The 72,089-nt window shown below is 45.1% G+C and overlaps 3 protein-coding genes across 7 annotated transcripts in view; 1 reads left to right on the top strand and 2 right to left on the bottom strand.

Moving 5' to 3' along the window:
* Positions 1-38,464: 38,464 nt before the first annotated feature.
* Positions 38,465-40,826, top strand: LOC123166176 (transcription factor MYB108-like). Its single transcript, XM_044583949.1, has 3 exons — positions 38,465-38,565; positions 39,694-39,733; positions 39,945-40,826. The coding sequence occupies exons 1-3, from the start codon at positions 38,465-38,467 to the stop codon at positions 40,824-40,826; spliced, it is 1,023 nt and encodes a 340-aa protein (XP_044439884.1).
* A 3,789-nt stretch (positions 40,827-44,615) lies between these two features.
* On the bottom strand, positions 44,616-50,513 carry LOC123180541 (villin-1). 2 transcript variants are annotated; one of them, XM_044592611.1, is made up of 20 exons: positions 50,274-50,513; positions 49,725-49,824; positions 49,555-49,623; positions 49,177-49,413; positions 48,909-49,086; positions 48,690-48,825; positions 48,443-48,605; positions 48,016-48,166; positions 47,841-47,926; positions 47,617-47,772; positions 47,342-47,410; positions 47,158-47,226; positions 46,921-47,058; positions 46,658-46,786; positions 46,408-46,555; positions 46,311-46,321; positions 46,058-46,198; positions 45,846-45,983; positions 45,652-45,714; positions 44,616-45,225 (listed from the first exon to the last, which is right to left on the bottom strand). In XM_044592611.1, exons 1-20 carry the CDS (start codon positions 50,324-50,326, stop codon positions 44,881-44,883), a joined length of 2,580 nt encoding a protein of 859 aa, XP_044448546.1. In that variant the 5' UTR covers positions 50,327-50,513; the 3' UTR covers positions 44,616-44,880. The 2 variants fall into 2 exon arrangements, with proteins under 2 accessions (XP_044448546.1, XP_044448547.1); XM_044592612.1 differs by lacking the exon at positions 44,616-45,225 and having other exon boundaries at positions 45,304-45,714.
* A 17,035-nt stretch (positions 50,514-67,548) lies between these two features.
* Positions 67,549-72,089, bottom strand: part of LOC123180539 (E3 ubiquitin-protein ligase Siah2) — a 5,213-nt gene continuing 672 nt past the window's right edge. Inside the window, exons 1-3 of one of the 4 annotated variants that reach the window (XM_044592609.1) lie at positions 71,656-72,089; positions 71,427-71,474; positions 67,549-71,338 (exon numbers count right to left, since the gene is read on the bottom strand). The exon at positions 71,656-72,089 is cut by the window's right edge and continues 672 nt beyond it. In XM_044592609.1, coding sequence (XP_044448544.1) covers positions 67,894-69,120 — 1,227 coding nt within the window. In that variant the 5' untranslated portion in view covers positions 69,121-71,338; positions 71,427-71,474; positions 71,656-72,089 and the 3' untranslated portion in view covers positions 67,549-67,893. Of the gene's footprint in view, positions 71,475-71,655 lie in introns of all 4 variants that reach the window. The other 3 variants (XM_044592608.1, XM_044592610.1, XM_044592607.1) reach the window with 3 other exon arrangements.

The raw sequence follows: 72,089 nt of genomic DNA, 5'->3' as shown, positions 1-72,089 counted from the left end.
GTATAACATTCCAAATTGAAAATTTGGGATGTTACAAACCTACCCCCCTTAAGATGAATCTCGCCCTCGAGATTCGGGTTGGCTAGAAAATAGGTGTGGGTGGTCTTTGCGAAGATCATCCTCTCGTTCCTAGGTGGCTTCATCCTCGGTATGGTGGCTCCACTGAACTTTGCAAAACATGATAACCTTACTGCGGGTGACTCGGCTGGCAAATTCAAGAATCCTGACTGGCTTCTCCTCATAGGTCAGATCACTTTCCAACTGAATCGCCTCCAAGGGTACTATATCTCTTAACGGTATATCGGCCATCTCAGCATGACACTTCTTCAGCTGTGAAACATGAAACACATCATGAACTCCTGACAGTCCTTCAGGTAACTCCAACTTGTAGGCAACTTCTCCCATACGTTCCAAAACACGATACGGTCCTACAAATCTCGGGGCTAACTTTCCCTTCAAAACGTTTCACTCCTCACAAGGGTGATACTCGCAGATATGCTCTGTCCCAATTTCATTGGTTGCCTCCTTGCGTTTCGAATCTGCATAACTCTTCTGCCTGGACTGAGCTACCTTCAGTCTATCTCGGATCAACTTAACCTTCTCTTCAGACTCCTTGATCAAATCTGGTCCAAACAACTGTCGGTCTCCAACTTCATCCCACATCAACGGTGTTCTGCACCTTCGTCCATACAGGGCTTCGAACGGTGCCATCTTCAAACTGGCTTGGTAGCTATTGTTGTATGAGAACTCTGCGTAGGGCAAATTGCCATCCCAACTAGATCCATAATCCAGCGCACAAGCCCTCAACATGTCCTCCAGAATCTGGTTGACTCTCTCGGTCTGTCCATCCGTCTGCGGGTGAAATGTTGTACTGAACTCCAATCTCGTTCCCAAAGTCTGGTGTAGTTGATGACAAAACTTTGATGTAAAGTGTGTTCCTCTATCTGATACGATGGTCCTCGGAACTCCATGCAGACATACGATCCTGGTCATGTATATCTTGGCCAACTTCGCACTTGTATAGGTTGTTTTCACTGGGATAAAGTGAGCTACTTTGGTCAAGCGATCAACTACTACCCATATAGAATCATATCCTGATTTGGTCCTAGGCAATCCGGTGATAAAATCCATGCCAAGTTTATCCCACTTCCATTCGGGTATCGGCATAGGCTGTAACAATCCTGCTGGCCTTTGATGTTCTGCCTTCACTCTCTGACATACATCACATACGGCTACATACTCGGCAATATCCTTCTTCATACCAGTCCACCAGAAATGTTCCTTCAAATCCAAATACATCTTGGTGTTTTCGGGGTGTATCGAGTATGGTGAGTCATGAGCCTGCTGAAGTATTAACTTCCTGATCTCTGTGTTATTGGGCACATAAACACGGTCCTCAAACCATAAGGTGTCGTGCTCATCCTCACGAAAACCTTTGGCCTTTCCCTTGCTCATTCTCTCTTTTATCTCGGCAATCTCTTTGTCATCCTTCTGAGCTTCTCGAATATTTCCTAACAATGTAGACTGAACCTCCATTGTTGCAACAAAACCTCTAGGAACAATCACCAATCAAAGTTCCCTGAGATCCTCTGCTAACTCCTTTGGCAATCCCGTGCTCACTAGGGTGTTAGCATAACTCTTCCGACTCAAAGCGTCTGCTACGACATTGGCCTTGCCTGGATGATAGTGCAGCTTCATGTCATAATCCTTTATGAGCTCCAACCATCTCCTCTGCCTAAGGTTCAGCTCCTTCTGTGAAAATGTACTTCAAACTCTTATGATCCGTGTACACATCACAACGGTTTCCAATAAGGTAATGTCTCCAAGTCTTGAGCGCATGCACTACTGCTGCTAACTCCAAATCATGCGTGGCATAATTCAATTCGTGCGGTTTTAGTTGTCATGAGGCATACGAAACAACTCTTCCGTCCTGCATAAGCACACTTCCAAGTCCTAGGCGAGAGGCGTCGCAATACACTTGGAAATCCTTGCGTATATCTGGTAGAATCAGCACTGGGGCTGTAGTCAAACGTTTCTTTAACTCCTGAAAGCTTGCCTCACATTCTTCCGTCCATTTAAATTTGGTATCCTTCTTCAATAACTCCATCATTGGCTTTGCAATCTTGGAAAATTCTCAATGAATCTTCGATAGTATCCCGCGAGTCCAAGGAAACTGCGGATCTCGCTAACTGAAGTGGGTGCCAACCATTCAGTGACTGACTGAACCTTGGTGCGGTCTACCGCTATACCTTCTCCTGATATAACATGTCCAAGGAATCCGACTTCCTTCAACCAAAACTCGCATTTGCTGAACTTGGCATACAACTGGTGTTCCCTGAGTTTCTCGAGAACTAAACGCAAATGCTCTTCGTGCTCCTCCTCATTCTTCGAGTATACCATTATATTATCAATGAACACCACAACAAACTTATCCAAATATTCCATGAACACTTTGTTCATCATGCTCATGAAGTAGGCAGGGGCGTTAGTCGGTCCAAATGACATGACCGTATACTCATACAACCCGTACCGTGTGGTGAATGTTGTCTTCGGTATATCCTTCTCTCGAATCTTCAGTTGGTGATATCCTGATCGCAGATCGACCTTTGAAAACACCTTAGCTCCTTGCGGTTGGTCAAACAAATCATTGATCATCGGCAATGGGTATTTGTTCTTGATCGTCACTTCATTTAACGCACGATAATCAACAACCATTCTTAGAGACTTATCCTTCTTCTCAACCAAAAGCACTGGGGCTCCCCGTGGTGATGAACTCCGTCGAATGTAACCTTTCTCCAATAACTCCTTGATCTGCTTCTTAATATCCTCCAGATCATTTGCGGGCATCCGATAGGGTCTCTTTGATATTGGCCCTGTACCTGGCAATAGCTCTATCAAAAACTCGATGTCTCGATCCGGTGCATGCCTGGTAACTCCTCTGGAAAAACATCCGGGTAATCCTTCACTATAGGCACTTCCTCCTGAACAACTCTCGTGAGGGTATTTACGTGGCTCCTCCTAGGCGCATGCCTAGATACATACTTAATCCTTTTTCCCTCTGGGGTGGTGAGATAAATCGACTTACTAGCACAGTCAATGCTTCCTCCATACTTTGACATCCAGTCCATGCCTAATATCACATCCAATCCTTATGACTCCAAAATTATTAGGTCTGACGGGAAAACATGGCTACCAATGGTTAGGGGTATCTGGTCGCACCATCGACTAGCCATATACTCTGCTCCAGGTGAACTCACTAACAGAGGGGTCCTAAGGGTTTGGGTTGGTAGTTTAAACTTATCCACGAATCCCCTTGATATGTATGAATGCGATGCACCATTATCAAAAAGAACAAGGGCGGTGAAAGACTTAACCAAAAACTTACCTATAATCGCGTCTGGCTGCTCTTCAACCTCCTCCATGTTAACGTGATTCACTTGTCCTTTTTTGAATGGATTGGGCTTCTTCCCAGCGCTCCCATTGCCGTTTCCATTCTTTGCTTCAGGGCACTCCGTGGCATTGTGTCCAGTCTTCCCGCACTTAAAGCAAGTAATGTGACTTAGATCTATCTTGGCGGGTGTGGCTGGATTGGAGCGGTTCTGATTGTTGCTTGTTCCATTCCCAGTCCCATTCTTAGAACCATTGTGGTTATGCGAACTTCCTCCGGTGTGGTTATGACCTCCAAGGTTACGAACAAGTCCTCCCGAGTTCGGGGTTAGGCGAGGTTTCTGCTGAGCTCCTGAATTATACCTCCCTTGCCCATACTTCCTCTTACGGCTCTCAATTTGCTACTGCTTCCCTTCAATCATAAGAGCCTTATCTACCAACTCCTAGTAGTTGTTGAATGTTGCCACCATCAACTGCATGCTCATCTCATCATTCAGCCCTTCCATAAACTTCTCCTGTTTCGTGGCATCTGTGGCCACATCATCAGGGGCATAGCGAGATAACTTGCTAAACTCATCCACGTACTGAGCCACAGTACGGTTCCCCTGGCATAAGTTGCGAAACTCACGCTTCTTCATGTTCATAGCTCCAGTTGAGACATGGGCTGTGCGAAAAGCTTGCTGAAACTGATCCCAACTGACGTTGGCTATGGGGAAAGTGGCCGTATAATTTTCCCACCATGAGGCTGCTGGTCCATCCAATTGATGTGCGGCAAAACGCACCTTCTCAGCATCTGTGAATCCCGCGGTGGTCAACTCCCTTCCAATACGGCGTACCCAATCATCGGCAACTATAGGCTCGGTGCTACTGGAAAACACCGGCAGTTGCAAGTAACCCGAGTATGCATATGCTAGGCTCGTCAATCCTGCGGAGGCCATATCTGCATATGCTAGGCTCGTCAAGTTTAACCTGAGTATTCTGCGTGTGCAAAACTGGCTTGCACCCGTTGTATGTGAACGTAGAGCTTATCACACCGATCATCACGTGGTGTCTCGGCATGACGAACTTTCGCAAAGGCGCATACTCAGGGAGAACACTTGTACCTTGAAATTTAGTGAGAGATCATCTTATAATGCTACCGTCGAACTAAGCAAAATAAGATGCATAAAGGATAAACATCACATGCAATCAATATAAGTGATATGATATGGCCATCATCATCTTGTGCCTTTGATCTCCATCTCCAAAGCACCGTCAGGATCACCATCGTCACCAGCATGACACCTTGATCTCCATCGTAGCATCGTTGTCGTCTCGCCAACTATTGCTTCTACAACTATCGCTACCGCTTAGTGATAAAGTAAAGCAATTACATGGCGATTGCATTACATACAATAAAGCGACAACCATATGGCTCCTGTCAGTTGCCGATAACTCTGTTACAAAACATGATCATCTCATACAATAAAATTTAGCTTCATGTCTTTGACCATATCACATCACAATATGCCCTGCAAAAACAAGTTAGACATCCTCTACTTTATTGTTGCAAGTTTTACGTGGCTGCTATGGGCTGAGCAAGAACCGTTCGTACCTACGCATCAAAACCACAACGATTTTTCGTCAAGTATGTGCTGTTTTAACCTTCAACAAGGACCGGGCGTAGCCACACTCGATTCAACTAAAGTTGGAGAAACTGACACCCGCCAGCCACCTGTGTGCGAAGCACGTCGGTAGAACCAGTCTTGCGTAAGCGTACTCGTAATGTCGGTCCGGGCCGCTTCATCCAACAATACCGCTGAATCAAAGTATGACATGCTGGTAAGCAGTATGACTGTTATCGCCCACAACTCACTTGTGTTCTACTCGTGCATATAACATCTACGCATAAACCTGGCTCGGATGCCACTGTTGGGTAACGTAGTAATTCCAAAAAGATTCCTACGCACACGCAAGATCATCGTGATGCATAGCAACGAGAGGGGAGAGTGTTGTCTACGTACCCTCGTAGACCAAAAGCGGAAGCGTTATGACAACGCGGTTGATGTAGACGTACGTCTTCACGATCCGACCGATCCTAGTACCGAAAGTATGGCACCTCCGCGATCTGCACACGTTCATCTCGGTGACGTCCCACGAACTCTCGATCCAGGTGTTTGTCGAGTGAGAGCTTCGTCAGCACGACGGCGTGATGACAGTGATGATGAAGCTACCGGCGCAGGGCTTCGCCTAAGCACTGCAACGATATGACCGAGGTGGATTATGGTGGAGGGGGGCACCGCACACGGCTAAGACAATGTCTGTTGTTGTGTTCTAGGGTGCCCCCTGCCCCCGTATATAAAGGAGCAAGGGGGGAGGCTGGCCAGCCCTTGGGGCATGCCAAGGAGGGGAGGAGTCCTCCTCCTAGTAGGAGTAGGACTCCCCTTTTTCCTAGTCCAACTAGGAGGAGGAAGGGGGAAGGAAGGAGAGAGAGGGAAAGAGGGGCGCCGCCCCCCCCCCCTCCTTGTCCAATTCAGACTCCCAAGTGGGGGCGGCCAGCCCTATGGCCCCCTCCTCTCTCTCACGTGGCCCATGTTGCCCCATTATTCCCCCCGGGGGTTCCGATAACCCCCCGGCACTCCGTTAATTATCCGGTGACCCCCGAAACTCATCTGGTATCCGAATATAGTCATCCAATATATCAATCTTTATATCTCGACCATTTCGGGACTCCTCGTCATGTCCGTGATCACATCCGGGACTCCGAACTATCTTCGGTACATCAAAACACATAAATTCATAATACCGACTAACTCATTAGTCACATTGCTTGCAAGGCTTATAGTGATGTGCATTACCGAGAGGGCCCAGAGATACCTCTCCGACAATTGGAGCGACAAATCCTAATCTCGATCTATGCCAACTCAACAAGTACCATCGGAGACACCTGTAGAGCACCTTTATAATCACCCAGATACGTTGTGACGTTTGGTAGCACACTAAGTGTTCCTCCGGTATTCGGGAGTTTCATAATCTCATAGTCATAGGAACATGTATAAGTCATGAAGAAAGCAATAGCAACATACTAAACGATCAAGTGCTAAGCTAACGGATTGGGTCAAGTCAATCACATCATTCTCTAATGATGTGATCCCGTTAATCAAATGACAACTCATGTGTATGGCTAGAAAACTTAACCATCTTTGATTCAACGAGCTAGTCAAGTAGAGGCCTACTAGTGACACTCTGTTTGTCTATGTATTCACACATGTACTAAGTTTCCAGTTAATACAATTCTAGCATGAATAATAAACATTTATCATGATATATGGAAATATAAATAACAACTTTATTATTGCCTCTAGGGCATATTTCCTTCAATATTTCCTTCAGTCTCCCACTTGCACTGGAGTCAATAATCTACATTACATAGTAATGATTCTAACACCCATGGAGTCTTGGTGTTGATCATGTTTTGCTCGTGGAAGAGGCTTAGTCAACAGGTCTGCAACATTCAGATCCGTATGTATTTTGCAAATCTCTATGTCTCCTTCCTTGACTTGACCGCGGATGGAGTTGAAGCGTCTCTTGATGTGTTTGGTTCTCTTGTGAAATCTGGATTCCTTCGCTAAGGCAATTGCTCCAGTATTGTCACGAAAGATTTTCATTGGACCCGATGCACTAGGTATTACACCTAGACCGAATATCAAGTCCTTCATCAAGACTCCTTCATTTGCTGCTTCCGAAGCAGCTATGTACTCCGCTTCACACATAGACCCCGCCACGACGCTCTGCTTGGAACTGCACCAACTGACAGCTCCACCATTCAATATAAATCCATATCCGGTTTGCGACTTAGAGTCATCCGGATCAGTGTCAAAGCTTGTATCGACGTAACCATTTACGACAAGCTCTTTGTCACCTCCATAAACGAGAAACATATCCTTAGTCCTTTTCAGGTATTTCAGGGTATTCTTGACCGTTGTCCAGTGATCCACTCCTGGATTACTTTGCTACCTCCCTGCTAAACTAATATCAAGGCACACATCACGTCTGGTACACAACATTGCTTACATGATAGAACCTATGGCTGAGGCATTGCGAATGACTTTCATTTTCTCTCTATCTTCTGCAGTGGTCGGGCATTGAGTCTGACTCAACTTCACACCTTGTAACACAGGCAAGAACCCTTTCTTTACCTAATCCATTTTGAACTTCTTCAAAACTTTATCAAGGCATGTGCTTTGTGAAAGTCCAATTAAGCGTCTTGATCTATCTCTATAGATCTTGATGCCCAATATATAAGCAGCTTCACCAAGGTCTTTCATTGAAAAATTCTTATTCAAGTATCCTTTTATGCCATCCAGAAATTCAGTATTATTTCCAATCAACAATATGTCATCCATATATAATATTAGAAATGCTACAGAGCTCCCACTCACTTTCTTGTAAATACAGGCTTCTCCAAAAGTCTGTATAAAATCCAATGCTTTAATCACACTATCAAAGCGTATATTCCAACTCCGAGATGCTTGCACGAGTCCATAAATGGATCGCTGGAGCTTGCACACTTTGTTAGCACCTTTAGGATCGACAAAACCTTTTGGTTGCATCATATACAACTCTTCTTTAACAAATCCATTAAGGAATGCAGTTTTGACATCCATTTGCCAAATTTCATAATCATAAAATGCGGCAATTGCTAACATGATTCGGACAGACTTAAGCATCGCTACGGGTGATAAGGTCTCATCGTAGTCAACTCCTTGAACTTGTCAAAAACCTTTCACAACAAGTCATGCTTTGTAGACAGTAACATTACCGTCAGCGCCAGTCTTCTTCTTGAAGATCCATATGGCTTGCCGATCATCAGGAAGTCAACAAAAGTCCACACTTTGTTCTCATACATGGATCCCATCTCAGATTTCATGGCCTCAAGCCATTTCACGGAATCTGGGCTCATCATCGCTTCCTCATAGTTCGTAGATTCGTCATGGTCTAGTAACATGACTTCCAGAATAGGATTATCGTACCACTCTGGTGCGGAACGTATTCTGGTTGACCTACGAGGTTTGGTAGTAACCTGATCTGAAAATTTCATGATGATCATCATTAACTTCCTCACTAATTGGTGTAGGCATCACTGGAACTGATTTCTGTGATGAACTACTTTCAAATTCGAGAGAAGGTACAACTACCTCATCAAGTTCTACTTTCCTCCCACTCACTTCTTTTGAGAGAAACTCCTTCTCTAGAAAGGATCCATTTTTAGCAACAATTATCTTGCCTCCGGATCTGTGATAGAAGGTCTACCCAACAGTTTCTTTTGGGTATCCTATGAAGACACATTTCTCCGATTTGGTTTCGAGCTTATTAGGCTGGAGCTTTTTCACATAAGCATCACAACCCCAAACTTTAAGAAACGACAACTTAGGTTTCTTGCCAAACCACAGTTCATATGGTGTCGTCTCAACGGATTTAGACGGTGCCCTATTTAATGTGAATGCAGCCGTCTCTAAAGCATAACCCCAAAATGATAGTGGTAAATCGGTAAGAGACATCATAGATCGCACCATATCTAATAAAGTATGGTTACGACGTTCGGACACACCATTATTCTGTGGTGTTCCAGGTGGCGTGAGTTGCAAAACTATTCCACATTGTTTTAAATGAAGACCAAACTCATAACTCAATATTCGCCTCCGCGATCAGATCATAGAAACTTTATTTTCTTGTTATGATGATTTTCCACTTCACTCTGAAATTCTTTGAACTTTTCGAATGTTTCAGACTTGTGTTTCATTAAGTTGATATACCCATATATGCCAAATCATCTGTGAAGGTCAGAAAATAACGATATCCGCCGCGAGCCTCAACACTGATCGGACTGCATACATCAGTATGTATTATTTCCAATAAGTCAGTGGGTCACTCCATTGTTCCGGAGAACGGAGTCTTAGTCATCTTGCCCATGAGGCATGGTTCGCAAGCATCAAGTGATTCTAGAAGCCCATTAGCATGGAGTTTCTTGATGCGCTTTACACCAATATGATCTAAACGGCAGTGCCACAAATAAGTTGCACTATCATTATTAACTTTGCATCTTTTGGCTTTAATATTATGAATGTATCACTACGATCGAGATTCAACAAAAATAGACCACTCATCAAAAGTGCATGACCATAAAATATATTACTCATATAAATAGAACAACCATTATTCTCTGATTTAAATGAATAACTGTCTCGCATGAAACAAGATCCAGATATAATGTTCATGCTCAACACTAGCACCAAATAACAATTATTCAGGTCTAAAACTAATCCCGAGGGTAGATGTAGAGGTAGCGTGCCGACGGCGATCATGTCGACCTTGGAACCATTTCTGACGCGCATCGTCACCTCGTCCTTAGCCAATCCTCATTTAATTTGTAGCCCCTATTTCGAGTTGCAAATATGAGCAACAGAACCAGTATCAAATACGCAGGCTCTACTACGAGCATTAGTAAGGTACACATCAATAACATGTATATCAAATATACCTTTCACTTTGCCATCCTTCTTATCCGCCAAATACTTGGGGCAGTTCCGCTTCTAGTGACCAGTCCCTTTGCAGTAGAAGCACCCAGTTGCAGGCTTTGGTCCAGACTTGGGCTTCTTCTCGGGAGCAGCAACTTGCTTGCTATTCTTCTCGAAGTTCCCCTTCTTCCCTTTGCCCTTTTTCTTGAAACTAGTGGTCTTGTTAACCATCAACACTTGATGCTCCTTCTTGATTCCTACCTCCGCAGCCTTTAGCATTGCGAAGAGCTCGGGAATTGTCTTTTCCATCCCTTGCATATTATAGTTCATCATGAAGCCTTTATAGCTTGGTGGTAGTGATGAAGAACTCTGTCAATGACACTATCATCAGGAAGATTAACTCCCAACTGAGTCAAGTGGTTATAGTACCTAGGCATTCTGAGTATGTGTTCACTGACAGAACAATTCTCCTCCATCTTGCAGCTATAGAACTTGTTGGATACTTCATATCTCTCAACTCGGGCATTTGCTTAAAATATTAACTTCAACTCCTGGAACATCTCATATGCTCCATGACATTCAAAATGTCTTTGAAGTCCCGATTCTAAGCCGTAAAGCATGGCACACTGAACTATCGAGTAGTCATCACCTTTAGCTTTCCAGACGTTCATAACGTTCGGAGTTGCTCTTGCAGTAGGCCTTGCACCTAGCGATGCTTCCTGGAAGTAATTCTTCTATGCAGCAATGAGGATAATCCTCAAGTTACGGACCCAGTCCGTGTGGTTGCTACCATCATCTTTCAACTTAGCTTTCTCAAGGAACGCATTAAAACTCAAGGGAACGGTAGCACGGGCCATTGATCTATAACAACATAGATATGCAAAAACTATCAGGACTAAGTTCATAATAAATTAAAGTTCAATTAATCATATTACTTAAGACCTCCCACTTAGATAGACATCCCTCTAGTCATCTAAATGATTACGTGATCCATATCAACTAAACCATGTCCGATCATCACGTGAGATATGGAGTAGTTTTCAATGGTGAACATCTCTATGCTGATCATATCTACTATATGATTCACGTTCGACCTTTCGGTCTCAGTGTTCCGAGGCCATATCTGCATATGCTAGGCTCGTCAAGTTTAAGCCGAGTATTTTGCACGTGCAAAACTGTCTTGCACCCATTGTATGTGAACGTAGAGCCTATCACACCCGATCATCACGTGGTGTCTCGGCACGATGAACTGTCGCAATGGTGCATACTCAGGGAGAACACTTATACCTTGAAATTTAGTGAGGGGTCATCTTATAATGCTACTGTCGTACTAAGCAAAATAAGATGCATAAAAGATAAACATCACATGCAATCAAAATATGTGACATGATATGGCCATCATCATATTGTGCCTTTGATCTCCATCTCCAAACCACAGTCATGATCTCCATAGTCACCGGCTTGACACCTTGATATCCATCGTAGCGTCGTTGTTGTCTCGACAACTATTGCTTCTACAACTATCGCTACCGCATAGTGATAAAATAAATCAATTACATGGCGACTGCATTTCATACAATAAAGCGACAACCATAAGGCTCCTGCCAGTTGCCGATAACTTTTACAAAACATGATCATCTCATACAATAACTTATATCACATCATGCCTTGACCATATCACATCACAACATGCCCTGCAAAAACAAGTTAGACGTCCTCCACATTGAAGTTGCAAGTTTTACATGGCTGCTACGGGCTTCTAGCAAGAACCGTTCTTACCTACACATCAAAACCACAACAATTTTTCCTCAAGTGTGCTGTTTTAACCTTCAACAAGGACCGGCCCTAGTCAAATTCGATTCAACTAAAGTTGGAGAAACAGACACCCGCCAACCACCTTTATGCAAAACCAGTTGCATGTCTGTGAGTGGAACCGATCTCATGAACGTGGTCATGTAAGGTTGGTCTAGGCCGCTTCATCCAACAATACCGCCGAATCAAAATAAGACGTTGGTGGTACGCAGTATGACTATTACTGCCCACAACTCTTTGTGTTCTACTCGTGCATATCATCTACGCATAGACCTGGCTCGGATACCACTGTTGGGGAACGTAGCATGCAATTTCAGAAAAATTCCTACGATCACGCAAGATCTATCTAGGAGATGCATAGCAACGAGAGGGGGAGAGTGTGTCCACGTACCCTCGTAGACCGAAAGCGGAAGCGTGAGGTCAACGCGGTTGATGTAGTCGAACGGCTTCATGATCTAACCGATCTAGTACGGAACGTACGACACCTCCGAGTTGAGCACATGTTTAGCTCGATGACGTCCCTCGAACTCTTGATCCAGCAGAGGGTCGAGGGAGAGTTTCGTCAGCACGACGGCGTGGTGATGGTGATGGTGATGTGATTCGCGCAGGGCTTCGCCTAAGCACTACACGCTATGACCGGAAGAGTAAACCGTGCAGGGGGCACCACACATGGCCAAGAGAACAACTGTTGTGCCTCGGGGTGCCCCTGCCCCCGTATATAAAGGAGGGGAGGAGGAGGCCGGCCATCAAGGGGTGCGCCAAGGGGGGGGAGTCCTACTAGGACACCACTCCTAGTAGGATTCGCCCCCTTTTTTCCTTCTCATGGAGGGGGAAAGAGGGAAGGAGAGGGAGAGGCCCCCTTCCCCTTGTCCAATTCGGAGAGTCCATGGGGGGCGCGCGCCACCCCCTCTGGGCTCTCCTCTCTCTCCCCTATGGCCCATGTTGGCCCATTACTTCCCTGGGGGGTTCCGATAACCCCTCGGTACTCCGATAAATATCCGAAACGTCCCGAAACCATTCCGGTGTCCAAATACTATCATCCAATATATCAATATTTAACTCTTGACCATTTCGAGACTCCTCGTCATGTCTGTGATCTCGTGCGGGACTCCGAACAATCTTTGGTCACCAAAACACATAACTCATAATACAAATCGTCATCGAACATTAAGTGTGCGGACCCTACGGTTCGAGAACTATGTAGACATGACCGAGACACATCTCCGGTTAATAACCAATAGCGAAACCTTGATGCTCATACTGGTTCCTACATATTCTACGGAGATCTTTATCGGTCAAACCGCAATAACAACATAAGTTATTCCCGTTGTCATCGGTATGTTACTTGCCCGAGATTCGATCGTTGGTATCCTCATACCTATAAGTGCATCTAGTGCCCCTTAGTGATTTTGGTGTATTGAAGACTTATAGGTTAAGGGACTAATGTGTTTATGAGTGTACACAGGTCTATAAGTCTATGAGGAGTTTGATATTTACAGAGAAAGTCGACCCCTAAAAATGAAGTTCTTCAACTGAAGACTTTGGATTTCTGAAGACTTTCTGAAGACTTTGAAAGTGAAGAAATTGGTGTGACCTTGAAGACTTGGTATTCATTTGAGGAACATGAAGCGTGAAGACTTTTGTTTTTGTAGTTTCATTTTCTCTTTCTTGAGTCATAGGAAACACCGTACTATTAAAGGGGGTCGAGGAAATACTAAGGAAAATTTTCCATGTGATGCTCAACTCAAAATCCTACACCTACCAATCCCTTCGAGTGAAGCCATTGGAAATCTCATACAGTTTAGTCATATTCTTCAGTGACAGAGACGAAGTTCTTCTGGTCTCTGAGGCATTTGTTCTGAATAAGGAGTTAGGACTTCGCCAGTGCGGATTGCCTACACAGTGAGGAACATGATAGCCCTGAGGAATTTGATACTCAAATTTCCGACTATTGTTGTGCTATGCGCCAGCTGTCCCAAAATATCTACCCACGTAACGGTTATATCATTGAAGGGCATTTATGTCTTATCATGTTGGGCTGCTCCCTAGGCTATAAATAGCCGCCCCCTACAACCACTAGCTGGTTGGCTGCTTCGAGAGAAATTGACACTTGTCATTTGAGAGCATCCCATCCTCCGAGGACTTTGAGCGAAAATCATCAAGTGAGGAAAACCCAAACCCAAACACCTACAAACCCAAAGTGATTGAGCATCACTAAAGAGATTGATCCTGCGTGGATCCGACGCTTGTTACCTTTGAAGACTGTGCTTCTTCCAGACGGTTAGGCGTCATGGTCTAGAGCATCCAAGAGGAATTGTGGATCACCGAGTGACCGAGTTTGTGAAGGTTCGGAAGTCACCTGAAGACTTACCACGAGTGATTGGGCGAGGTCTGTGTGACCTTAGCTCAAGGAGAATACGGTGAGGACTGTGTGTCCGGGACTGTGTGCCCTCAGGTTTAAATACCTAGCCGCTCCAACTAGATGTACAATTGAGACAGCAGTTGGAACTGGTCTACCAAATCATTGTCTTCACCAAGCCAACTGGTTCTATTTCCTCAACTCTTTCATTTCCTCATAACTGTGTTGTGTGCTTGTCATATCTGTGTTTGAAGACTTTGACTGAAGACTTTCTCAATTTCTTCAGTCTGTTTGTCTTCATCCTGTGTTATCCTGTGTTTACGCTTTCTGTACTCTATGCTTGTCTTCATTTCATCATGATGACCATGCTTGTGTTCTGCTATGCATACTTTTGAGTACTTATTCCACTGCAAGTAGTTCTTCGCTAAGGAATTTCCTCACTGGCAAATTCCTCAGTGATGAATTCATAAGAATCGCCTATTCACCCCCCTCTAGTCGATATAACGCACTTTCAATTGGTATCAGAGCAAGGTACTCCCTTGTTCTGTGTGATTTTGGTTTAACCACCTGGAGTTTTAGTTATGTCGACCGCAGGTATGATCAAGGTCTCTGCTGGGTGTCCTACCTTCGATGGGACGGACTACCCCTACTGGAAGAATAAGATGCGAATGCATCTTGAGGCAATTGATAACGATCTCTGGTATGTTGTGGAAAATGGTGTTCCCTCTGTCTCACCCTCACTGAACGCTACCGATGTGAAGAGATTCAAAGCAACTCGATTCTCAAGCGAAGAATATCATATGTGGCCATCTGAGCAAAGGACAGTATGGAAGAGTGAGTGCTTTGGAAACTGCTAAGCTTATCTGGGATAGGCTGTCCAAAGTGAATGAAGGAGTCTCAACTCAGCGTGACTCTCGAGTTGATGTTCTTCGCAATCTCTTCAACCGCTTCAAAAGACTCGACAATGAAAATGTTCAACAAACCTTCGATCGCCTCACTGACATCTCAAATGAGCTTCAAGCGCTTGGTGCCACTGACATCACCGACCATGAGGTGGTGAAGAAATTGTTGAGATCGCTTGATTCCTCATTTGATACTCTGGCATTGATGATACAAGAACGTGCTGATTACAAGTCACTTGACCCCGCTGATATCCTGGAAAGGCTAAATACTCATGAGTTCCAGCTTGCTGAAAAGAGAGACCTCTATGGTTTGAGCTATGGCAGATCACGTGCACTGAAGGCCAAGGCAGTTTCTGAGTCTGAAGATGAAGACTCTGGCAGCAGCCTTGGTGATCCTGAAGAACTGAGCCAGTAACTAGCACTGCTCGTGAAGAAATTGTTGGAAATATGCCCTAGAGGCAATAATAAATGGTTATTATTATATTTCTTTGTTCATGGTAATTGTCTATTATTCATGCTATAATTGTATTGTCCGGAAATCGTAATACATGTGTGAATACATAGACCACAACGTGTCCCTAGTAAGCCTCTAGTTGACTAGCTCGTTGATCAACATATAGTCATGGTTTCCTGACTATGGACATTGGATGTCATTGATAACGGGATCACATCATTAGGAGAATGATGTGATGGACAAGACCCAATCCTAAGCATAGCATAAAAGATCGTGTAGTTTCGTTTGCTAGAGCTTTTCCAATGTCAAGTATCTTTTCCTTAGACCATGAGATCGTGCAACTCCCGGATACCGTAGGAGTGCTTTGGGTGTGCCAAACGTCACAACGTAACTGGGTGACTATAAAGGTGCATTACGGGTATCTCCGAAAGTGTCTGTTGGGTTGGCACGGATCGAGACTGGGATTTGTCACTCCGTGTGACGGAGAGGTATCTCTGGGCCCACTCGGTAATGCATCATCATAATGAGCTCAATGTGACTAAGGCGTTAGTCATGGGATCATGCATTGCGGTACGAGTAAAGAGACTTGCCGGTAACGAGATTGAACAAGGTATTGGGATACCGACGATCGAATCTTGGGCAAGTAACATACCGATTGACAAAGGGAATTGCATACGGATTGATTGAATCCTCGACACCGTGGTTCATCCGATGAGATCATCGTGGAACATGTGGGAGCCAACATGGGTATCCAGATCCCGCTGTTGGTTATTGACCGGAGAGGCGTCTCGGTCATGTCTGCATGTCTCCGAACCCGTAGGGTCTACACACTTAAGGTTCGGTGACGCTAGGGTTGTAGAGATATATGTATGCGGAAACCCGAAAGTTGTTCGGAGTCCCGGATGAGATCCCGGACGTCACGAGAGGTTCCAGAATGGTCCGGAGGTGAAGAATTATATATAGGAAGTCAAGTTTCGGCCACCGGGAAAGTTTCGGGGGTTACCGGTATTGTACCGGGACCACCGGAAGGGTCCCAGGGGTCCACCGGGTGGGGCCACCTATCCCGGAGGGCCCCGTGGGCTGAAAGTGGAAGGGAACCAGCCCTTAGTGGGCTGGGGCGCCCCCCTTGGGCCTTCCCCCATGCGCCTAGGGTTGGGAACCCTAGGGGGGAGCTTCCCCCTTGCCTTGGGGGGCAAGGCACCCCTTCCCCCCCTTTTGGGCGCCGCCCCCCCTTGGAGATCCCATCTCCCTGGGCCGGCGCCCCCCCAGGGGGCCTATATAAAGGGGGGGAGGGCAGCAACCTACAGCCTTGGGCGCCTCCCTCTTCCCCTGCAACACCTCTCTCTCTCTCGCAGAAGCTCGGCGAAGCCCTGCCGGAGACCCGCTACATCCACCACCACGCCGTCGTGCTGTTGGATCTCCATCAACCTCTCCTTCCCCCTTGCTGGATCAAGAAGGAGGAGACGTCGCTGCACCGTACGTGTGTTGAACGCGGAGGTGCCGTACGTTCGGCACTTGGTCATCGGTGATTTGGATCACGGCGAGTACGACTCCGTCATCCACGTTCATTGGAACGCTTCCGCTCGCGATCTACAAGGGTATGTAGATGCACTCCTTTCCCCTCGTTGCTAGTAGACTCCATAGATGCATCTTGGTGAGCGTAGGAAAATTTTAAATTATGCTACGATTCCCAACAGTGGCATCATGAGCCAGGTCTATGCGTAGTTACTATGCACGAGTAGAACACAAAGAAGTTGTGGGCGTTGAGTTTGCCAATTCTTCTTGCCGCTACTAGTCTTTTCTTGTTTCGGCGGCATTGTAGGATGAAGCGGCCCGGACCGAGCTTACACGTACACTTACGTGAGACAGGTTCCACCGACTGACATGCACTAGATGCATAAGGTGGCTAGCGGGTGTCTGTCTCTCCTACTTTAGTCGGAACGGATTCGATGAAAAGGGTCCTTATGAAGGGTAAATAGAAATTGGCAAATCACGTTGTGGTCATACGTAGGTAAGAAACGTTCTTGCTAGAAACCTACAAACCACGTAAAAACTTGCAACAACAATTAGAGGACGTCTAACTTGTTTTTGCAGCAAGTGCTATGTGATGTGATATGGCCAGAAGATGTGATGAATGATATATGTGATGTATGAGATTGATCATATTCTTGTAATAGGAATCACGACTTGCATGTCGATGAGTATGACAACCGGCAGGAGCCATAGGAGTTGTCTTTATTATTTTGTATGACCTGCGTGTCATTGAATAACGCCATGTAAATTACTTTACTTTGTTGCTAAACGCGTTAGCCATAGAAGTAGAAGTAATCGTTGGCGTGATGACTTCATGAAGACACAATGATGGAGATCATGGTGTCATGCCGGTGACGAAGATGATCATGGTGCCCCGAAGATGGAGATCAAAGGAGCATGATGATATTGGCCATATCATGTCACTATTTGATTGCATGTGATGTTTATCATGTTTTTGCATCTTATTTGCTTAGAACGACGGTAGTAAGTAAGATGATCCCATATAATAATTTCAAGAAAGTGTTCACCCTAACTGTGCACCGTTGCGAAGGTTCGTTGTTTCGAAGCACCACGTGATGATCGGGTGTGATAGATTCTAACGTTCGGATACAACGGGTGTTGACGAGCCTAGCATGTACAGACATGGCCTCGGAACACACGCAATACACTTAGGTTGACTTGACGAGCCTAGCATGTACAGACATGGCCTCGGAACACGGAGGACCGAAAGGTCGAGCATGAGTCGTATAGAAGATACGATCAACATAGAGATGTTCACCTATCTTGACTAGTCCGTCTCACGTGATGATCGAACACGGCCTAGTTGAATTCGGATCATGTTTCACTTAGATGACTAGAGGGATGTCTATCTGAGTGGGAGTTCATTAAATAATTTGATTAGATGAACTCAATTATCATGAACTTAGTCTAAAATCTTTACACTATGTATTGTAGATCAAATGGCCAACGTTGTCCTCAATTTCAACGCGTTCCTAGAGAAAACCAAGCTGAAAGATGATGGCAGCAACTATACGGACTGGGTCCGGAACCTGAGGCTCATCCTCATAGTAGCCAAGAAAGATTATGTCTTAGAAGCACCGCTAGGTGATGCACCAATCCCGCAGAACCAAGACGTTATGAACACTTGGCAATCACGTGCTGATGATTACTCCCTCGTTCAGTGCGGCATGCTTTACAGCTTAGAGCCGGGTCTCCAAAAGCGTTTTGAGAAACATGGAGCATACGAGATGTTCGAGGAGCTGAAACTGGTTTTTCAAGCTCATGCCCGGGTCGAGAGATATGATGTCTCCGACAAGTTCTTCAGCTGTAAAATGGAGGAGAACAGTTCTGTTAGTGAACACATACTCAGAATGTCTGGGTTGCATAACCGCTTGTCTCAGCTGGGAGTCAATCTCCCAGATGACGCGGTTATTGACAGAATCCTCCAGTCGCTTCCACCAAGCTACAAGAGCTTTGTGATGAACTTCAATATGCAGGGGATGGAAAAGACCTTTCCTGAGGTATATTCAATGCTGAAATCAGCTGAGGTAGAGATCAGAAAAGAACATCAAGTGTTGATGGTGAATAAAACCACTAAGTTCAAGAAGGGCAAGGGTAAGAAGAACTTCAAGAAGGACGGCAAGGGAGTTGCCGCGCCCGGTAAACCAATTACTGGGAAGAAGTCAAAGAATGGACCCAAGCCCGAGACTGAGTGCTTTTATTGCAAGGGAAGTGGTCACTGGAAGCGGAACTGCCCCAAATACTTAGCGGACAAGAAGAAGGCCGGCAACACCCAAGGTATATGTGATACACAAGTAATTGATGTGTACCTTACCAGTACTCGTAGTAGTTCCTGGGTATTTGATACCGGTGCGGTTGCTCATATTTGTAACTCAAAACAGGAACTACGGAATAAACGGAGACTGGCAAAGGACGAGGTGACGATGCGCGTCGGGAATGGTTCCAAGGTCGATGTGATCGCCGTCGGCACGCTACCTCTGCATCTACCCACGGGATTAGTTTTAAACCTCAATAATTGTTATTTAGTGCCAGCTTTGAGCATGAACATTGTATCTGGATCTCGTTTAATTCGAGATGGCTACTCATTTAAATCCGAGAATAATGGTTGTTCTATTTATTTGAGAGATATGTTTTATGGTCATGCCCCGCTGGTCAATGGTTTATTTTTGATGAATCTCGAACGTGATGTTACACATGTTCATAGTGTGAATACCAAAATATGTAAAGTTGATAACGATAGTCCCACATACTTGTGGCACTGCCGCCTTGGTCACATTGGTGTTAAGCGCATGAAGAAGCTCCATGCAGATGGACTTTTGGAGTCTCTTGATTACGAATCATTTGACACGTGCGAACCATGCCTCATGGGTAAGATGACCAAGACTCCGTTCTCCGGAACAATGGAGCGAGCAACCAACTTATTGGAAATCATACATACCGATGTGTGTGGTCCAATGAGTGTTGAGGCTCGCGGAGGATATCGTTATGTTCTCACTCTCACTGGTGATTTAAGTAGATATGGATATGTCTACCTGATGAAACACAAGTCTGAAACCTTTGAAAAGTTCAAAGAATTTCAGAGTGAGGTTGAGAATCAACGTGACAGGAGAATAAAATTCCTACGATCAGATCGTGGTGGAGAATATTTAAGTCACGAGTTTGGTGCACACTTAAGGAAATGTGGAATAGTTTCACAACTCACGCCGCCTGGAACACCTCAGAGAAATGGTGTGTCCGAACGTCGTAATCGCACTCTATTGGATATGGTGCGATCTATGATGTCTCTTACTGATTTACCGCTCTCATTTTGGGGTTATGCTTTAGAGACTGCCGCATTCACTTTAAATAGGGCTCCATCGAAATCCGTTGAGACGACACCGTATGAATTATGGTTTGGGAAGAAACCTAAGCTGTCGTTTCTAAAAGTTTGGGGATGCGATGCTTATGTCAAGAAACTTCAACCTGAAAAGCTCGAACCCAAATCGGAAAAATGCATCTTCATAGGATACCCTAAGGAAACCATTGGGTATACCTTCTACCTCAAATCCGAAGGCAAGATCTTCGTTGCCAAGAACGGGTCCTTTCTGGAGAAGGAGTTTCTCTCGAAAGAATTGAGTGGGAGGAAAGTGGAACTTGATGAGGTGATAGTCACCCCTTCCGAACCGGAAAGTAGCGCAGCGCGGGAAAATGTTCCTGTGGTGCCTACACCGACTGGGGAGGAAGTTAATGATGATGATCATGAAGCTTCGGATCAAGTTACTACTGAACTTCGTAGGTCCACAAGGACACGTTCCGCACCAGAGTGGTACGGCAACCCTGTCCTGGAAATCATGTTGTTAGACAATGGTGAACCTTCGAACTATGAAGAAGCGATGGCGGGCCCGGATTCCGACAAATGGCTAGAAGCCATGAAATCCGAGATAGGATCCATGTATGAAAACGAAGAATGGACTTTGACTGACTTGCCCGATGAGCGGCGAGCCATAGAAAACAAATGGATCTTTAAGAAGAAGACGGACGCAGATGGTAATGTGACCATCTACAAAGCTCGACTTGTCGCTAAGGGTTATCGACAAGTTCAAGGGGTTGACTACGATGAGACTTTCTCACCCGTAGCGAAGCTGAAGTCCGTCCGAATCATGTTAGCAATTGCCGCATACTATGATTATGAGATATGGCAGATGGACGTCAAAACGGCATTCCTTAACGGCTTCCTTAAGGAAGAGTTGTATATGATGCAGCCGGAAGGTTTTGTCGATCCTAAGAATGCTAACAAAGTATGCAAGCTCCAGCGCTCAATCTATGGGCTGGTGCAAGCATCTCGGAGTTGGAACATTCGCTTTGATGAGATGATCAAAGCGTTTGGGTTTACACAGACTTATGGAGAAGCCTGTGTTTACAAGAAAGTGAGTGGGAGCTCTGTAGCATTTCTCATATTATATGTGGATGACATATTATTGATGGGAAATGATATAGAATTCTTGGAAAGTATAAAGGCCTATTTGAATAAGTGTTTTTCAATGAAGGACCTTGGAGAAGCTGCTTATATATTAGGCATCAAGATCTATAGAGATAGATCAAGACGCCTCATTGGTCTTTCACAGAGTACATACCTTGACAAGATATTGAAGAAGTTCAGTATGGATCAGTCCAAGAAGGGGTTCTTGCCTGTATTGCAAGGTGTGCAATTGAGCACGGCTCAATGCCCGACCACGGCAGAAGATATAGAAGAGATGAGTGTCATCCCCTATGCCTCGGCCATAGGGTCTATTATGTATGCCATGCTGTGTACCAGACCTGATGTAAACCTTGCCGTAAGTTTGGTAGGAAGGTACCAAAGTAATCCCGGCAAGGAACACTGGACAGCGGTCAAGAATATCCTGAAGTACCTGAAGAGGACTAAGGATATGTTTCTCGTTTATGGAGGTGACGAAGAGCTCGTCGTAAAGGGTTACGTCGACGCTAGCTTCGACACAGATCTGGATGACTCGAAGTCACAGACCGGATACGTGTATATTTGAATGGAGGAGCAGTAAGCTGGTGCAGTTGCAAGCAAAGCGTCGTCGCGGGATCTACATGTGAAGCGGAGTACATGGCAGCCTCGGAGGCAGCACAGGAAGCAGTCTGGATGAAGGAGTTCATTACCGACCTAGGGGTGATTCCCAATGCGTCGGGCCCGATGACTCTCTTCTGTGACAACACTGGAGCTATTGCCCTTGCGAAGGAGCCCAGGTTTCACAGGAAGACCAGGCATATCAAGCGTCGCTTCAACTCCATTCATGAAAGTGTTCAAAATGGAGACATAGATATTTGTAAAGTACATACGGACCTGAATGTAGCAGATCCGTTGACTAAACCTCTCCCTAGAGCAAAACATGATCAACACCAGGACGCAATGGGTGTTCGATTCATCACAATGTAACTAGATTATTGACTCTAGTGCAAGTGGGAGACTGTTGGAAATATGCCCTAGAGGCAATAATAAATGGTTATTATTATATTTCTTTGTTCATGGTAATTGTCTATTATTCATGCTATAATTGTATTGTCCGGAAATCGTAATACATGTGTGAATACATAGACCACAACGTGTCCCTAGTAAGCCTCTAGTTGACTAGCTCGTTGATCAACAGATAGTCATGGTTTCCTGACTATGGACATTGGATGTCATTGATAACGGGATCACATCATTAGGAGAATGATGTGATGGACAAGACCCAATCCTAAGCATAGCATAAAAGATCGTGTAGTTTCGTTTGCTAGAGCTTTTCCAATGTCAAGTATCTTTTCCTTAGACCATGAGATCGTGCAACTCCCGGATACCGTAGGAGTGCTTTGGGTGTGCCAAACGTCACAACGTAACTGGGTGACTATAAAGGTGCATTACGGGTATCTCCGTAAGTGTCTGTTGGGTTGGCACGGATCGAGACTGGGATTTTTCACTCCGTGTGACGGAGAGGTATCTCTGGGCCCACTCGGTAATGCATCATCATAATGAGCTCAATGTGACTAAGGCGTTAGTCACGGGATCATGCATTGCGGTACGAGTAAAGAGACTTGCCGGTAACGAGATTGAACAAGGTATTGGGATACCGACGATCGAATCTCGGGCAAGTAACATACCGATTGACAAAGGGAATTGCATACGGATTGATTGAATCCTCGACACCGTGGTTCATGTGGTCTCGGTCATCGTGGAACATGTGGGAGCCAACATGGGTATCCAGATCCCGCTGTTGGTTATTGACCGGAGAGGCGTCTCGGTCATGTCTGCATGTCTCCCGAACCCGTAGGGTCTACACACTTAAGGTTCGGTGACGCTAGGGTTGTAGAGATATATGTATGCGGAAACCCGAAAGTTGTTTGGAGTCCCGGATGAGATCCCGGACGTCACGAGAGGTTCCGGAATGGTTCGGAGGTGAAGAATTATATATAGGAAGTCAAGTTTCGGCCACCGGGAAAGTTTCGGGGGTTACCGGTATTGTACCGGGACCACCGGAAGGGTCCCAGGGGTCCACCGGGTGGGGCCACCTATCCCGGAGGGCCCCGTGGGCTGAAAGTGGAAGGGAACCAGCCCTTAGTGGGCTGGGGCGCCCCCCTTGGGCCTCCCCCATGCGCCTAGGGTTGGGAACCCTAGGGGGGAGCTTCCCCCTTGCCTTGGGGGGCAAGGCACCCCTTCCCCCCCTTTTGGGCGCCGCCCCCCCTTGGAGATCCCATCTCCCTGGGACGGCGCCCCCCCCAGGGGGCCTATATAAAGGGGGGGAGGGAGGGCAGCAACCTACAGCCTTGGGCGCCTCCCTCTTCCCCTACAACACCTCTCTCTCTCTCGCAGAAGCTCGCCGAAGCCCTGCCGGAGACTCGCTACATCCACCACCACGCCGTCGTGCTGTTGGATCTCCATCAACCTCTCCTTCCCCCTTGCTGGATCAAGAAGGAGGAGACATCGCTGCACCGTACGTGTGTTGAACGCGGAGGTGCCGTACGTTCGGCACTTGGTCATCGGTGATTTGGATCACGGCGAGTACGACTCCGTCATCCACGTTCATTGGAACGCTTCCGCTCGCGATCTACAAGGGTATGTAGATGCACTCCTTTCCCCTCGTTGCTAGTAGACTCCATAGATGCATCTTGGTGAGCGTAGGAAAATTTTAAATTATGCTACGATTCCCAACAGAAATTTCAAAAGTTCTCAAGACGTGGTCGCTTTGGAAGATCCTCAAGGAGCAATGATTCCTCATCCAGTGACTACAAGAAGAGGCTTTGTCACAAATGCAAGAAACCTGGACACTACATTCAAGATTGTCCTCAGTGGGAAAAGGAATCAAAGAAGAAGAAATGCAAGGATTACAGTTCTGATGATGCGAAGAAAAAGAAGAAATCCTCAAAATCTTCATCATCAAAATCCTCAAAGTCTTCATCTCACAAGAAGAGCAGCTCCAAGAAGGCTCGGGCATTCATTGGCAAGGAAATGGACTCTGAAGCTGAATCTGAGGAACATCAGGAAGAGGAGGCATCTGAGGAGTCCGAGTCTGGAGTAGCGAGTCTAGCTCTCGCTACTGCATTCGTCAGCAAGTCTATCTTCAACTCTGAAGAAAATGGCTTCACCAACAAGGCTGATGAAGGCAATGATGACTACGCTCCCACCTATTGCTTCATGGCAAAGGGTTCCAAGGTACTCAAATATACCTCCTCTAAATCTAGTGAGAATGAATCTGATGAAAACCTCAAGCCCAGCTACTCTAAACTTGCTAAGATTGTTGTGAAACAACAAAGGGCTTTTGAAAAGGTTCAAAACATGCTAGACAAAAGTGATGATATGTTGGGTGAAGAAATGGATCACACTAAAACCTTGACTGGAAATCTTCAGAGACTTCAGACTAGGTTTGACAACCTTCAAGGTCATCATAACACTCTCTTATCTGATCATGAGAAGCTTTCTTATGAATTTCTTCAAAGAAAGCAAGATCTTGAGAAGCTAAGAGTGAGTTATGAAGATCTTCAGAAGGAGCGCGATTCATTACTTGCTCAACAAATCAGCGCTGCTCAGGAAGAATTTGTTCCTCCATGTTTGAAATGCATTGAACGTGAATTTGTTAATTCTTCACCTGAATGTTCAAATGCTTCTAATGCTACAAATTCTTCAACTGTCTCTGCTATCACTAATTCCTCATCTGAGGACATTGCTAGTATCACTGACGATGCAGGGCTGAAGGAATTGTACATGACAGGCATGTACAAAAGCCTCAAAGGGCATCAGACTCTTTGTGATGTGCTTAAAAAGCAGATCCTCAACAGGAACCCTAGGAAAGAGGGTATTGCCTTTGAGAGGAAACTCAATGCTGATGGTACATATTGGAAGCCTGAGCAGTACCCCAAAACCTCATGGGTTGCTGCAAAGGGACCTCCAGTTGATCCATCTAATTTATCTGGCTTTACATGTGAATCTTCTCATTCTTCTGATGAGTCATTTGACTCCAACTATAAACTGTTTAAAAATCAGAATGGTGAAGTATTTGCTAGATATGTTGGCACTAACTGCAGGAATGGTTCTCCTATGAAGAAAATCTGGGTTCCCAAAAGGTGCCTTGAAAGTCTTCAGGTGAATGTCCTCATGACACCACCTATGAAGAATAGGAACCCCAGATCAAATTCTTCATATGGACTAAATTCTTCATATGGATCCAAATCCTCATACGGATCGAATTCCTCACGTGGATCATATTCCTCAAAAGGATCAAAGTCCTCATATGAACATCAACGTGCTAACAACTCTGTTTCGCAGGGAAGAGCTAAGGGCTATGAATATGAGCATTATTCTTCTAATCATTATGTTCACAAGTCCTCGAAGAATTTCTCTGCTTATTCATATGCTTACCCTAACTCCTCTTATGTGAAACGAAATGGATTGGCTTCTATGCCACCTTTCTCGTATGGAGCTCGCAGAGTGATGAACTCTTTGCCACCCCTTCAGATGTGGGTGGTGAAGAAAAAGAACTAATCTTTTATGCAGGGTCAGGTCTCCAGACGTACTTAAACGTCTGAAGAATTTGCTGGAGACCTGAAAAGTGCCTGAAAGGACGCAGGCTAATCATGAAGAAATGAACTTTCATTTCTCACGTCCTCATACTGTTTTAACTGCTGCATTGCTTGATGAAATTGGTCTGATGAATTGTGATGTCATATTCTTCACTGATGAAGTATATGAAGTTCGTAAGCTGCACTAATTCATCTGCAGGATGATCAACCCAAAGCCACTGAGTGGGTCCCCGATAGTGGATGTACAAATCACATGACTGGTGACAAGAATCTATTGATGGATGCTCCCTTATCACCATCGCATCTGAAGCATATCATCTTCGCTGACAAAGGCAAAAGTCAGGTATTGGGTCTAGGTAAGGTTGCGATCACAAAGGATTGACACATGGACAAAGTCATGCTTGTTGAGTCCTTAGGATACAACATCATGTCTGTCTCAATGCTTTGTGATCTTGATATGGTTGTTGTCTTTGGCAAGTATCGTTGTGTTGTGGTTATGGAAGCTGACAATTCCAAAGTCTTCGAAGGCTTTAGGAGAGGAGACTTGTATACTGTTGATTTCTCTATAGGACCGCAACCAGCCGTGTGCCTACTTGCAAAAGCTTCAGAAGGCTGGCTATGGCATCGACGACTTGGTCATGCAGGCATGAGGAATTTGCACACGCTTGGGAAGAAGAAGCATGTCATTGGCATTGAGAATGTCAAATTCCTCAAGGATCACTTGTGTGGAGCTTGTGAAGCTGGAAAGATGACCAAAGCTAAGCATCCAGCGAAGACTATCATGACCACTACTCGACCATTTGAATTGCTTCATATGGATCTCTTCGGTCCTAACCATTACTCAGCAGTCACTAATGACGCATCTCTCTATGGCTTTGTTATTGTTGATGATTACTCTCGATAGACAACGGTACACATTGTTACTTACAAACATGAAGTGCAGGAAGTCTTCAAACGATTTTCCTCGAGGGCTTCAACCAACTTTGGTGTGAAGATCAAGCACATCAGAAGTGACGATGGAACTGAGTTCAAGAATTCTGGTCTTGATGACTATCTTGATGAACTTGGTATTACTCATGAGTTATCTGCTCCTTACACTCCTCAGCAGAATGGCGTCGTGGAGCGCAAGAACAGAACTCTTGTTGAGATGGCTCGCACTATGCTTGATGAGTACAAGACGCCTCGTCACTTCTGGATCGAGGCAATTTATACTGCGTGCCACATCATCAACAGGGTATATCTTCACAAATTCTTCAAGAAGACTGCCTATGAACTCCTCACTGACAAGAAACCCAATGTGAGTTATTTCAAAGTCTTCGGTGCTAAATGTTGGATTAGAGATCCTCATCACAATGCTAAATTTGCACCGAAAGCACATGAAGGTTTTATGCTTGGTTACGGAAAGGACTCGCACACCTACAGAGTCTTCAACAACGTTCTTCACAAGGTTGTTGAAACTGTAGATGTGCGGTTCGATGAAACTAATGGCTCGCAAAGAGAGCACCTACCCTCTGTGATAGATGAACCAGCACCTGAGGAAACTATCAAGTTCAAGGCTACTGAGGATGTCATTCCTACCGAAGAATCTGCTGAAGAATTCATTCCAGAACGTGAAGAACGTCGAGCTAATGCACCTGAAGAAAATGCTAAAGAAAATGGTGTTGAAGAAAATGCTGATCAAATTCCTCGACGACAACCTGCTCATCCTCGCGTTGCAAAAGAAGTGCAAGTTGAAAAGATCATCGATGACATTGAAGCACCAGGTCCTCTCACACGCTCAAAAGCTTCACATTTATCTAACTTTTGTGGGCACTATGATTTTGTCTCTATCACAGAGTCCACTAAGGTAGATGAAGCATTTCTGGAGCCTGAGTGGATTCAGGCCATGCAAGAAGAATTACTTCAATTCGAGCTCAACAACGTCTGGGAACTGGTCAAACGTCCAGATCCTCGCAAGCACAATATCATTGACACAAAGTGGATCTACCCCAACAAGCAAGATGAAAATGGCCTTGTGGTGAGGAATAAGGCACGGCTTGTAGCTCAAGGCTACACACAGGTTGAAGGAATTGATTTCGATGAAACTTTTGCACCTGTTGCTAGACTTGAAGCTATTCGCATATTACTTGCTTATGCTAACCATCATGATATCACTTTATATCAAATGGATGTGAAAAGTGCATTCCTCAATGGTAAGCTTGAGGAAGAAGTATATGTTGCTCAACCCCCAGGTTTTGAAGATCCAAAGCATCCTGACAAAGTCTTCAGACTCAATAAGGCCCTCTATGGCCTCAAGCAGGCCCCTCGGGCATGGTATGATGGTGAACTGTTTGTGTGCCAAATATATGTTGATGATATTATCTTTGGCTGTACTGACCAACGTTATAGTGATGAATTTGCCTATATGATGAGTGAAGAATATCAAATGTATATGATGGGAGAGTTGAAATTATTCTTAGGTCTTCAAATTCGTCAACAGCGCAATGGCATATTCATATCTCAGGAGAAATACCTCAAGGATGTACTGAGGAAATTCGGCATGCAAGATTGCAAAGGCGTCAAAATTCCGATGCCCACAAATGGTCATCTGTGCACTGATGAAAATGGTATTGACTTCGATCAAAAGGTATACCGCTCCATGATTGGTTCTTTATTGTATTTATGTGCATCTAGGCCAGATATTATGCTTAGTGTTTGCATGTGTGCCCCATTTCAAGCTACACCGAAGGAATCACACCATAAGGCTGTGAAACATATTCTTCGATATCTAGCTCACACACCAACACTTGGATTATGGTACCCCATGGGCTCGGCTTTTGATCTCATTGGATATTCTGACTCTGACTATGCTGGTGATCGTGTGGACCGCAAGTCAACATCTGGTACATGTCATTTCCTCGGACGATCTTTGGTCTGTTGGTCCTCGAAGAAACAGAACTGCGTATCACTGTCTACTGCTGAAGCTGAGTACATTGCTGCTGGTTCTTGCTGTGCTCAATTGCTGTGGATGAAGCAAACTCTCAAGGACTACGGCGTCAACGTGAAGAATGTGCCTCTCTTCTGTGACAATGAGAGTGCCATCAAGATTGCTCACAACCCAGTTCAGCACTCGAAGACAAAGCACATTCAGATTCGTCATCATTTTCTTCGCGATCATGTGTTGAAGGGCGACATTTCTATTGAGCATGTGAAGACTGAAGAACAGCTAGCCGATATCTTCACAAAGCCCTTGGATGAGAAGAGATTTAGCAAGTTGCGGTGTGAGCTAAATATCCTAGAATCTTCGAATGTTCTTTGAAAAGGACACTCATCCTAACACTTATGCAAAATTGATGACTTAGATGTGCAACACATGAAGAAACGTTTTTCTTCAATCAATGAAGAATAACACTCTAAGTGTGAAGAAATTAATGAAGAATTTGATTCTCAGAGCCCTACGACAATTGTACGCGGTGTCTGAAATCATCATTCTTATACGGTGGGTCACGCCACCACAAAAGTTGAAAATCTTCAATTTGAGTTTTTCCTCAGTTTTGAAATTCCTCAGTTGTTCATGTTCTTCAACTTTGCATTGTCTTCACCTTCTCCGTCGTTTTTCTTCATTGGCTATATATATATATGAGTTTATGTCCTCTACAGCATTCACTTATGGCTAATTCTTCAAGTTGTTTTTCTGCTAAGTGAATGTGATCGGACCCTTCCCCCTCTATGCTATACTCAACCCAATCTATTCACAAATTCTTCATGTGCGTTCTATTTGAAACTCGTTCAAAATCTTCACTGTGTCCTTGTCAGCTGAAGAATTTGCGAACGGAACTTTTAACTTATCTTATCCAAATTTTCGGCTTTGCCGCTCAAACCGTTCCGCATCCCACGAAATACTTATCTATTCACCCACGATCTAACACGATCTCCACTTCTCAGTACGTGGGTGACACATGTCAAGCGAATGAGAAGGGTCAGGGGCACGTTCGTCCAATTTCTTCGGGCGAACAGTTTTTCACCGTGGCTATAAATACCCCCTCTCCCCTTCCTCACTTCCTTTACTCCGCTCGACCTCTCTCCAGCTCGAGCTTCTCAAACCCTAGCGCCGCCGCTACTTCATCGTCGCCGGTGAGGAAGAGCTTCACTGCCTCGACCTCGTCGCCGCCGTACTCGCGCCGGCCGCGGAAATCTTCACTCCGCCGCCGCCGTAGCCGTCTTCCTCCGCCGAGTTAGGGCGTGGAAGATCTGCACAGACGAACTTCTCATCTCTACCTCACAGTTCGTCGTGTTCTTCGTTCAGGGTAATTAAAAGTTACTTTTACTGCCCTCCTTGATTCAAATGATTTCTACAAAATCTTCAAAGGTGTTTATTCTTCAAATTCTTCACACACTAAACACCTCACATGTCATCTGTTCTTGATTCGTTTCTCTAAGCAATAATTTTTCTTCAAGATTCCTCAATTGTGTGGATCTTCGATCTATACAACTCTGGAACCTAAGACAAAGAACGCTTAGTGAAATTCTTCAAGACTCATCTGGTCAAATTCCTCAAACTTGTTCTTTTTGAAAAATCTTCTGAGAACGCATATGACCTCTTCAAATTCCTCGCAACTATACTCTGTTCACAGGTACTCATGTCCGCTGCTGAATCACTAGGTTCTCATCAACTTAACTCATTTGCAGCGTTCCTCGAAGAAAGGTTGCATACTTCTTCAGAGAATTCAATTGTTCAAATTCCTCATCTGAAGAAAATGGCTGATGGAAAGAAGCCACAGAAAGGAGGAAAGAGGCCTGAGATCAACACTGCATTTGAAATCCCTGAGGACATCTATGCTGGGTACTGCACACCCCCTGAGGAAGATAAAAATCAGCGCAAGGTGCGCATTCAGAAGATAGAGAGGAGATGGGCAAGAGAGTGGAGGGAGTACAGGTATGTGACTCCCAAGTACATGAAGAAATTCGCACTCAATCCTCCATGCTCAAGACCTCCGTTGGCACCTGGCCAAGAAGCTGATCTCACCAGCCTCAAGCGTGGTGAAGATTATCCTGATGAATGGGCCAAGCGCCAGGCCAAGCTGGCTAAACAAGCTAGAGAAGCAGTGAGGAAATTCAATGAAGACTCTGCTGCTGCTGCTGCCGCTGAGGTCTCTGTCAAGCCGAAGAAATCCATGGCAAAGAAGCCTGCGCGTAAGCCAAGTGCTTCACCGTCAATGTCCTCACGGCCAATTCCTCACGCTGCTCCTGCTCCTCCAAAGTCCTCAGCTGCTCCGACCAAATCCTCAGCACCTGTGCATCTTGCCACGTGCCAAAGGACTACAGGCATCTCTATTGCCTCAGGAGCTTCAGCTAGTTCCTCAGCTGCACCAAATTCTTCAACAGGACCCTCTCTGCTGAAGACAAAGACCACTGCTGGACGAGGCTCTCGCCCAAGTCCTCACAAGAAGCAGGTCGCCTTCCAAGTGCCGTCTGAAGAAGACGAAGCTGATGATGAAGAACTTGCTGAAATCATCAGAGATAGGCAAGTCAGGGCCGCTAGAGCCAAGGGCACAAATGTGCCTCTGCTTTTGGATCCAAAGTTGATCCTCGATTACATTGATCTCTGGCACAAGGACCCAAACACTCCTATGCCTGACTTCAAGCTGACTCCTGGCCAAAGTCATATGCTGACTGCCTTCATCCAAGAAGAGAAATGGAAATTTGAGAAGGCCAGGCAGCTCAAGAAAGCGCAGTACAGGAAGGAGAAATTCCTGAAGAACAACGTTGTCTCTATGACAACTGATGAACTTGTGAAGATCCAGTCTGAAATCAAAGTCCTCAGCGATGATTTCAATGCTTACTATGCTGATTGGAAAGGAGCCAAGGTCAGGTTTGTTAAACTGACTGAGAAGTTCACCTCCAATGTTGCAGCCCCATCGCAACAAGAAATTCCTCAGGCTGAAGCATCTGCTCAGCCAACTGAAGAACATGCCAGCACCGCTGATGACATTCAGGCTGCTGAAGAAAATGTGAGTTCCAGGGCTGATGACTGCATTCCAGCCGCTGATGAAATTGCCAGGGCATCCACTAGTGGTGCGCCTGAAGAAAATGAAGAGGTCAGGGCAACTGCATCAGTTGTGCCTGAAGAAAATCAACCACATTCCTCTGCTCCTCCTGCGCCTACCCCAACTCCAATTCTTCCATCTGCATCAGATGTGAAGAAGACCAAGGCTGCAGAGCGTGCAGCAGTGAAGAAAAGGAAAGCATCAGCTCCTTCAGATTCTTCAGCACCGAAGAAGATGAAGAAATTGACAAGCTCATTTGCTAATCCAATTGATGTTGTTCCTGTTTCCTCCATGCCATCAAAGGAAATCGTCCCTTTTGATGAAGAATATGTGATCCCTAGCGGATCTGATGAAGAAAATCCTTCTGCTGCTTCGTCAGAGCAGATGGATGAAGAAATTGAAGTGGATAAAATCCCTTCAACCCCCACAGTTTCCTCGCCTATGCCTCAGTTTACTGCTGAAGAGGCCGGCGTTGAAGAAATAGAAGATGAAGACGTGGACATTGGCTGTACCACACCAGTGATGAATGATGACTTTTGGGAAAGTCAGCACCCCAACTCTCCACTCTTCACACCATTGCAACAAATTCCTCAGTCCCCAGCAACTACAGTTCAAATGGGATCTGATGAAGCTCATGAAGAAATTCCAGCCACTAGTGCTGAAGAAAATGAAAATGAAGAATTGAAGACCCAGGCTGCCACTGAAGAGGAACCAGAAATTCCTCAGCCTGAAGAACCTGAGATTGCGATTCCTGAGGTTGTAATGCAACTGACTGACACTCCTCTGCCCAAGCCAAAGGATCCATTCTCAAGGAAGCAAAAATTCAAGGCTAATGATTTCTTCGGCGAGCACGTATTCTTCACTGATTACAACCCCTATGACTCTGCTCGCATTAGGAAGAGGCGTTTCTGGACTGCCAGCCAGGCAAATTTTTATTCCTCAGTGCTGTTCAACAAAGACAAAGTCTTCGATCATGAGCACATTCCTCACGTGGATATGGAATCTCTGCCGTGCTTCGTGCCAGTCCTCAGTGTTCTTTACGACGCTGGACTGTTAAATTTCTGCACTGATATATGTGATTGGAATGAAGAGCTCATTCTTCAATTTTATGCAACTCTGCACATCACCGGAGACTCTGAAGATGTGAATTCATGGGTGCTGGACTGGATGTCTGAAAATACTCACTACAAGGCACCAGCTACTGAATTGCTTCGTGCTTTGCCTCTCAGTCCTCCCCTTGAAGCTGCTCGTTGCGTCTACAGTGAACCTGAGCTTACAGATCACTATATGCAAGTGCTGATGAAGCCATTGAAGCCAGGTCAGGCCCCAAGAACTAAATTCCTTGTGAAGGAATTGTTATATGTGCCTCGGACTGTCTATCGCATTCTGACGAAGACATTGAGTCCTATCAAGGGCCACGACTCGAATGAAGAAGAAGTCGTTGGCATCATGAAGAATCTGCTTTTCAATATCATTCATGGCGTTCCCGTCAACTTCCATGATTTCTTCATGAGGACTCTGGCCAATGTCGCAATGTCACCGTTTGAGTTGAAGCCTTATGCTCCGTGGATTATGAGATTCATCAGAACAAGGTCTTCACTCAACTACAAAGCTGATACACTGAACCATTGCAGCTACTTGCCCCCGATTGAAGTCCTCAAACGGACATTTTCCTCAGCTGATGAAAAGGGCAAGGCTACTGCTGTTATTGATGAAGGCATTCGTCCATTGGATGGTCAATTTCGCAAGGCTGCATCCTACTCCACCAATGATGACTCTGCCACCCATGACTCTGCCGCCAACGCAACCAAGCCAAATCCTCAAGGCACAGCTCCCAGGGTGATGACTGACCATGAGCTTCTCCTCAGTCTTCACCAGAAGGTTGATCGCAATCACAAATGGGTCAAGCGTCAGTTTGGTTCAATTCTTCACAACATGACTGCTACCCACAATGCAGTGAAGAAAAACCATTACTACCTTCATGAAACCCTCAACCGCACCTGGGCTGTTCTGTCGCACATTTATAGCACAGAAGATCTGAAGAAAATGGGTCTCAAGGAGGACTTTGACTGGTCTACACCTCCACCGAAGAAATACAAGAAGGTCAAGGTTCCGTCCTTGGTGGCCAACTCCTATTCTTCATCGCGTGACACCGACGAGCATGAAGACTTGGACGACACTGCGGCAGGCCCTACATCAACAAACGACCCCAACAACGCTGGCGCTCCTTCATCAACTTGATATTCTTCAGGGGCGTTAGTCCTCATTTTCGAACCTTTTGGTCATTCGATGATAAAGGGGGAGAAATTTGAGTTAGTCTTCAAGCGGGTCTATCTATATGGGCATTTTTTTCTAAGTTACAACTCTCGTTCTTCTGATGACTTTGTTGGATCGAGTTGTAAACTTAAACTCTATGGTGGCCTGATACTTTTGCTGTTTCTTCTGCATGCTTATTCCTCGTTAATGTTATTGCACGCATGTTGAATTACATCAGTCACCATATTTCATCATGCATTTCAAATTCTTCATATATTATGTCAAATGCGTGTATGAATTACAAGATATAGGGGGAGATCTCCATGATTTTACTCTTCAAGTGTGCATTGCTTCAAAAGCAAATTCCTCACTATGCACATCTTCAGGGGGAGTTCTTCTATATCTTGCAATCAAATTCCTCAATATCAGTATTTACACTTCATATGTTTATCCCCGTTGAAAACTTAACCTATATTGTCATCAATCACCAAAAAGGGGGAGATTGTAAGTGCATCTAGTGCCCCTTAGTGATTTTGGTGTATTGAAGACTTATAGGTTAAGGGACTAATGTGTTTATGAGTGTACACAGGTCTATAAGTCTATGAGGAGTTTGATATTTACAGAGAAAGTCGACCCCTAAAAATGAAGTTCTTCGACTGAAGACTTTGGATTTCTGAAGACTTTCTGAAGACTTTGAAAGTGAAGAAATTGGTGTGACCTTGAAGACTTGGTATTCATTTGAGGAACATGAAGCGTGAAGACTTTTGTTTTCGTAGTTTCATTTTCTCTTTCTTGAGTCATAGGAAACACCGTACTGTTAAAGGGGGTCGAGGAAATACTAAGGAAAAATTTCCATGTGATGCTCAACTCAAAATCCTACACCTACCAATCCCTTCGAGTGAAGCCATTGGAAATCTCATACAGTTCAGTCATATTCTTCAGTGACAGAGACGAAGTTCTTCTGGTCTCTGAGGAATTTGTTCTGACTGAGGAGTTAGGAATTCGCCAGTGCGGATTGCCTACACAGTGAGGAACATGATAGCCCTGAGGAATTTGATACTCAAATTTCCGACCGTTGCTTTGCTATGCGCCAGCTGTCCCAAAATATCTACCCACCTAACGGTCATATCATTGAAGGGCATTTATGTCTTATCATGTCGGGCTGCTCCCTAGGCTATAAATAGCCGCCCCCTACAACCACTAGCTGGTTGGCTGCTCCGAGAGAAACTGACACTTGTCATTTGAGAGCATCCCATCCTCCGAGGACTTTGAGTGAAAATCATCAAGTGAGGAAAACCTAAACCCAAACACCTACAAACCCAAAGTGATTGAGCATCACTGAAAAGACTGATCCTGCGTGGATCCGACGCTTGTTACCTTTGAAGACTGTGCTTCTTCCAGACGGTTAGGCGTCATGGTCTAGAGCATCCAAGAGGAATTGTGGATCGCCGAGTGACCGAGTTTGTGAAGGTTTGGAAGTCACCTGAAGACTTACCATGAGTGATTGGGCGAGGTCTGTGTGACCTTAGCTCAAGGAGAATACGGTGAGGACTGTGTGTCCGGGACTGTGTGTCCTCAGGTTTAAATACCTAGCCGCTCCAACCAGATGTACAACTGAGGCAGCAGTTGGAACTGGTCTACCAAATCATTGTCTTCACCAAGCCAACTGGTTCTATTTCCTCAACTCTTTCATTTCCTCATAACTGTGTTGTGTGCTTGTCATATATGTGTTTGAAGACTTTGACTGAAGACTTTCTCAATTTCCTCAGTTCAGTTTCTTCAGTCTGTTTGTCTTCATCCTGTGTTATCCTGTGTTTACGCTTTCTGTACTCTATGCTTGTCTTCATTTCATCATGATGACCATGCTTGTGTTCTGCTATGCATACTTTTGAGTACTTATTCCGCTGCAAGTAGTTCTTCGCTAAGGAATTTCCTCACTGGCAAATTCCTCAGTGAAGAATTCATAAAAATCGCCTATTCACCCCCCCTCTAGTCGATATAACGCACTTTCAATACCTAGTTCAATCTCGTTACCGGCAAGTCTCTTTACTCGTTCCGTAATGCATCATCCCGTAACTAACTCATTAGTCACATTGCTTGCAAGGCTTATAGTGATGTGCATTACCGAGAGGGCCCATAGATACCTCTCTGATACTCGGAGTGACAAATCCTAATCTTGATCTATGCCAACCCAACAAACACCTTCGGAGACACCTGTAGAGCATCTTTATAATCACCCAGTTACGTTGTGACGTTTGATAGCACACAAGGTGTTCCTCCGGTTTTCGGGAGTTGCATAATCTCATAGTCAGAGGAATATGTATAAGTCATGAAGAAAGCAATAGCAATAAAACTTAACGATCATTATGCTAAGCTAACGGATGGGTCTTGTCCATCACATCATTCTCCTAATGATGTGATCCCGTTCATCAAATGACAACACATGTCTATGGTCAGGAAACTTAACCATCTTTGATTAACGAGCTAGTCTAGTAGAGGCATACTAGGGACACTTTGTTTTGTCTATGTATTCACACATGTACTAAGTTTCCGGTTAATACAATTCTAGCATGAATAATAAACATTTATCATGATATAAGGAAATATAGAAAACAACTTTATTATTGCCTCTAGGGCATATTTCCTTCATTAGCATCCCCCTCTTTAATACCTGCGATCCTTGAGATTTGTTGCTTGGTTCCCATGACCTGATCCCTTTGTTCACCGAATGAGTATTTTGGGCTTATTAGCCTTATGCATGATGTGGCCGAGCTCATTGACAAAACTCTTTACATGAGGTTGGCTCTACAGATGAATGATATTGTTTCCATTGCACAAATTGCTTTCATTAAGAGGAGAAGCATCCACGATAACTCATTTATGTGCCCAATGTGGCTAGAAGATTTTACCACATCAAGACACACATGCTCCTCTTCAAGCTCAACATAAAGAAGGCCTTGGATTCCTTTAGGTGGGGCCATTTTACAGAAATGTTTAGTCAACATGGCTTCAAAGGCCACATCCGGGGATGGATCTCAACCCTCCCCTCCTCGACTTCTTCTTGAGTTTTTCTCAATGGATTACCGAGGATCAGATCAAGCATGGTTGTGGCATTTTTAGGGGTCTACTGTCCCCTTTTCTCTTTTAGCTCGCCATTGACGTGCTGCACCATGTATTTAGCAAGTATATGACCTAAGGAAAACTTCATCCTCTTGATGGGCATCGCACGAGCATTGTGGTTCCCTTTACCTTGATAATGTGGTTGTTTTATGTGCCCCTATCAAGCAACAAGTCCAATTCCTCGCCACCACGGTTGCCTCTTTTGGATATACTATCAGCCTTGTTACAAATTGCAGAAAGATCCATGTTTCACCTATCTGGTGCAATAACACCAACCTTGATGACATACTCTAGTCCTTCCCGACATGTTTCTTATCCTTCCCCATATGTTACCTTGCACTATCCCTCATGGTCAAAATATTAAGGACGGTCCACTTGCAATAGTTTGAAGATTAAGCCGCTGGGAAATTAGCACCTTGGAGAGGGAAACATTTTCATAATGCAGGCCGCATGTTCTTGGTCAAGGTGGTGCTCACGGCTGTGGCCATACACCATCTTACACTGTTTGACCTCCTGGTGGAGGTTTTTAAGAAGATTGATAGCTTGAGGTGTGCCTATCTTTGGGTGAGGATAAACAAAGTGACAGAAGGCAAGTGAAATTAACTAGGAGCAATTTTGCAAGTTGGAGGAGTTTGTTGGCCCAGAAATTCTTAATCTTGGAAGTTTGCCCTCGTGCTTCACTTACTATGGTTATGGCTTGACTAGGATGGCCAGCAGAGGGTGGGGTGCAGTATGGGGATGTCATGCAACAATGATGAAGTGATCTATTAGTGGCGACCACTTAGGTATGACTAGTAATAGAACTAAAGCCAAATTTTGGGAGTCCTCATGGCTGGAGGGAGTGATGCATAAAGATATAGCACCATTTAAAAAATCCACAAGAAAGGTTGCATTGTGGACATGGTTTTAAGAGATAAGTTTTGGGTTCTACATAGTGGTAGTCAAGGAGGCCTGAAGCTAGAGCACATCCAATAATTCATCATTCTGTAAGACAAACTTGCCAATGCATGTCTTCATCCAACCAAACATCCCAGATACAACCATGAGAAAGTTGACCAACGATGGGAATTATACTGGCTCGTCGGCTTACACGGCTCAGTTCGTCGGCCTCATCTGATCCAATTTGCATGACACAGCTTGGAAGGTTTGGCCGTCCTAAAATGTAAGTTCTTTGCTTGGTTATCCATCAAAAATAGGATTGAAGGATAGAGGTTGCAACGTCGACAGTGACCAAATTGCGACTGGTTCCCTCTTTGCAACCAAGTGCAAGAATTAGTGCCTCACCTCGTCATCAAGTATCGGTTCTTGCCTCAAGTTTGGAACGACATGATCTCTTATCTTCGTCTTCATGCTAGTATGATGCTTTGTCATTGTTTTGAGATGATGAAGTCTTGGTGGAAAGAAATCCTCCTCAATAATTCGTAGCCGAGGAAATCTCTATATTCTTTGCTCCTTCTTGTTCGATGGGATATTTCGAAGGAAAGGAACGCATGTGTCTTTCGAAATAAAGTGATGCTGATGGCGGTCATTGTTTACCTCATCCAAGACGAGGAGCCTCTTTGGGATATTGGGGGGCTAAGCATTTTTGAGTAGTGTAATGTAGGAGAGTAATTTGGTGTCTTTGTGGTTCTTATTTTACGAAGTTCTCTTGTTAATCAATAGAAAGGTAAATATGTTTCCTTGTTCCAACGAAAAGAGCACAAAACCTATAAATAAAAATGACACTTGCACTTGTGATATAATCGATATTGCTAACTGTTTTTTTTTAAGTTTTGTAAATCTTGGGCACCTCAAATTGCATAATATCGATTCCCAAAATTGTAGCACACGTGAAATATGTGTAATTTTTAATAAGATAAATGCAAAATAAATAGCCATGTCATTTTTTTGTATGGGTCGATCCTCTCCAAATAATTATTCACATACTAACTTTTTTCTTTCCATTTTTCTATCAGGCTCATTCCACCATTTCATCTATTTATATGTGGCATAAATCAATTTTGTGAGAGTATTAGGCTTAGCTGGAAGTTCTCTAACCAATAGATTCCTGAGATACTTTGAGGTTCCTTAGATAATTTGAGATCCTAGCTATGTTTTCTGATCTTGGCGAATTTTATATATCTTGTTTTAGAGTGTTGAATTAGTTTTTTCTTTTGTTTCAAAGTGAAACGTAATGTTCCATTACATACCAGCAAATCTGATCTGAAACAAGTGCATTGTTATTTGTTGGTTCACGAGAAAAGATTATGATGCACTATGAAACAAGATACATATTTTAATAAAATTTTAGTACTCTTAAACAACACAAAATTTGCCAACAACAAAATAAGGTAAGATAAATCTGAAAGCAATGATGAATGGTGGATGCATGCACGGCATATCCCTGCATGGTAGAAAAGTGACTCTCGATTGACTTCTAAAAATATAATGCTTCTGGGTAAAGGTAGTAGATACTACTTTCGGTTTGTTGTGTTGTGCTCAATTGTACTTCAACTGAATGTTATATCATAATTAATGAACTCATGAATACTTCCCTTGTAGAGGAAAATCTGGACCGACGCGGAAGACATGGATCTGATCGAGTTGCATCAGACTTGGGGGAACCGCTGGTCGGTGATCGCCCGGCTACTCTCCGACCGGTCGGAGAACGCCGTCAAGAACAACTACAATGCCACCAAGCGTAGTCTGAACGCAAAGCGCCAGCTCAAGAAGAGGAACAGCAAGCAGCCACCTCCTAGCCAGCTCTCCCTTCTTGCGGAGTACATCCGCAGCCTGGAGCCGCACACTGGACCACCAGCGGAGACACCTCTGGTGTCCCCACCATTGTATCATGACCAAGAGCACGGTGAGAAGATGGGGATGGCCCGTAGAGACGCTACCATCATCATCGCCCCTACCACGCAGGCGCACCAGACCTACCCCAATCCGGCCATGACTGGTATGTACTACCACCCAAACCCGACCAACATGCAGTACTGGGCGCCGGATTTGAATGTTGTCGATGGGCAAAACAAGGGGTACTCACACTACATCCCTCCCAATGCACACCTGAACCATTTTCTGTCCTACGGTCTGTTGCCAACGCAGATGGTTAGTGAGCAAGACATCCAGCAGGCAGTCAATGCAAGCATGAACATGTCCGCGTTCACGGGACAACATACCCTCCCGACAAGCAACTTGAAGGCGGTGGCAGAGATGCACCATGAGTCCTCTGCCAACAACCAACTGGGCAACATGGGTGGTGGAGCTAGTGATTGGTCCTACTACTACAGCATGGACGCGGCTTGTCCGAGCGGCTCTGCTGGAGGTAGTGGTAGCGGTAGCGACCCTGATGACATCGACGTGGTGCAGATGGCCTCGAGCGAGTTTGCCACGCAGGACCGGGAGGTGGTCACCCTCAGTCGACTGCCTAGATTCAAGTGAGACATACATGTCCCCGGAGGATTTCATGTCTATGGAGAACACTGAGATTGTATGTGTTGTGCTTATGTACTTTGTTTGATTTGAGTATTTTGTAGTGGTACTTTATGTGGTCCATTTGGGGAGGTACATTAATTTGTTCGTGTTTGCTAATCCTCGGGAAATCGTTTCAGTCGATTTCGGTAGAGAAGAGGTTGAAAAAGAAATTGCAAAGGTGAGACGGCCAGCCGCGGCGTCTCCAATGTGCCCGAGATAGAAACGATGTTGCTGGCCTCGACATCTGCATGGAGGACTAGCAGAGGGTTGGTAGGTTCAAATTGAGAGGTGTGTGGTCATCAACGACAGAATATATGGCACGGTGGGTGGGAATTAGAGGAAAGGCATGAGCGGCAGCATATCAGACAAGAAAGGGTAGTGGGGCAATGTGCAACAATGTTGTCAGTTAGGGTGGAGGTGGTGGTGCTCCCGACGATACAAATGGGTCAGTTGGAAGAGGAAACCACTAGAGGAGGAAGAAGGGTGTCCAACAAATCAACGAAAACAAAAAGGGAGCAGTCAGACACACTTGAGGTTAAGATGATAGAGTTGAATAAGTGAAGTTGAAAAAAAAATTGTGTCCAAAACATCGCAATTCATATAGTGTAGCTAGAATAGACGATGCAGTTTTAAAAGTGTAACTGAAACACGCGATGCAGTTGAAACATTGTTGTTGAACGAGCGATATATGTAGTTGAAACACATGAAAAATGTAGTTGAAACACATGATGAAGTTGTGAAAATGTTGTTGAATCAACTACATTTAGTGCATACTAGTTTCTTACCAACTAAACATTTATGAGTTAGCATTTCGCTTGTGCATATACTTACGATCTACTTCTTTTAGAACTTTGGTGAAGCCATGTCATTATTATTTTTTAGTTTTTTGCATAGAGTGGCATCTTGTCGATAGTATCCTTTATCTCCTCCACTGTTGCCCTTCCTCTTCATTTTTTCCTAGTTCCACTCGCTCAAGGGATCAATATGCATTGATGGATTTTGATGTTCTCTTCATCTTCTCCAAACTTGAGTGGTCGACAGAGCCATGCATCATAGCATCTGCTCTCTCTTTTATGCAAGGAGCTACTCCATTCTTACCACCCCCCTCCGCAATGTAGCTTTGTATTTGTGGCACTTCCCGGGCCTCTTATGTCCTTTGTTTACTAAAAGTGCCTCGATTGTCTTACGTAATCTTATGTTTAGGTAATCACTATACCGCAGTTCACCATGAGGCCGATGTAGCAACATAAATCTTGGGATAAACAATGTCAATGTTGGATTTGATGTGTGTCAATGTAGCAACAAGGATGTGTGCCAAACCAAACCAATAAATTGGAGAAGAAATACGAGGCTATATTAATCATGCATAAAAGAGTTCAGAGAAAACCCAAATAATATTCATGGATAGATATGACCATAAACTCACAATTCATCGGATCTCAACAAACACACCGTAAAAATGAATTACATCGGATAGAACTCCAAGAACATCTAGGAGAGCATTGTATTGAAGAACATCGAGAGAGAAGAAGCCATCTAGCTACTAACTATGGACCCGTAGGTCTGTGATAAACTACTCACGCATCATGGGAGGGGCAGCAAGGGTTGATGAAGAACCCCTCCGTGATTGTTTCCCCCTCCGGCAGAGTGCCAAAAAGGCCTCTAGATTGGATCTCGTGGTTCTGGAACTTGCGGCGGCGGAAAAAGTATTTCGTGGACTCCCCCGGGGGTTTTGGGATTTATGGGTATTTATAGAGGCGGAATTAGGTCAGACGGAGCCTCAGGGGCCCCACCACCCATCAGGGCGCGCCTACCCCCTGGGCCCACCCTGGTGGGTGGTGGGCCCATGCTCCCACGTCTGGTCTTCTCCCGAAACTTCAAGTGTTCATTATGTCCAGAAAAAATCTCCAAAAAGTTTCATGGCATTTGGACTTCGTTTGGTATTGATATTCTACGAAACCAAAAACAAGCAAAAAACAGCAGCTGGCACTGGGAAACTTAGTACATGTGTGAATATATAGACAAACTAAGTGTCACTAGTATGCCTCTACTTGACTAGCTCGTTGAATCAAAGATGGTTAAGTTTCCTAGCCATAGATATGAGTTGTCATTTGATTAACGGGATCACATCATTAGAGAATGATGTGATTGACTTGACCCATTCCGTTAGCTTAGCATTCGATCGTTTAGTATATTGCTATTGCTTTCTTCATGACTTATACATGTTCCTATGACTATGAGATTATGCAACTCCCGAATATCGGAGGAACACTTTGTGTGCTACCAAACGTCACAACGTAACTGGGTGATTATAAAGGTGCTCTACAGGTGTCTCTGATGGTACTTGTTGAGTTGGCATAGATCAAGATTAGGATTTGTCACTCCAATTGTCGGAGAGGTATCTCCGGACCCTCTCGGTAATGCACATCACAATAAGCCTGACAAGCAATGCAACTAATGAGTTTGTAGCGGGATGATGTATTGCAGAATGAGTAAAGAGACTTGCCGGTAACGAGATTGAACTAGGTATTGAGATACCGACGATCGAATCTCGGGCAAGTAACATACCGATGACAAAGGGAACAACGTATGTTGTTATGCAGTTTGACCGATAAAGATCTTCATAGAATATTTAGGAGCCAATATGAGCATTCAGGTTCCGCTATTGGTTATTGACCGGAGACGAGTCTCGGTCATGTCTACATAGTTCTCAAACCCATAGGGTCCGCACACTTAACGTTCGGTGACGATCGGTAATATGAGTTTATGTGTTTTGATGTACCGAAGGTAGTTCGGAGTCCCGGATATGATCACGGACATGACGGGGAGTCTCGAAATGGTCGAGACATAAAGATCGATATATTGGATGACTATGTTTGGACTTCGGAAAGGTTCCGGGCAAGTTCGGACAAATACCGGAGTACCGGGGGGTTACCGGAACACCCCCCCCCCCCCCCCCGGAGTGTAATGGGCCTATTGGGCCTTAGTGGAGAAGAGGAGGGGCGGCCAGGGCAGGCCACGTGCCCCCTCGCCCTCTAGTCCGAATTGGACAAGGAGGGGGGGCGCCCCCCTTTCCTTCCCCCTCTCTCCTACTCCTACTCTTGGAAGGGTTGGAGTCCTACTCCCGGTGGGAGTAGGACTCCCCTTGGGGCGCGCCTAGGAGGGTCGGCCCCTCCCCCTCCTCCACTCCTTTATATAAGGGGGAGGGGGCACCCCATAGACACACAAGTTGATCAGTTGATCTTTTAGCCGTGTGCGGTGCCCCCCTCACCATAATCCACCTGGGTCATATCGTAGTGGTGCTTAGGCGAAGCCCTGCGTCGGTAGCATCATCATCACCGTCATCACGCCGTCATGCTAACGGAACTCTCCCTCGAAGCTCTGCTGGATCGGAGTTCGTGGGACGTCACCGAGCTGAACGTGTGCTGAACTCAGAGGTGCCATGTGTTCGGTATTTGATCGGTCGAATCGTGAAGACGTACGACTACATCAACCGCGTTCTCATAACGCTTCCGCTTACGGTCTACGAGGGTACGTGGACAACACTCTCCCCTCTCGTTGCTATGCATCACCATGATCTTGCGTGTGCGTAGGAATTTTTTTGAAATTACTATGTTCCCCAACAATATCTTGATATCATAGTTACTCAATTTATTACTATGCATCTTACTTCATACGGTATCATACCATGATACTTAAATGTGTGCCATCTCACCAAAAATACTTAGTTGGCATGCATGATACTTTCTCTCTTCATTTTTATAAGACGTTTTAGAACATTCGGACAATGCCCAAAATAGTTCAAAGCTGGCTGTCCAAAACATCTTATAAAAACGAACGGAGGGAGTACTAGTTTTATGACATTTTCGTTCTGATTAGCCTAGGACGAGGCGAAATCACGTTCTCTGATGGAGGACTTTGACTGCAGTTCATCCCCTAGGGCAAGCAAATATCGGGCGTATGTTACGGTACAGGTACAGGTTTCACCTATCCTCCTCCGGTGTGCACCAGGGAGCTCTGCTCACCGTCGTCGACCAGGACTCCCTATGGCCGTAGGGGAGGGGAGATGTGCGGCCGCTGTCCCCGGCGCGTGCAGCGAGGAGGAAGGGAAGAGCCGCCGCGCCGTTGCTGGCGTCGACGGCGACGACGACGCGCGGCTCTTGAGAGACCAGGATGGTGTTGCCGGCGACGCCGACGCTGCGGATGAAGGTGGCGGCAGTCTCTCCCTAGCGGTCCTCCCGGCAGAGGCAGACCCAAACGTCCTCCTCGCCGCCGCCGGCTGCTGCTGCTGCTGCTCCGGTGTTGTTGGCTCTGACGATATCTCCTGTCTTCGCGACGAAGACTTGCGCAAGCTCCTGTCCGGTGTCTGTCACAGAAGGAGGGCCATTTTAAGATTGAAAACAGTTGGCAAACGTCAGACTGTAACTATGTCTAATTTTATTAGTTTTAAAGGGGCTAGCAATTTCATTTTGGAAGTTATGGTATTGGCAAGCAAAGAAATAAATGCTGCTATGAACAGTAGTATTAAATCACTATTCACGTAGAATTTTTATATCCTCGAAATGCGATGAAATTTAATTCCGGCATTTAACAGGTTTATAGAATATCACCCCCCTTGTATAAAATGTTCTGTTAGATTTTCCCCAAATTTCATAAATGTGGTTTCCATTTAGTATGCACGGTGACAGATTGTTTTCAGCTGATAGTTAAACTATTAGTCTTCAGGCAAATTTTTACTGTTGAGACAGGTTGTTTTGAAGGAAATTAGTGAGATAAGGTAATAAACTATAACCTCCATTTTTGGTGAAAGCCCTTTCAGCATTGCCAGCTTCCTCTCAAATGAGTTGCCCAGCATCTACATGCAACAAATAGAGAAACTAGTCATTAGATTGATCTAGAATTGATCGAGTGGGCAGCCACATTTTATGAGATTTGTGAACAACTCAAAATGAAGCCAGCATTGATGTGCACTTCAGTAGCACTTACAGCTGCAGCTTGTTTTGAGCTATCCCAGTTGAAGAAGCTGGTGAAAAATGCAGGTTCATCCCCTTCCGCGACAGCATACACGGTTGTGTCATTGATCGACCGTGGTCCATCCCGAGCAATGCCTGCCTGAAGGAACATCTGCAGGTAATGGAGAAGCACACTGAGTTTTGTGATTTCCCCGTCGCATAATCACAAGTTGGAAACACTATGACCTTGCCGAAGTCGAGGGCGTGCTCCTTGGACGTGACACCTGAGTGAAGTCCAACCCAGACGAAGATTTCTTCGCCGCAGTCCAGTATCAACGTCTCCTCAGTTGCCAGATCATCCTGCGAGAAGCTGAATACCTCCTTTGCCTGGAAGAATGGAATACCATAAGAAACTATTCAACCTTTTCAACAGAAATCAACAAGGTACGAGTCGGATGTATCCTTCATTTCTTGTGGTTCATTGTAAAATAGCACTAACCTTGAACAGACCTGAAAACAATCATATAGCAGGGTCAGAACTGATCTTATGCGCAGAGGCTATTGGAAGGAAAAATATATAACATTGTTGCACACACATTGTTGAAAAGTACACGTATACAGATGTGGATCTGTTGGCCAACCCTTGACACACTTTTCTTTGGAGTATTCTGATCTTCCTCCTAATGTTGTCCAGAAACGGTCAGGTTCAGAACCTTCTCTTACTAACAATGATTGCTTCAGTGGCTGCAAAATAGCACTAAATATAGTCCATAAGGGGAATACATTACAATCTATAGAAATATTGTAATAAGACACAAAGGGGTTTGTTTGCAGTGTTATCCTTACACACAACTTATCCATCATTCTATCAAGTAGAACATGGTCACTGGGTGAAGAAAGACTTCCTAGCCACGTAAAGAAAGAAGCGCCGTCTTGCAAAATGTAACAGTGTGACGAATTAAGCGAACTTGCGGCCTGCAATTCAGTAAGTAATCCAGTAACCATAGGATGATTTAGAACAGCAGAGGATTAAATGATATTTAAGTGTGATTTGGCGTAAAAGGCTAACTCTGAATATGCATTTGTATTCTGGTTTTGCCCAAACTCACCAGATGAACCTGAATGGCTTGTATGCAATCAGGTCTCAGCCCTTGAACCCGGAATAATGCAGCCCCATCTTTCTGGTACTGTTCAGTTCTATTGCTTTTCTGCAGAATAGAGTTCTTATATGCAGTACTCCTGCCACCCTGCGAACGAAGATGAGAAACTCCAGCATTCATATCCAAGTAGTATGCATCCCTTCATTAACATCCAAGTACATGAACCACGCAACATGAGAAGTATACCTTGAATATGATCAATGACTTGAATACTAGGAAAAACAACTCTGGTTCTCTGCCCTCAAGCACTTGCCCCTGAAATTGCACTTCGCAATTGAGTGATACTTGAATAGCATGGCAAAGACTCTGTTTTTATTTTTGTTTGTCAACGCTAGGATTTAGAGTGGGATTAAGGAGTGAATTAGCTCACCACAACTGCACGTCCTTTGACTGAATCAGCCATGCTTGACATCAATGAAACTGTGGCAACTCTATCTTCCTGCAGCCAAATTCACAAACTAATTTAAGTAACATGCAAACTACTGACAACATGCTATATGCGTAAACAGAATCAATCACTATCTCAGTAGCATGGCTGCAGCTGACCATGTTATGGCTTTAATTTCTGATTGGTGAAAGTGTTCCTTAGCAAGGGAAAATATGAAAAAGTGCCTTTGATTTACGCAAGACTAGCAAAGAGTAAACCTGTACACTATCTTGTCCAAACCAAGCAAGGAACAGATGATAATCTTTTCCATCTTCAGCGTAGCTGTACTGTATGATATAGCAATCTCCGTTGTAAAGTTGCTCCTGCTCCTCGGTGCAAAGGAGTGTTACACAACCACGGTCCACCAGCCAAACCTGTGGTATATCCTATTTTGTTAAAAGACGGATTGACGCATGCATCGCATCTAGGCAATGAATTTTACCTTCAGACAACCATTACTACTGATGAGCTGCCGAGGTTTATCATCTGGAATTTCTGCAACATCATATCCCTGATGCTTGAAAATTGCTGCAACACAATTCTGCATTAGACCTTGCCATGATATTCGCAGATTTAATGAAACCAATAGTTACAGAAAATTACTATGGTCCTCACACCTGCCACTTTCTGCCGCCCTGCCTCGTACAACTTCTGCACAACATTCTTAGGCCAATGCTGAAAATGCAGCTTAAAATCGACAATTTCATGACCTTCAGTCATTATAACAGTGCGGCCAATTGATGATCTGCCTTGTAAGTGTACGTACTCCTACAAAAATAAGAATTTGTTTCAAGCTTATGGAAAGACTAAAGTAGATACCACTAATCAAACATGTTAGCACCCCTCATCTGTTTCTTGTATGGTTGTAACTCATCTGAACTATATATTTTCTGAAGATAACAAATATATGCATATGAGCATATTAAGAAAACAATTGTGGTTCTGGTAGGAACTTTCCTACCAAGTTAGCCTACAAAATAACTAGCAGATATGCAATGATAGCAAAAAGGAAAAAGGAAAATAATCAGGTATCCTTATGCTTACCTCTAATGCGGTAGCAGATGTCTTCTTCTCTGAAACTAGTGTTGTCATCCCTATCCACAAGAATATTTCAGTTCCACAGTCCAGTATGTAACTTCTGTCGGACTTCAGCATTTCTCTTTCTAAAACGTGTGTCTCCATGGGAACAAGGATTCTCTTGTTAATCCTACATACAGGAAAGTTTACAAATATAGTTTTACATACTAACTCAAGGTTACAAATGGAGTCTGAATTAAGCGGGGGAAGTCACCAAAAAAGTTTCTTGGGTGAGGTAGTCATCGGTCCCCCATTGGCTGCGTCTGGTACATCACGAGGAATAGGCGCATAGCCTCCAAAGAGGTTCCAAAACTCACCAGCATCTGAATCACTAGCAAGCTTTCCATCCTCTATACAATCAGTAACAAACAAAAATAAAAACCTAAGAATATTCTATCCTTGCTAATGGAGATGTAATTTCATTCAACACTACCTATTATCCCGATCTCACATCTGCCGCAGTGTCGGTTTTCTCTCAGATGCTTTATGACATCTAGTGCCATAGCCCTTGTTTGTATGCAAGAATTACAACCGCTGAAAAGGAAAATCTTGGATGGTGTGTCCACTATAAATGCCGCCTTATGATCCAGAGAGGACCGCGAAAATGGAACCTACAAACATCATCAGAGTTGTCAGTCGTTAGTAGTCTTGCATTGACTCACTGAGATGTGCTGGAAATTCTTTGGTGTAGCAATTTTTACTTCTCTTAGACGAGCTACATGCTCTCCTTCGCACCGAAACATCGTGGTCCCGTCGCATTCATCCCCAGATCTTCTCCAGTGCGAAGAGAAGCTACCTTGTACAGGGATGATGCATGGTTTGAAGTATGACAAGAACTTGTCGGATTCTTCGCCCTGTGTTTCCCTGCACTGGATCGCGTGAGAGCCCAGCGCCGCATCCAACTCAATGGCCTTGTCAGAGGCCATCAAACAATCTTCCTAGGTGACCAAAATGCAGGATGGACAGCAGGACACAAAGTAAGTCATAAGCAAAAGGCATTGTTAAGAAAAGAGTGACAAGAGGGCCCAATTAATTGATGTGGTCGTAACACACACACACACACACACACACACACACACCTCTTTGGCCTCCTCCCCTATCCAGTAATGCACATTATGCCTTCGAGTTCCGCTCTTGACTTCAGCTGTCTGAAACATTGTACAACATTTGAAATTACTCAGTGATGTAAATAGGCTAATAAAATGTACGATTTTACAGCTGAAGCAGCCTACCCTGGAGAAGGACTTACATGGAGTATGATATAGCAGTTCCCAGTGTAGAACTTGCCATGCAAGGATTTTGCAATTGGGACTACATTGGTGCCCATAATACACCAGATATCCAGCCCTCTGGAATATTGTATTAATTTAAAGTTAAAAAATTTAATAAAAAATTGTACAGCCTAAGCTAGATTTATACTGCATAACATTTACTTCACTGGGGTAAAATGAAGAACAATATTTCTTAATGCATAAAACTTTTGAAGACACAAACATTTATTTCCACGTTCATTCCCTGATTTGAGAGTTCCAAGCAGTTACTTTTCTTACAGATCTTAAGTAGTAACAGAGCAGCGTTATTGCAGTACTGCTGCTCCCCGGTAAAAAAAAATGAACAGTGGCATTTTCTGAAGCGAAAGGGTAAAATTAGATGAGAGGGGGGAAGAGAAGGAATCAGGGAGGCATATTCAAATGCTGATCCAAGCTTTGCCCGGAATCTAGTCCGAGAGAACAACTGAAAAAGAAGAAAAGGAACAGCAAAGAGGGTGAGGGGTTAGGGAGCAGGAGAGGGGACGTACGCCTTGTCGCCGACGCCGAGGAACTCGCCGTCGACGCCCTTCATTGTCGACATGGCCCCTCGAAGCACGGCGGCAAGAGGAGGCAATGCGAGCTCGTCCCCACCAAACAAGTGACCAGAGCAGGGGAGGAAGAAGATGAAGAAAAGAAGAAAAGGAAAGGTGAGCAAGCAGCTGGTAGTGAAGTTTGGTGGAGCTGCAGAGGCTAAACAATTACGCACTTTCCCCTCCAGCGGGCTCCACCAGAGCCGAGAAAGGTAATGGCGAGAGAAATAGAGAGCGCGTCCATTGCTTTGCCTTGAAGGGCGTGACGTGCGAATTTACCGTGCTGTCTGACTCGCACTCCCCGTGTTGTAGGGGCATCTCCGCAATCAACAAGGACGCGTTTGGTTAGTTTCTGGTTCAGTATCTCTCGGTCATTACCTTTTTTTTTAAGACAATCAGCACGAAAAGTCCATTCTGCATCCGAGCTCATATGCTCCCGCATGAACAGTAAATCCAAAAAAAATAAAAAAAAATCATAAAATTCCAAAAAAAAATTGAGAGAAACATTGACAAAAATTCATCATGAAATCACATTCCTGTAAGGCGTGGCAAAAAAAACAAATTCAGTGCATCAAAATGCGTTTGAAAGTAGCTTTTTTCAGAGTACTGTTTTTTTTTGCCACGCCTTCTAAGAATGTGATTTCATGACGAATTTTTGCAAGCACTTAGAACTTTTGTCAATGTTTCTCTCAAAAATAAATTGAAATTTTTTGAAAATTTTGAAAAAAAAATTCGATTTTACTGTTCAGCTCGGGTGCAGATTAGCCGCGTCCCAATCAGCAAAGCTTTATTGATCCGTCACATAGTTTACATGGACGAAATGAAGATCCCCAGGGTGGCCCAACCAAACATGGCGACCAAGCCCCAATTTTAGTGCATGCTTTGCTAGATTGTGAGCTTCGACGTTCGAGCTCCTAAATTCATGAACAAAATTACACGAAGTAAAACTAGTAGAGTACTTTAGTATTTCATGTATAATAGCCCCATAACCAGCCCCGCTTCTTCTCTTGAGATCATCTATCACCACTGAGCAATCGGAAGCCACATGTATAGCTTGTATGTTTAGATCCTCTGCCAATGCCAGGGCCTCCCTTACCGCTAGAGCTTCCAAAGTTGTCGGATCAGTTATCCCTCTGAATACCACCGATGAAGCACCTAGATAGAGTCCATCTCTGTTTCTGCAAATTGCTGCCACTGAGCCTACACCTCGTCGTCCAGAAACCGCAACATCTACATTCACCTTCATCAAGTGCTCCGGCGGTTGGATCCAATGGGATGGCCTCACTGGCCTGGGATGTGAGTGCTGAATGTGCGGTTTTTTCAAGACTTGGAGATCACTCCAGTAGGACTGAATATATGAGTGTGTTGACATTGGGCTTTGAAAGATATCCTCATAAACTGCTTTCCTTCTCACTCCCCATATAGCCCATAGCGTGATCACCATACACACTAGTTGATCATGCGATAACTTGCTGTTCATTTGGAAGATCCATTCCTTAGCGTTTTCAGATTCATTCTAGCACATTAACTCCACCATTTCTTCATCAGCTAAAGCCCACACGCTTCTTGCCATTGAGCAGTTTATAAGCGCATGTCTCCAAGAATCTCTAGCTCCGCATAATCTGCATGCCGCCGAGGTAGCAATGTTCCAATGCTGAAGAAGATCTGCAGTAGGCATAGAAGATCTAGCCAGCCGCCACAGGAACATTTTCAGTTTAGATGGAACATCAATCTTCCAAAGCTTCGACCAGTCGCTTGTTTCCCTGTTATCACCTGACGCGCCCGCTGCCTCTTCAATCCAATTTTCCCTTGTGATTTTCATTTGAAGTATCATTTTGTAGGCTGATTTGACAGTGAACATACCTCGTTGGTCAGCACTCCATGACCAGAAGTCATCAATGTTCCTAGTACACAGGGGGATCGACAAAATGGCCTCAGAATCTATAGGTAAGAAAACTTGACGCACTAGCGCTTCGTTCCAGGATGCTGTTGCTGGGATTAACAGGTCAGAAACAAGCTCAGGAGGGTTATTAATCAAAGACACAATTGGTCTCATCATGCCCGGGCGCGGAAGCCAGTTGTGTCTCCAAATTTCTGTAGACTGACCATTGCCAATTCTTCTTATGATTCCATGTCTCAACATATCTCGTCCATCAAGTATTGCCCGCCATATTTGCGATGGCTTGCTTCCTAATTCTGCATCAAGCAAAGAAGTCTCTGGGAAGTATACTGCCTTCAAAATCCTCGCACTAAGAGAGGATGGCTTGCTCAAGATTCTCCAAGCTTGCCTGGCGAGTAGTGCTAGATTGAAAATTTCCATATCTCTGAATCCCAAACCCCCAAGGTGTTTTGGTCTGACCATGTCGTCCCAAGCCACCCAGCTGGGCTTGCGCTTCCCCGCCTTACTGCCCCACCAAAACTGCCGGATAATCTTCGTGATATTCTCACAAAGTCCTCTCGGTAACCTGAAACATGCCATGGAGAAGACCGGGAGCGCCTGTGCCACTGCTTTAATCAAGATCTCCTTCCCCGCATAAGACAAGAGTTTTTGCATCCACCCCTTCACCTTCTCCCAAACACGGTCTCGGAGATACCGAAAGGTTCCCATTTTGATTGCTCGGTCATTACCTGCATGTTGTTTGATTGCTTGTATCAAGCCTAGCTCACATTTTTTTAATGTAAATTGCACTAGGCCCAGCCTACATATGAAAAAACTGTCAATTTGAGCGTTCCTCACAAGCCAGGCTAAGGGTGCTCCGTGCGGACCAGCTTCTATGTGACAGCTAGGCAACTAAACAACTTGCTACTTAGCCCGCTAGAGCCTGGTTGGGTTTTTTTTGTGGCAAAGAGGAGTTTTATTCCAAAATTATAGGATTACAATCTACTGGCAAGAGATCCTGGATACACTGAGAGCCTCTCTGAAGCCAAACAGCAGTACACGATTCTGTACGGCTGTAATTAGCCTGGTTGGTCTTTAATGCATGCTACCAAACGCGCCCCAAATCGAACGCCCGCAAATGTGTGCGACAGGACGGCTAGCTTTCAAGTTATTTTTTTCTAAAACTTAGGGCTTCCCACCCTCAAATCTTCCGCAGCCGTCCGAACCGTGGAAGCCATCCAACATGGTCCTATATCGATCTGCGGCGTGGTCCGGATGTGTTTTCTCCCGCAAACCGGAGACAAACGTGGGGAACTCTGTGGGAGTTCGGACCGCATCACTCCCGCTTCTGACCGCCCTGGCCCATCCAAACCCCTCCTCCCTCGCTCGCGCGTGTTTTTGCCCAGCGCCAGCTGCCCACATTCATGCGCTATTGATGAGGACATGACTAGAGCGCGCCGCTTCATATTGAAAGCGGCTCAGGACGGACGCGACCTCTTACTGCCTCCGCCATTGAAGCGGCGTGGCGGCCGAGGGCGCCGCCCGCTACACGTGCGGCTGAACACGCCTCCTCGCAGCATTCAAATGCCTCCATTAAACCCGCGTGGAAGCCAAGGAACCTACTTCGGCCACACGTCCGTTCACGAGCGGGTCGGCATTAAACGCAACGTCGGGCAAGCTCCTCTGGTCTGCCCTCTATTTAAACGAGGCCACACGCCGGACAAAAATCGCAGCATCAAGTTCGTCACTCCCCATCTTCTCCTTCCATCATTTTCTCCACTCTTTCGATGGCATCCGACGAGCAGGAAGAGCAGTTCTCCGGCATAAAAGCCACCAGGGTGGCCCTCCGAGCCGGCCTAATACGAGCGAGAAACTCGCTGTTCCACCTACCTTGCCTAGCCCGACGGAGCCAATTGCCGCCTCAAGCCGATGCGTGGTTTAGCAACTCGTCCCTTTAGGGCGGCTCGAGGAGGAGTGGCGAGTTGCTCCACGCCGGCACGGGCATCGTGGCTGCCATCGATGACGCCGCGTCGTCCCACATCTCCCGTGCCTGCAACCGTGCCATGCAGGCAGAGACAGAAGCCGGGATGAGCGGAGGTCGACGAGTCGCTGGCCAGCGTGTCCCCGTCCGCCACAGGAGAAGTAGAATACGGGAGGCCGCTGTCGGTTGGGTTCCAGGAAGGCCACCACCGGTGTACACAGCCGGTGTCTTGCCCTCTCGCCGGTCACCGTAGTCCCCTCACCCAAGAACCAACTTTGTTCCGTGCAGCGTAGGGACCCTTCCCCTCCGGCTGAAGCATCATACGACGGTTTCACTCTGATAAGCGGTGGGGAAGCGAGTCGTCCTTTGCGCTGAAGCATATACCTCCGCGGCTCACTGCTGCCGGTCATAGGGACGACGTTGAAGACTTGCCGCGCCGGCCGTAGACTAGTCTGATTTTGTTTTTAGTTGAAAATATGTCGAAAATGTAATCGTTTTCGTCCGGTTTGTATGAAATTCGACATGTTTATATGAAATCCGGCCAAGTTTACATGAATTTCATCTGGTTTGTTGAAAAAGAATTTGAAATGTCTGCAGTGTTAGATGGCAGCCTCCCACATCCGCGTCTGTGGACTGGTACCCATCTGTCCGCACACGGATGCGGGGAAAATTTTCGGGTCGCCGTAGGAGATGCTCTTAGCTTTTAAGTTCCTGAGGTGACTTCGTTTGCTAATTCTGAAGCCCATGGGACTCTATACCCATAGGGTTTTCTTATAAATAATTTGATTCAAAGAATTTCCAATAATTTGATACTTGTTTTTCCTATGGTGTCCTCACACAAAATATATTAGAAATATACTTCAGCTGTGTTTTCCCCCTACGCTGGCGGCTAGGGTTTCCTTCCTCCTTGGTGATCTCGATTGCCTCCGAGTTCCCAACCGATCAGGCAGACCTAGGCCTGCGATCCTCAATCTCTCTACGGGTAGACCCTCTGCCCTGACTGGATGGCGTCTCCCTCGGATGCTCACTCGACCACGAGCGGCGGCGGCGGCGACGCGGTGGCTGCCAAGTCCGATCTCGAAGGTTTTTTCAATGAATTGGATCTTAACGATGAGGAGTTTGAGGATGTGGTGATTGATGAGGATGACCCAAAACTTCAAGAAAGCGCCCAGTGGCTGGCTTTGTCTAGGGTTCACACCGGCAAAAACTGCTGTCAGGCTGCGTTCTAAAAGGACATGAGAGCTGCGTGGAACCCGGTGCATCAAGTAAGGTTCAGACCTGTTGGCCCCAATTGATTTATCCTCCAGGCATTCCGCCTAGGGGATTGGGAACACATAATGATGCAAGGGCCACGACTGTTCCGCAACTGGGCAGTTTTGTCGTCCATGTTTCACCCTCACATGGATATAGTTGAAGGAAATATGCCCTAGAGGCAATAATGAATTGTTATTTATATTTCCTTATATCATGATAAATGTTTATTATTCATGCTAGAATTGTATTAACCGGAAACTTAGTACATGTGTGAATACATAGACAAACAGAGTGTCCCTAGTATGCCTCTACTTGACTAGCTCGTTAATCAAAGATGGTTAAGTTTCCTAACCATAGACATGTGTTGCCATTTGATGAACGGGATCAATCATTAGAGAATGATGTGATGGACAAGACCCATCTGTTAGCTTAGCGTTATGATCATTTAGTTTTATTGCTATTGCTTTCTTCATGACTTATACATATTCCTCTGACTATGAGATTATGCAACTCCCGAATACCGGAGGAACACCTTGTGTGCTATCAAACGTCACAACATAACTTGGTGATTATAAAGATGCTCTACAGGTGTCTCCGCTGGTGTTTGTTGAGTTGGCATAGATCGGGATTAGGATTTGTCACTCCGAGTATCGGAGAGGTATCTCTAGGCCCTCTCGGTAATGCACATCACTATAAGCCTTGCAAGCAATGTGACTAATGAGTTAGTTATGGGATGATGCATTACGGAACGAGTAAAAGAGACTTGCTGGTAACGAGATTGAACTGGGTATGATGATACCGACGATCGAATCTCGGGCAAGTAACATACCGATGACAAAGGGAATAACGTATGTTGTTATGCGGTTTGACCGCTAAAGATCTTCATAGAATATGTAGGAGCCAATATGAGCATCCAGGTTACGCTATTGGTTATTGACCGGAGATGTGTCTCGGTCATGTCTACATAGTTCTCGAACTCGTAGGGTCCGCACGCTTAACATTCGATAACCATTGGTATTATGAGTTATGTGTTTTGGTGACCGAAGTTTATTCGGAGTCCCGGATGAGATCACGGACATGACGAGGAGTCTCGAAATGGTCGAGAGGTAAAGATTGATATATTGAACGAAGGTATTCGGACACCGAAAAGGTTTCGGGACGTTTCAGATATTTATCAAGGAACCGAGGGGTTACCGGAACCCCCCGGGGAGGTTATGGGCCTTAATGGGCTATAAGGGAGTAGGAGAGGGCAGCCCACAGGGTGCCCCCCCAAGGGAGTCCAAATTGGACTGGGGGGAGGGGGCGCGGCCCCCTCTTTCCTCTCCCTCTCCCTCTCCTTCCCTCCTTCCCCCTCTTGGAATAGGAACGGGAGTCCTACTAGGATTGGGAATCCTAGTTGGACTCCCCCTTGGCGCGCCCCCTCATGGCCGTTGGCCTCCTCCCTCTCCTCCTTTATATACGGGGGAGGGGGGCACCCCAAAGGCACAACAGTTGTTTCTTAGCCGTGTGCGGTGCCCCCCCTCCACAGTTTACCACCTCGGTCATATTATCGTAGTGCTTAGGCGAAGCCCTGCGCGGATCACATCACCAACACCGTCGCCACGCCGTCGTGCTGACAGAACTCTCCCTCGACCCTCTACTGGATCAAGAGCTCGAGGGACGTCATCAAGCTGAACGTGTGCTGAACACGGCGTACTTGGATCAGTTGGATCGTGAAGACGTTCGACTACATCAACCGTGTTAACTAATCGCTTCCGCTTTCGGTCTACGAGGGTACATGGACACACTCTCCTCTCTCGTTGCTATGCATCTCCTAGATAGATCTTGCGCGATCGTAGGAATTTTTTTGAATTACTACGTTCCCCAACAGTGGCATCCGAGCCAGGTCTATGCGTAGATGATATGCACAAGTAGAACACAAAGAGTTGTGGGTGATAATAGTCATACTGCTTACCACCAACGTCTTACTTTGATTCGGCGGTATTGTTGGATGAAGCGGCCCGGACCGACATTACATTACCGCGTTCATGAGACTGGTTCTACCGACGTGTTTCGCACACAGGTGTCTAGCGGGTGTCTGTTTCTCCAACTTTAGTTGAATCGAGTTTGACTACAGCCGGTCCTTGTTGAAGGTTAAAACAACACACTTGACGAAAAGTCGTTGTGGTTTTGATGCGTAGGTAAGAACGGTTCTTGCTAGAAGCCCATAGCAGCCATGTAAAACTTGCAACAACAAAGTAGAGGACGTCTAACTTGTTTTTGCAGGGCATGTTGTGACGTGATATGGTCAAGACGTGATGAGATATAAATTGTTGTATGATATGATCATGTTTTGTAAAAGTTATCGGCAACTGGCAGGAGCCTTATGGTTGTCGCTTTATTGTATGAAATGCAATCGCCATGTAATTGCTTTACTTTATCACTAAGCGGTAGCGATAGTCGTAGAAGCAATAGTTGGCGAGACGACAAAGATGCTACTATGGAGATCAAGGTGTCAAGCCGGTGACGATGGAGATCATGGCGGTGCTTTGGAGATGGAAATCAAAGGCACAAGATGATGATGACCATATCATGTCACATATTTTGATTGCATGTGATGTTTATCTTTTATGCGTCTTATTTTGCTTAGTACGACGGTAGCATTATAAGATGATCCCTCACTACATTTCAAGGTATAAGTGTTCTCCCTGAGTATGCACCGTTGCTACAGTTCATTGTGTCGAGACACCACGTGATGATGGGGTGTGATAAGCTCTATGTTCACATACAACGGGTGCAAGCCAGTTTTGCACGTGCAGAATACTCGGGTTAAACATGACGAGCCTAGCATATGCAGATATGGCCTCGGAACACTGAGACCGAAAGGTCGAACATTAATCATATAGTAGATATGATCAACATAGTGAGGTTCACCATTGAAAACTACTCCATCTCACGTGATGATCGGACATGGTTTAGTTGATATGGGTCATGTGATCATTTAGATGACTAGAGGGATGTCTATCTAAGTGGGAGTTCTTTAGTAATATGATTAATTGAACTTTAATTTATCATGAACTTAGTACCTGATAGTTTTTGCATATCTATGTTGTTGTAGATCAATGGCCCGTGCTACCATTCCCTTGAATTTTAATGCGCTCCTAGAGAAAGCTAAGTTGAAAGATGATGGTAGCAACTACACAGACTGGGTCCGTAACTTGAGGATTATCCTCATTGCTGCACAGAAGAATTACGTCCTGGAAGCACCGCTAGGTAAAAAGCCCGCTGCAGGAGCAACTGCGGACGTTATGAACGTTTGGCAGAGCAAAGCTGATGACTACTCGATAGTTCAGTGTGCCATGCTTTACGGCTTAGAATCGGGACTTCAAAGACGTTTTGAACGTCATGGAGCATATGAGATGTTCCAGGAGTTGAAGTTAATATTTCAAGCAAATGCCCGAATTGAGAGATATGAAGCTCCAATAAGTTCTATAGCTGCAAAATGGAGGAGAATAGTTCTGTCAGTGAACATATAGTCAGAATGTCTGGGTACCACAACCACTTGACTCAACTGGGAGTTAATCTTCCTGATGATAGTGTCATTGACAGAGTTCTTCAATCACTGCCACCAAGCTATAAAAGCTTCGTGATGAACTATAATATGCAAGGGATGGATAAGACAATTCTCGAGCTCTTCGTGATGCTAAAAGCTGCGGAGGTAGAAATCAAGAAGGAGCATCAAGTGTTGATGGTTAACAAGACCACTAGTTTCAAGAAAAAGGGCAAAGGAAAGAAGGGGAACTTTAAGAAGAACGGCAAGCAAGTTGCTGCTCAAGTGAAGAAGCCCAAGTCTGGACCTAAGCCTGAAACTGAGTGCTTCTACTGCAAAGGGACTGGTCACTGGAAGCAGAACTGCCCCAAGTATTTGGAGGATAAGAAGGATGGCAAAGTGAAAGGTATACACTGGTGCGCGTTGGTCCTAAACAAACGGTTTTTTACCCCTTTCCGCGACGGCATTTGGAACCGTCGCCAAGTGAGTGTGGGCGATAGGGGTGTCCTTCCCACACGACCCAGAAACCGTTGGGGATATGCCCTCCTGGCACACACGTTCAGCAAAATGAGATCGTGTGCGACCGGCGAGCACTCAAATACGGAAATATGTATAGTAGAGCTAAAAAATACAATTATACGGCAAAATTGTTTCCGGTCGCAAGTACATCCCACAAAGTCAGTCCCCGCTAAACATTTCCGTTCGTATGTGTTGGGGAACGTAGTAATTTCAAAAAAATTCCTACGCACACGCAAGATCATGGTAATGCATAGCAACAAGAGGGGAGAGTGTCGTCCACGTACCCACGTAGACCGAAAGCGGAAGCGTTATAACAACGCGGTTGATGTAGTCGTACGTCTTCACGATCTGACCGATCCAAGTACCGAACTCACGGTACCTCCGAGTTCAGCACACGTTCAGCTCGATGACGTCCCACGAACTTCGATCCAGCAGAGCTTTGCGGGAGAGTTCCGTCAGCACGATGGCGTGATGACGGTGATGATGTTGCTACCGACGCAGGGCTTCGCCTAAGCACTGCTACGATATAACCGAGGTGGATTATTGTGGAGGGGGGCACCGCACACGGCTTGGAACAATCAACTTGTGTGTCCTAGGGTGCCCCCCTGCCCCCGTATATAAAGGAGCAAGGGCGGAGGCCGGCCAGCCCTTGGGGCGCGCCAAGGAGGGGGGAGTCCTCCTCCTAGTAGGAGTAGGACTCCCCTTTCCTAGTCCAACTAGGAAGAGGGAAGGGGGAAGGAAAGAGAGGGAGAGGGAGAGGGAAAGAAGGGCCGCGCCCCCCTCCCCTAGTCCAATTCGGACTCCTCATGGGAGGGGGCGCGCCAGCTCCTGGGCTGCTGCCCTCTCTCTCCCCTCAGGCCTACTAAGGCCCAATACTTCCCCGGGGGGTTCCGGTAACCCCTCCGGCACTCCGGTTTTCTCTGAAACCACTCGGAACACTTCCGGTGTCCGCATATAGCCGTCCAATATATCAATCTTTACATCTTGACCATTTCGAGACTCCTCATCATGTCCGTGATCACATCCGGGACTCCAAACTACCTTAGGTACATCAAATCACATAAACTCATAATATCGATCGTCACCGAATGTTAAGCGTGCGGACCCTACGGGTTCGAGAACTATGTAGACATGACCGAGACTCGTCTCCGGTCAATAACCAATAGCGGAACCTGGATGCTCATATTGGTTCCTACATATTCTACGAAGATCTTTATCGGTCAAACCGCATAACAACATACGTTGTTCTCTTTGTCATCGATATGTTACTTGCCCGAGATTCGATCGTCGGTATCCTCATACCTAGCTCAATCTCGTTGCCGGTAAGTCTCTTTACTCATTCCGTAATGTATCATCCTGCAACTAACTCATTAGTCACATTGCTTGCAAGGCTTATAGTGATGTGCATTACCGAGAGGGCCCAGTGATACCTCTTCGACAATCGGAGTGACAAATCCTAATCTCGATCACGGAGGGCTTCTACATCAACACCATAGCCTCTCCGATGATGTGTGAGTAGTTTACCACAGACCTTCGGGTCCATAGTTATTAGCTAGATGACTTATTCTCTCTCTTTGGATCTCAATACAAAGTTCTTCTCGATCTTCTTGGAGATCTATCCGATGTAAAATACTTTTTGCGGTGTGTTTGACGAGATCCGATGAATTGTTGGTTTATGATCAAGATTATCTATGAACAATATTTGATTCTTCTCTCAATTCTTATATGCATGATTTGATATCTTTGCAAGTATCTTCGAATTATCAGTTTGGTTTGGCCTACTAGATTGATCTTTCTTGCAATGGGAGAAGTGCTTAGCTTTGGGTTCAATCTTGCGGTGCTCGATCTCAATGACAGAAAGGGAAACGACACGTATTGTATTGTTGCCATCGAGGATAAAAAGATGGGGTTTATATCATATTGCTTGAGTTTATCCCTCTACATCATGTCATCTTGCCTAATGCGTTACTCTGTTCTTATGAACTTAATACTCTAGATGCATGCTGGATAGCGGTCGATGTGTGGAGTAATAGTAGTAGATGCAGAATCGTTTCGGTCTACTTGACACGGACGTGATGCCTATGTTCATGATCATGCCTAGATATTCTCATAACTATGCGCTTTTCTTGCTCGATAATAATTTGTTCACCCACCGTAATATATGCTATCTTGAGAGAAGCCACTAGTGAAACCTATGGCCCTCGGGTCTACTTTACATCATATAAATTTTCGATCTATAATTTTAGTTTACTATTTTGCAATCTTTATTTTCCAATCTATACAAAAAAATACCAAAAATATTTATCTTATTATCTTTATCAGATCTCACTTTTGCAAGTGGCCGTGAAGGGATTGACAACCCCTTTATCGCGTTGGTTGCAAGGTTCTTGATTGTTTGTGCAGCTACTAGGCGATTTGCGTGTAGTCTCCTACTGGATTGATACATTGGTTCTCAAAAACTGAGGGAAATACTTACGCTACTTTGCTGCATCACCCTTTCCTCTTCAAGGGAATACCCACGCATGCCCAAGAGGTAGCAGCGGGGGGCACCCCAAAGGCACCACAGTTGTTTCTTAGTCGTGTGCAGTGCCCCCTTCACAGTTTACCACCTCGGTCATATTGTCGTAGTGCTTAGCGAAGCCCTGCGCGGATCACATCACCAACACGGTCGTCACGCCGTCGTTCTTACGGAACTCTCCCTCGACCATCTACTGGATCAAGAGCTCGAGGGACGTCATCGAGTTGAACGTGTGCTGAAAACGGAGGTATCGTACGTTCGGTACTTCAATCGGTTGGATCGTGAAGACGTTCGACTACATCAACCGCGTTAACTAAACACTTCCGCTTTCGGTCTACGAGGGTACGTGGACACACTCTCCCCTCTCGTTGCTATGCATCTCCTAGATAGATCTTGCGTGATCATAGGAATTTTTTTTAATTACTACGTTCCCCAACAATAGTATCCCCTGGTATTGCACTGGCAAGCTCCTCCCGTCTGCCTTCTATTTAAACGAGGCCACACCCGGGGCAAAAATCGTAGCATCAAGTTCGCCACTCCCCATCTTCTCCTTTCACCATTTTCTCCACTCTTTTGATGGCATCCAACGAGCAGGAAGAGCAATTGTCCGGCATAAAAGCCGGCAGGGTGGCCCTCCGAGCCGGCCGGATACGAGCGAGAAACTAGCTGCTCCACCTCCCTCGCCTAGCCCAACAGAGCCAGTTGCTGCCTCAAGCCGGCGCGTGGTTCAGCAACTCGTCCCTTTAGGCCGGCTCGAGGAGGAGTGGCGAGTTGCTCCACGCCGGCACGGCCATCGTCGTTGTCGTCAACGCCGCCGCGTCGTCCCACATTTCCCGTGCCTGCGACCGTGTCATGCAGGCAGAGACAGAAGCCGGGTGCGCAGAGGTCGACAAGTCGGTGGCCAGCGCGTCCCTGTCCGCCGCCATCACCGAGGAGAAGTAGAATACGGGAGGCCGCCGCCGCTTGGGTCCCAGGAAGGCCACCGCCGAGGCACCGCCGGCGTACACAGCCAGTGTCTTGCCCTCTCGCGGGCCACCTTCGTCCCCTCACCCAAGAACCAACTTTGTTCCGTGCAGCGTAGGGACCCTTCCCCTCCGGCTGAAGCATCAGACGATGTTTCACTCCGGTGAGCGGTGGGGAAGCGAGTCATCCTTTGCGCTGAAGCATATACCTCCACGGCTCACTGCTACCGGTCATAGGGACGACGTTGGAGACTTGCGGCTCCGGCCGTAGACAAGTCCGATTGCGTTTTTAGTGGAAAATATGTCCAAAATGTAATCATTTTCATCCGGTATGAAATCTGTCATGTTTATATGAAACCCGGGCAAGTTTACATGAATATCATTTGGTTTTTTGAAAAAGAATTTGAAATATATGCAGCGCCTTGGATGGCGGCCTCCCGATCCGTGTCTGCGGACTGGTACCCATCTGTCCGCAGACGGATGCGGGGGGAATTTTTGGGTCGGCGTTGGAGATGCTCTTAGCTTTTAAGTTCCTGAGGTGACTTCGTTTCCTAATTCTGAAGCCCATGGGACTCTATACCCATAGGGTTTTCTTATAAATAATTTGATTCAAAGAATTTCCAATAATTTGATACTTGTTTTCCTATGTGTCCTCAAACAAAATATATTAAAAATTCAATCATGGTTGTAAACTGAAAACTGAAGATGGTTTTATACGAGTTTTTGTACATTGGACTGGGTTGTGGATTGAATAGAAAAAAGTAGACTATATTATTTTTACCCAAAAAAGTAGACTATATTGTTTTGGGTTGGGTATAGAATTCACTTGTTGGGAATAGGTACCCACCAAAAAAATTAGATCATGGGATATCCATTAAGAATGCTCCTAATTGGCGTCTTATGTGCCAGTTGTATAAAGAGCGCTCACACGCTGCCCGTTCGTGGTCCAGCCCAATAAGGCCTCTTCCAATGCACCGGTGCTTACATGAGGTGCTAAGCACATTAAAAACTTTAGCAACTAAAGCCCTCAACGCATAGGTGCTTAACTTGTTGGTGCTAAGCATCCTTCATTTAATGATTTTGCAACTAAAGTTTTTCTTGCATTGGTGGGCTTCTTCCATTTAAGTGTTTTGCCTAGGTTCTCGCGCTTGGCATTGTTTCTTCCTGGGGTCACCACACTCATCTCTCTCCTCTTAATTATCTTGCCACATCAGATTTTTTGTCTATATGGCAGCCTTAACACCTGTACAAGATGGAGCATTGGAAGGGGCCTAAACAGGGCAAGTAGCTCACTTGGTCCCCTTGTTCATTCGGTTCCTAGTTAAATGTTCCAGTTGGCCGGTCGACCGTTAACCAGCAACCAGTTGACCACTAACTTTCCAAAAAGTTCACAAAATCTGAAAAAAAAAGTTCATGAGTTAGAAAAGGTTCATGGATTTGAAAAAAAAACACAAAAACGAAAAGGTTCACGAATTTAAAAACTTCATAAATCTGAATAAATTTCACAATTTTTGGAAACGTTCATGAAATAAAAAGTTCACGACTTAGGAAAAAGTCTACCAATTTTTGAAAAGTTTGCTAATTTGAAAAAATAAGCTCAAAAATTTGAGAAAATGTTTACAAATTTGAGAGAAGTTCTCATGCTTGAACAAAAAATGAAAAAGAACAAAATACCGGTTCAGAAACCAACAGGAAAAAAGAAATCACTGAGCGACTGGGGTCGGCCCATTCCGACCGCCTTCAGGCTTCACATACCATTAACACAGTAGGTTGCGCTGAAGGTGCTGAATAGGATTCCCGGTACATCAATTAGTTGGGCATCAAATGTCCTCGTGGCGTAAGCCCAACGGCCCATGGATGCAAGATGCGGTCCACTATGTTGTCACTCAACCCCGATACGGTAGGAAAATCCATGCAAAGGTACTCGAAATACAAACTCCCTACAACTTTTTATCCTCCCTAGAATTGCATCGTTTTCTCGAATGCGCTTGGGAGCAAGCCATTTTTTAAAACAAGAAATCTTTCAACACTAACACTGAACAAATAGAAGGATTTGCATATGAGCATTGCACCTAGCACTCGGACATTCACAAAAAGGCCAGGAAAAGGAAAAACATGATCATTCTAAACAACTGAGATGTGACTACAATGATAGTAAACTTGCCTTGCTCAACCTCTATAGCGAAATGGCGATGCATAGAGGCTTCATTGATGCATCACAACAATGTTTTTCATCCCGAAAGTATGGCCACAAGACACGAAGGTGGTCCTAGTCAACCCCTATTATAATTAAGGTGGTGTAAGTCCACCAGGATGCAAACATGAGCCTTGTTGATGAGCAGAACAAAAAATATTAACTGAAACTCAGTAAGGGTGTTACCAAGGATGCACAAATTTCTATGTACGTTACATCCCAAAAGCCCACACCCCGCACATGTGAGCACTATCATTGCTCGCGGCTAACAAGCCTTGCCTCCAAAAGAGGGAAGGCCATCGCATTGTGTTGCCACATTAGAAGACTTAGCAAACAGAGACTGGCTAGTGGGGGATGTAGTCAATTCTTGGAGCCTCGACAAGATTTTTGTGGTAAATTTGAATGGTCCAAAGAAAGAAATCCTAGTTCAAACAGACCTTTTCCATAGAGTTCCAAGAAGATGCAACGATGGAGCCCGGGCAGCCACCTGGTGTTATTAGAGCTAGCTCCGGCGCTGAAGACTGCACCCCCAAATAAGGAACGACGATGTGACACTAACACCACCTATTTTGGCCAAATGAGCATAGGGTTCTCGCCAAGGATAGAGAAGCGGGAGGTAGGTGCAATCGAAGGCCACGACTACACCTCAAAGTAGGCAACAATGCCCAATAGTGTCATCATAGCCGCCAACAAGGTCTCGCTAGGAGAATTTTCAGTGCATCCGCCATGCTGATGATACCTGTGCGCCGATGTCGAAAATACATACAAGTGTCCAAATCATGCTAAACTGGACCACAAATTTGTCCCATTAAAGTGATCAACACTGATTTATTTTCTTTTTGTTTCTCAAGCTCTGAATTCAAATTTAATTTTAATACGTGGTAGATGTATGTGATCCCTACATTCTAGAATTTTTTTTAATACTTGTTGAGTGCTTTTTGGTCGACCAGTACATCATTAGCACCACAAGGGTCCCTGACTGGTTGTTTCAAGTTTATAAAAGGTGTACCACTAGAAATTTCTAACGTACTTATTACAAACCCAATAGTACACAGTATTCTTTGTAGTATATACCTCTATTAATCTCTTTTCCGGTGATACGTTCAAAGTTGTTTGAAAGTCGATTTGGACACTGCGTCGCCGGTTCTTAGAGAAGTGTTGGTTGTAACCCTATCTTGTTTTTGGTTCTGTTAAATACTAAGTACTTCACTTGTTTTTATTAACTATCCATATTAACATTGTGCTAACTTAAATGTACAAAGTTTGACCAAGTTTATAGAAAACTTAGGGTTCCTCTGCCTCCCGCCGTCGCCGCCGTCAGTCAACCTCGACTCTGTTGGCCTTAGGGCCATGGCGGCGCTGTGGATCCCCGCCCTTGCCGGCGGGAGGGCTCTGATGTTTCTTCGAGTTTTGTTAGGGTTTTTGTCCTGCTTAGAAAGACGAGACGACGGCGGCTCCCTAAAGATGGAATAAGGTTCTCCCCGCCTAGCCCCCGTCCCGGTGGTACGTCTAGCTTCGTCAGTGGGCGTGTGGAGGCGTGTCTCCGGCGGATATGTGCTTGATGGATTTGCTCGAATCTGGTCGCAGTTCGTCTATGTTTGTGTTTCTTCAGGTTGGGTCTTTCTGATCTATGCTACCCTTCATCGGCGGCAGTTGCTGTTCTGTTGCGCTGGTCCTATGGGACCTTAGCACGACGACTTCCCAACTGTCTAGTACAACAAGTTTTGCCCGACTCCGTCGAGGGAGGGGCGATGGTGGTGGTGCGTCTTCGACTCCTTCAGTGCTTGTAATCGTCGCTAGGTGGTCTACAGATTTTTGGATGTATTTTTTATTATGTTCGGTGTTTGTTGTACTGCCATGATTGAAGATGAATAGATAGGAAGTTTTCTCGCAAAAAAAGCTTATACAAAATAAACATTTTCAACAAGTATTTAATGATAAATAACACTTCTCTAAAAAATTGGTTATTTTGATACATATGGATAAATATTTTGTCTTGTCAATTTTTGATAACATATTAACAATTTCATTATGAATGTAATGGTATTGATTTAGTATTATGGATGTTAATATTTGACTCAAAGAATTTTCATATGATTTTTGAATGATAATGCTTGTGGTTTTTCCCTACATATGATTGAATCCTATAAGATTTTTTGTAAAAAAAACATTTATATTTCATTTCATAAGAAATCTGGAATTCCCCCAACCCTTTTGGAAAAGATCGTTTGCCTTTCCAACGACACGATCAAACAAACTCAAATCACGTAGGATTCACATGGACATGACATTCCAATCCTGTACTTTCTCTATTACTGCGCTTTTACAATTCTGCAATCAACGAGGCCCTAAACATCAAAGTAAGCATTAGGAGTATTAAACAATAGACTCATGAACTAATCAATACTCTGCAATTTCCCTGAAAAAAATGTGTGGCACGAGAAAAACCAGTTCACTCTCAAAAGTGGAAACACGCCCTAAAATATAGGCTGCTCTGTGTACATTTTGATGAAATACATGCCAACAAAATGTGACCATGAGAGCATCAGCATGGGTCTGAATTAAATCCAGGTGATAATAAGTTCAGAAATTCAAAAGTTGCTCTCTTGGTTTGCATCATAATTAAGTGACAACAGTTCTAGCTCAATGGGAAATGATCTTATGGACTAGTAGTAGTACTAATCGAGACGCATCAAGCCTTCAGGATAAATTAGATAGTAGGATAAGGTGGTGATGACCAAGCTATTTGATGGTAATATAGGCCGAGACCAGCGTAGTAGCATGGTCGTCTGAATGAACAGACTTGGGCACGACGAACTGGGCCAACTCGCTGACGTCTGGGAATCCATCGGCGATATCGGCGAAAGGAACATTGAATTCAGATTCTTGGTAATGGCTAGCTGCCGAGTAGCGGAGCTCGAGTTGCACCGTCTTGGATGCAGCAGCCGACGACCATGACTCGACGGCAGCGGGGTAAGGACTAATGCAGACCGCAGCGATGGTGCGACCAAACGGGTGGCTCACAACGTTTAGCAGGAGCAAGAGCTGGTTGCCGCCGTCACGGACGGCCGTGGTGACGACGTTGAAGCCGTCCTGGAGGTCGACGTCGAAGCTCTTCCCGACGCCGTCCTCGGTTGTGAGCGTCCATCCGTGCACGGCGGTGAAGTGGTCCAGGAGCGCTGCCATTGAGCCGACGAATTCGCAGGCGTCCGCGGGGCAGCGCGTGCCCGGCGCGTGCGCGCACGCCAGTCCGTGTGCATGCATGTCGTAGTAGGCCGGCGTGGCGTCGCAGCCGTGAGCGGCGTTGGGGCACGGCACGCGGACGGTCGCCACCAGGTTCTCCATGGCGCGGCACCGGCGGTAGCCAGGGCCGCGGCACGCCGAGCACACCGCCTGCCCCAGGTCACACTGAAAGCATCTCCATGTAAGAAACGTGTTGTCTATGGCTGAGGGAAGGATGGACGTGTGCGTATGTGTATGTTGTACCTCGAAGATTGGCGGCTTGAGTGGGAGGCCGCAGACGCCGCAGTGGAGGGCACGGGCATCCTCCACAGTCACGTTCGTGATCACCGCGTGCTCCGACGGCCACGGAACCGTGGAGGGACGCCTTTCCGGCGCCCAGCCGCTCCAGTTCTCCCGCGCCGCCTCCGATGGCCAGCTGCGCCAGGACCCAGCGCCCTGTGCCGCTGATGACCAGGGGCCCCAAGTGCCGCCGGTGACCCGCGGCTCTGTTGTCACCAAGCTGGCCCAGCTGTCCGTGAACCGGGCATCCGTCGACGGCCTGGTTCCCCAGGTTTCGACGACCGCGTCGTCCACCGGCGACCTGGTGCCTGTGCCCCAGGCATCGGAAGTTGGCCTGGCGCGCCCGGACCCCCACGCCGCCGCGGCGTCCTCTGACGGGCGCGGTGCCCCCTCTCCGTCCGTCTGCTGTGAGCTGCCGCCTGTGTTCGCTGCGATGGACCACGCCATACTTCGCCGGTGGTCGCCTCACTCAGACAGCGTCTTGTTTGTAGCACTAGTAACGTGTAGGTGGTCGCCTCATTAGCTGTTTGCAAGCCTCTTGGGCTACGCTGTTTTTTTTTTTTTTTTTGAGGAAGGCTACGCTGCCTTTTTATTAGGACCCCGATAACTGTCGAACGTTCGGTCTGGGGGAGCCAAGACCGAACGTGGAGGAATCGATCGAACGCATGCGTTCGGGACGAGAATCATCCAGCCCGAACACCCTACCTCAGCAGCCTACAGGCCTTTTTGTTGTGAAACAAGAAAAAGAAACAAAAGCCCAGTTTGCACCAATTTTTACTGTGAATAAAAAAGCCCACTATTGGACGTATAACTAATAAAGGCCAGATGTTGCTCCACTCAAAAAAAGGCCAGATTTTGCCATGCACTTGAAAATAATCACAAATGCTCCAAAAATAAAAATGCATGAATGAACCATGAGATCTCTACCACTATAAGATGAATGAACCAGAAAGATCTTCCTTGCAAAGATGTCAAAATGTATGAATTTTCCATGGCAATTATTGTTGTTTACCAATCAAAAACATGGCAAAAATGTGCAGTGGGGACACATATGAACTTGCCATTACCGAAAAAGTCCAAAACGAAATGTCGTGATAGATAATTTTTTTGAAGAAACAAGATACTACTAAAAAAATGCCAATGGTGTCAAACCAAAAATTGCCATCATCAATATAAACAAATTTTGCCAAGGTAAAAAAAGATCTTTTTTTGTGAAATGGCACAAAACAGAAAGAAAAAGTTCATGGCAGTTTGCATCCGTACCATGATGACAAGAAATATGGACTAAAATCTATATGCTTTTACTATATAAATTCGCCATCATGTGAAGCAAAAAACAAAAAATGCACCGTGTTAATATAGATAAATTCACCATGTTAATATAGGTCAAATAAAATAGTAAATCTTGCCATGGCAATAAAAGTTAAAAATTGCCATGGGAATTTAGATAAATTTGCCATGTTAATAAAGGTAAATTAGCCATGGCAAAATAAAAAGTAAACTTTCCATGCCAATAAAGGTTAAATATTGTCATGGGGATTTAGGTAAAATTGCCATGTTAATAAGGGTCAATTTAACATCGGCAAATAAAAAAGTAAAACTTGCCATGGCAATAAAAGTTAAATATTGCCATGTAGATTTAGGTAAATATGCCGTGTTAATGAAAGTATATTAGACATGGCAAAAAAAAGTAAAACTTGACATGGCAATAAAAGTTCAATATTGCCATGGGGATTTAGGTAAATTTTCCATGTTAATAAAAAGTCAAATAAATAGTAAAAATTTCCATGGCAATAAAAGTTAAATATTGTCGTGGGTAGTTAGGTAAATTTACCATCTTAATAAAAAGGTAAATTTGGCATGGCAAATAAATAATAAAACTTGCCATGGCAATAAATGTTAAAAAATTGTCATGAAAATTTAGGTAAATTTGCCATGTTAATAAAGGTGAAATAATTAGTAAAACATGCCATCGCAATATTTTCCATTTTATGTTGTTTTTGAAAATTTCAAGAAGTATGGTGACAATTTTAAAAATCAAAAAATTGCCATGGCAAGAAAGCAATGAATTTGCCATGCTTTGATAACTATATTTGCCATCTTCCAGGAAGCAAATTTGCCATGATGAGTAAACTAAATTTGCCATGATGAATTAACTAAAATTTTGATGTTTACATGGCAGAAAGTGTACGATTAGATGCCATGTTTGAAAACAGTAATACCGCGCCATGATCCAAAATCAAAAGTTGCCACCGCAAGAAAGCAATGAATTTTCCATAATCCGAGAACTAAATTTGCCATGATTCCATAACTATATTTGCCATCTTCCAGGAAAAATTAAGAAAAATTGTACAGTGAGACGGTAAATTTAAGAAAAAATTGTATAGTGAGACATGGCAACTTTGGAGGCAAAAAATATACATCAGAGTTGTGGCAACTGTGTCTATTCTCGCAATATCGTGCTAAATACGATGGCAAATATATGTCTATTACAATGGTAACTATTTCAAGCAGAACCTCGGGTACACATGAAACTAAACTAACTTCAGTACATAGCAAACTTACTAATTTATCACAACTTGAGTCAGAAAATCAGCTAGCAAAAATATCGCAGGATTTGAGACATGCCAAAGTGAACTAGAAACTGATGGTAACGTCCAAGCTGCTTCAAAATTTGAGCAACCCACATATCAGTGCAAAACATGAGAAAAGTAGTGTAAGGTACACAGATTACTGTAACAATTTACACATACGAGTTTTGGTTCAATTTGCATCGCATCACATAATTTCCCATGAATTATCTGTGAAAATGCATCAAAATTTGGTCAAGATTAGCATTACATCGCGTAGTTTTTGCAGTGAGTATACAGATAAAAATGGACATACAAATGTGATCGATTAGTATCACAACACGTAGTTTGTCATGAGCTGGAGCAAAAACTGCGTCAAAAATTGCAAGGAGTAAAGCACCCCGGGACGAACCTGAACGGCTGCTACTGCTTGGCGTGACCGTGGTCTTGGCTGTTGTTGCCGCTACCATGGCCGTGGTGGTGAGGAGTTCCCAAGACCCGGAGCACCGCCGCTTTTCGCTCGGCCACCTCGAGGCCCGCCGTCGGCGAGCTGTCGTGGCCTCTCTGGCGGATGCAGGGAGGGAGGAGACCATCGCTGCCGAACCCGTGGATGGCGAGTTACGAATGAATTCCATGAACTCCCCACAAAATAATGCTTAATTGCCATATACATCATTTACTGTATGAAAAAATGATGGCAACTTTTATTACGATGTATGTACCAGAAAGTATTTTGCCATGGCAACTTACATGACCATGCATACAATTATAACATCAATTTTGCCATGGTAACTTAATATGTTCAGCACTCTAAATTTTGTCCCTAAAATATGAAGTAGCCATGTT

The sequence above is a fragment of the Triticum aestivum genome, chromosome 1D (genome assembly GCF_018294505.1).
Source record: "Triticum aestivum cultivar Chinese Spring chromosome 1D, IWGSC CS RefSeq v2.1, whole genome shotgun sequence".
Classification (NCBI taxonomy): Eukaryota; Viridiplantae; Streptophyta; class Magnoliopsida; order Poales; family Poaceae; genus Triticum; species Triticum aestivum.
This window is presented reverse-complemented; position numbering and strand designations above follow the sequence as displayed.

What these genes read in the sequence shown, in the direction of transcription:
- LOC123166176 (XM_044583949.1), top strand. Translation starts at nt 38,465, where the DNA reads ATGGGAATTATACTGGCTCGTCGGCTTACACGGCTCAGTTCGTCGGCC. An exon ending in AGGTTTGGCCGTCCTAAAAT is followed by an intron (nt 38,566 to 39,693) that starts GTAAGTTCTTTG and finishes ATAAAATTTTAG; the next exon opens with TACTCTTAAACAACACAAAA. An exon ending in TTTGCCAACAACAAAATAAG is followed by an intron (nt 39,734 to 39,944) that starts GTAAGATAAATC and finishes CTTCCCTTGTAG; the next exon opens with AGGAAAATCTGGACCGACGC.
- LOC123180541 (XM_044592611.1), bottom strand. Translation starts at nt 50,326, where the DNA reads ATGTCGACAATGAAGGGCGTCGACGGCGAGTTCCTCGGCGTCGGCGAC. An exon ending in GTAGTAATGGTTGTCTGAAG is followed by an intron (nt 47,773 to 47,840) that starts GTAAAATTCATT and finishes GATATACCACAG; the next exon opens with GTTTGGCTGGTGGACCGTGG. An exon ending in AAGCCATTCAGGTTCATCTG is followed by an intron (nt 46,787 to 46,920) that starts GTGAGTTTGGGC and finishes ACTGAATTGCAG; the next exon opens with GCCGCAAGTTCGCTTAATTC.